Consider the following 72,089-nt stretch of genomic DNA (forward strand, 5'->3'; position numbering starts at 1 on the left):
AATTTCTTAGCCCGACTCCGAATGTGCATTTCTCCAAGTTCAGCTTCATATTGTATTTCTTCAATATGTTGAAGGTTCTATGCAAATGTTTCAAATGGTCCTCTGCTCGCAGGAACTTAACTAACATATCATCAATGTAAACCTATATTAATTTTCCTATTTGTTCTTCGAACATCCGATTTACTAGGGGTTAGTAAGTGGCATCGGTGTTTTTTAGTCCGAAAGGCATTACGTTATAGCAGTAGGTGACGTACTTAGTGATGATGGATGTTTTTTCCTAGTCGCCCGGGTTCATTCAAATTTGGTTGTACCGGAGTAGGCATCGAGAAAGCTGAGGATATTGTGGCCGGTATCGCATCGATCATGCGATCGATGTTAGGCAGATGGAAAGAGTCCTTGGGTCATGCTTTATTCAAGTCCTTGTAGTCTATACACATTCTTAATTTATTTCTTTTTTTTAGGTACTACCACTATGTTTGCTAACCAATCCGGGTACTTAACCTCTCGGATAGACCCGATTTTAAGGAGTTTAGATACCTCATCTTTGATGAATGCATGCTTGACTTCGAACTGAGGCCTCTTTTTCTATTTGACCGGGAGGAACTTCGGATTCAGGCTCAACTTATGAGTAGTTATCTCCAGTGGAATCCCTATCATGTCGAAGTGGGACCAAGTGAAATAATTTATGTTAGCTATAAGGAATTTAATTATTTTTTTCCTGAGCTCGGGACTTAACCTTGTGCCTAGGTATACCTTACGATCGGGCAGTTGCTCGATCAATATGACTTGCTCCAGCTCTTCAATAGTTAATTTGGTGGCGTTGGAATCATCGATGACTATGAAAGACCCGGGAACTCCATAATCGTTGTCCACAACCGTCACCTATTTCTCCTGTTCGATTGGGACTGGTTTCGGTGATTGCCACTTGGTTTAATCTTTGTTGACCAAACTCGGATCCTTTGGTGTTGAAAGTGTGGATATCGGGACTACCTCATCAACCGTGAATATCTCCTTTGCGATCGGTTGTTCTCCGTAAATTGTTTTAATCCCTCCTGGCATTGGGAATTTCAACACCTGGTGTAGCATCGAGGGCACTGCCTTTATATTGTGAATCCACGGCCTTCCAAACAGAGCATTGTATCTTATATCCCCTTCGAACAGTTGAACTTTGTTTCTTGAATGGTTTTGGCGGTGTTCACCGGTATTGTTATCTCTCTTTTAGTGGTCTCACATTCCATGTTGAATCCTTTTAGAACTCAAATTATAGGCACAATTTGGTATTGTAGACCTAGCTGCTCCACGACTCTCGATATAATGATATTGGTCGAGCTACCTGGATAAATTAACACTCTTAACTCGAGATTTGTTTATGAGTATAGATATTACAAGTGCATCTTTATAGGGCTACATGATGCCTTCAGCGTCCTCGTCGTTGAAAGACAAGGTTCCTTCTGGTACGTAATCTCGAGTTTATTTCTCCCTTATGATGGAAACTTTGGTGTGCTTTAACATCGACCCCTTGGGGGACTCGACCCTACCGAATATCATGTTAATGACATGTTGAGGTTCCTCCTGCTCGATCTGCCAACTAGAGTCCCTATTCCTAAAATGGTTTTTGGCTTGATCGCTCAGAAACTCTCGGAGATATCTGTTGTTGAATAACCGGGCTATTTTCTCTCTTAATTGTCGGCAATCTTCCGTTCTGTGGCTGTGAGTGCCATGATATTACACATTAGGTTGGGTTCCCTCTTGGTTAGATCGGGCTATAAGGTCGAGTCCACTTGGTGTCTTTGATACGTCTAATGGCAAATACGATGGCAGCAGCATCGACATTGAAGTGGTACTCTAATAATTTTGCACTTCGTTAGGACCGATGGGCCTGTCGAAACCGCTTTTGCTCATGATTCCCCGGTTATTTTGACCTCAATCTCTTCTCCTTTCACTTCTCACAGGGTTTCACCCAGACCTATTACCTATTCAGTCTCAATTGTATGGTTGATGTCGATCCTTATTTAATCTTGATTCACGATCAATGTCTCTCTTGGCTCTATCGATAGATCTGACGGGATAAATGGACTTAGAAGGGGCCCCAAGTTGATCATCTCCGACCTTAATTTTTGACTGATATCGGTTATGTACGTCGGCCCAAGTTACAGCCGGATATTCTATCAGATTTTTGCTTCAACTGTTGTGAAGCCAATGAGCTTCGTATATTGAGTCCTTGGGTGAAGGCCTGAATGGCCGAATCGTCCGTAACTGGGGGTAGGTCCATCCGTTCTATTTGAAATCGGGATATGAATTCCCTAAGCATCTCATTATCTCTCTGTCTCACCTTGAAAAGGTCTGACTTCCTGGTCTCGACCTTGATAGCCTGGCGTGTTCTTTCACGAAGGAGTCTGTAAGCATAGCAAACAAATTAATAGAATTAGGGGGTAAGTTGTGATACCATATCATAGCTCCCTTTGACAGAGTTTCCCCGAACTTTTTCAATAGGACGGACTCGATCTAATCGTCCTCCAAGTCGTTCCCATTGATGGCGCACGTGTAGGAGGTCACATGCTCATTTGGGTCAGTTGTTCCATTATACTTAGGAATCTCAGAAATGCAGAACTTCCTTGGGATTGGCTTCGGAGCTACGCTCGATGGAAAAGATTTTTGAACAAACTTCTTAGAATCTAGGCCCTTCAATATCTATGGTGCTCCTGGGATTTGGTCGACCCTGGAATTGTAGGTTCCCATTTTTTTTGTCATTGGCTTCGATTTTCTTCCCTCGATTCTACCCGTTTTGTCAGTTCCTCGAGCATTTTTACGATCTTGGGGTTAATCCTGAGTTCAGCATCACTCGACCTCTCTGTGACTGGTTCGTTTCTGCGAGTGATTTTCTAGGACGGCTCGGGCTCAACCCTGCTGAGGGCGCGGCTTTGGTTTTGCAGCTGGGCTATCGCCACCTATTGAGCATGTAGCATTTCAAAGATCACTCGCAAGTTGATCCCATCTCTTCACCGTCATATGTATTTTGGGCTACCGATCAGACTCCCCCACGGATGTTGTTCTCGGGGTCGGTAGGCAAATTCGCATTGGTGGTCATATATGAGTTAGCGTCGATTGAGTCCACCGCCGGAATTCTGTTGGGATCAACAGGGGAACCTCATTACTGGGTACCATATTGTTGCTCTCTCCATGGTGACCAGACTCAACATCCATGTTTAGAGGGGGCAAATCGGGAGTTCGTCATTTTAAACTTTGACCTGAAACTAAAGACACTTTCAAAGAACAAGTGTAAAATAGGGTGTGTTATGGAAATTTGTAGCAAATTGCCACTATTATCCTCAGCCTTACAGTGGGCGCCAAACTGTTTACCCTCAAAATCGGATAACAATTAAATTTGTAAGTGGTTTTAAGGATACGTAAATTTATTCAATACAAACAATAAAGGTTGCTAGAATAAACAGATAAGAGATATAATAAATTATCAAACCTCTTGGAAATAAGGGGGGATGATTCTGAACTCAAGGGCAGCCTTAATGATGTATTCATCTACGATCCCAGGCTTATAACAATGAAAACTGATCGACAACTTAAGAAATATGAATGACAGAAAAATAATAGTATATTGTTTTGGTATGTATGTGACAATGTCCTCAATGAATAACCAGACTCCCCTTTATATAGTAGGGGAGTTTTACCCGAAGTACAATTCTATAAAAGGTAAAAAAAATCTTCTATTCAACTAATCACCGGTTCTCCATCGATACGTGCCGACATCTACACCATGATATCTGGCCGGTTGCGGATATTATGGCCTTCTGTTGGTCGTGCTTGGTTGCCCAACAACGTTCTCTAAAGTTTTTTGGGACTTGGACCGATCCCGGATGATGGCCCCGATATTCTCGAGGGCGGGCGTCATGCCCCCGGGCTCTGACTCGATGAGATCCTTGCCTTGATTCTGGTCCGTTATCATCATGTCTCTAGCTTGGTTTATCATATCGGAAGCCCGAGTGTACCATGAGCTCGGTTTTACCCGTATACAGTAAGTTATTGGTCAAAAGAAAAATAGGTAGACACAAAAACCAAAGAAGAAAGAAGATAGAACTAATTGAATTCTTTCTATTTAGTCAGTTACTTATCCACTTATCTATCTGTACTATATTAAAAGCACGAACCTCTTAGCGAAATGTCGTTCGCATGTTTACCCTTTAAAAATAAATTTCACATTAGATAAAACTGTAATTAAGTTACTTTCTTAATATTTAGTAATTTGGAATCAATTAAAATTTCAATTTTATATATCATTCCTAATTAAACTAGGTAGAAAGTCCTAATATTTAGAATTCTAAAGCAACTAAAAAGTTTCACCTTATATGATAAAATCCAGTTAACTATAGTTCGTTTTTTCCATAGTATACCGTTTGTAGCGAAAATTCAAGGATGGCATGATTTTTACTATAGGTTAAAATAGAAATTTCTTTTTTTTAAAAAAATTCATACAATTAATTAACTAGAAGAGCCAATATTAAAAAAACGACGTACTAATCAATTTGTAATCAATTTGTATTAATAAAAAATATTTTAAAATAATTGTTATAATGAAATTAAAACAAGGGACAAAAGTGATATTGCAAACCACAAGAGAAGTTAGCGTTACAAAATCAAAGTTGGAGGGAGATCTCTGAAATTATCCTATAATATTTTGACTATTAGAAAATGAAGTTCTTATCGGCTATAGTTATAATAACGATTAAATATTTTAAACTTGGGATGTGTAAATATTAAAAATTTAAATTAACAAAAACTAAAATTTACCCTTTAATGTTGAGAATAGATAATTAAGTTTTTGAATTAACCAATTAGCAAAAGAATCTAATACAATTTTTGATTCAAATTCATCATATATATTACTAAAATTATTTGTCAAGTTGACAAATCTTTTAAGTTACATAAATTTATTTTTGTAAGAAGATAAGTCATGATAAAAGAAATCAGTTAATGGATCAAATTGACTAGAATATATTAAGAGTCAAATTGATAAGAATAATTGTACACGGCTAAAATCGGACGCTCCGATTTTATGATCGATATGACATTCCGTAGCCCAATAGGCTCGAGGCACCGATCAAGGTTCGACCCCGAGGGTTCCCTATGCTCGATCTCGGGGTAGCACAAATCGATGGCTAGCATGGACAAGCGGGAAATTCCCAAGGCGTGTGCTTAAAGCTGACAACTCCTGCAAGAATAGTACAAGTCCATACCGGACGATTAAGTAGCTGTACCATCTACTTTTCTCTGTAATAAATGTGTGTGTACTCTGTTGGGATTCCCCCCTCCTATGTAAAGGGGACCCTTATTTTTTTGCACACATGATATTCAATACAAGAACAAGAACATTCTCTGCTCTCTAACTTAAACATTCTCTATTGTCTTTCATTTGATTTACTACTTACATTTATTGTGTTTCATTGATTATTCTTCATTTATTACTCATCATTGATCATAAAGATCCATCATCAAGGCCCTTAGGACTATTAGTCCCCCATTGATCAGCCCCAGTCAAGCATTTAGTTTGACCCCAAGGCCCGGCGTAGGCTTGCTCGAGACCCCAATTCTCGGCTACTCGGTTTGCAAAGCGATCTATCTTCAAGCTCTTACCTTATTTTCTAGTCTCGCGCTTAGCATCTATTGCCTAACAACTAGCATTAAAATAAATCACGTATTTTTAGAACCGCAAAATCAAATCTAACTGTAATTACCATTTTCAAGGTAAACAGTTGGCGCCCACCGTGGGGCTAAAAATAATAATGATTGTTTTAGTGCTGGTTTACTGAAAAACGCAAGTTATTATTCATACTTTTTCTTGTCCAAGAATCTTTGATTTCAGGTCAAAATGACTAACTCAGTGAATGCACATAAAAACTACAGTCCTAAGGACCATAGAGAGAATGGTGTGGCTGTTTTAGGCGCCGGTGCACCACTGCAAAACCCTGAGGACGCACCAGAACTAATCCCCGTGGGTGTGGGCTCACACAAAGCCCAACACATCGATATAATCTCCCACACTAACGGAAGTATATGCCAAGAAAACCAACAGGAAGCTCAGAAAACTCCAGCCCGGAAGGAATGAAAGGCAGACAGGAGGAATGGAACGGGAAAACCTCAGCACATCATTCATATGATCATTGGGGGTACCGACGTTCCTCAAGGACCCGTGATCAAACGGACAAAAGTTTCCGCTGCAATAGAAGGGCAAATTCGGGGCCGCATGCCCGAGGAAATTGATGAATATAAATTATTCATTTAATTTCATATGTAAAAATAAGTTTTAAAAATAAAATATGAACAATAATATCCTATCCTCGCATATTTTCTAACATTTTTTTGTAGGAAAAAGAAATTATGAAAAAGAAGGAAAGAAGCTAAAAACAAGAGAATGAAGCAAAACCACAGTTGCACACGTCATGTTCATATTCGCAAATGTGGAATATACATATGGGCTTATGGAAAGAGACAATTAGAGATGAAAAAGAGTTATATATGCATGTGTGGAATCTATACTTGTAAAGGTCACATTCGCATACATGGAACCTACATTTGCAAGTCTAAGTCATGAAGTCAAGAATGAAAGCAAAAAAGTCATATATACATGTGTGGAATCTATATTTGCGAAGGTCACATTCGCATACGTGGAACCTACATTTGCAAGACTAACTCATGAAGTTAAGAGTGAAGCACAAGTGCCATATTTGCATATATTGAATCTACCTACACAAAGGTCACTTCGCATACATGGAAGCTACATTTACAAGACTAACTCATGAAGTCAAGAGTGAAGCACAAGTGTCATATTTGCATATATAGAACCTACGTACACAAAGGTCACTTCGCAGACATGGATTTCACATTTGCAAAAGTGGAACATGACAAAAGCTACTCATCTTTTCCTATAAATAGCAAGCTCTCTTTGTATAAGGATATCAAATCTTTGTAAGACAAGAATAGTCTTGATCTTCTTTCTTTGTAGTAAAAATATTTCCTTTGTCTTTTAAATATTTCTAGTCTTCTAAATATCTTTTTTAGCTTTTCTTACTCCACAATGGAGTAATTTCTTTTGTTAGGATAGTTGATGAAACTTGATATATTTTATAATATTATCTTAGTTTTTATATATTTTTGGCTTGAAACTTTTTATTTACATTTCATACTGTGCTGAAATAATGGTTTTTAATTACTCTATCATCACATCTACATATTTTATCTCTAAGTTATTCATATATTAATTTTGTAATTCTCGCGGAGCAAAATTAATATATAATAACTGATGAATAAAATAGTAGTATGAAAGTAATTTTTCAGTAAACTATTATTTCAAGTCAGTAATCTTGCTTGCATCAGTTTTAATTCTCACGGAGGAATTGTTGTAGGCAAGATTATTGATCCTTGGTAAAAATATCCTCAGGAAGTTTTTACTTTCTTTTAGCACAATTCAAGCAAGAAAAATATTTCGGTTTAAAAGTCACTAGTCTTAAATTGATTAATTAACATAATTATCACGGAGTGTTATTAATTGGTTATTTCTTAGTGAGCAAAATATAATTATATTAGGAATAAGCAATTATTCTTTAGAGAAATAAATGTAGAAATTGAGATTTTATTATAGTGATATTATCAAGTGAATTCAATGATTCCCAACTCCTTTTTAAATTATAAATCTTCCAAAAATATTCTGTTTAGTTTAAGTAATTAACAAGTTTTATACCTCACTCACTTTTTATCAATTTGATTCTCTTAAATAGTAGTTAAAATATTACAAGTCCGTAGCATAAATTATCCAGTCTCTGTGGGACGATATCTTAAACTATATTAGAATTTGACAGAGTACGAGCAAGAAATTGTAATACATATTGGCCTTGTCAGACATCCTAGCATTCAGTAAAGAAGACTTCGAGACCTTGTCTCATCCGCATAACGATGCGCTAGTAATTTCATTTCTCTTGAATAACATCCAAGTAAAACGTGTACTCGTGGATCCAGGTAGCTCGGCCAACGTAATCAGGTCGAAGGTGGTAGAACAGCTCGGACTGCTCAATCAAATCATACCTACCTCTCGAGTCCTCAACGGCTTCAACATAGCCGGTGAAGCAACGAAGGGGGAGATCACTCTCCCAGTCAACATGTCCGATATAGTTTGGAATACCAAATTTCATATTATCGAAGGTGACATAAGGTACAATGCACTGCTTGGAAGGCCATGGATACACAATATGAGGGCAATACCGTCAACTCTTCATCAGATGATGAAGTTTCCAACAAAAGACGGCGTAAAAATGGTATATGGAGAGCAGCATGCGGCAAAGGAGATGTTCGCGGTTCACGGGGAGGCGCCACCTCCTATACCCTCCATCTCGGAGGAGCTAGATGGCAAACAGACCCCCGAGGACGATGGAGAAGCTTTCCTCTCTCCCCTAACTTTCATTGCCCCCGAAGAATCGGACGCAACAAAATCAACAATTAAAGAACTAGAACAAGCAGTTTTGATCGAGCATCTCCTAAATCGGAAGGTATACCTGGGGACGGGATTGACCCCTGAACTCAGGAAAAAAAACTCATTCAATTTCTTATCAATAACATCGATTGCTTTGCTTGGTCCCATTTAGATATGACAGGGATCACGCCGGAAATAACCACCTATCGACTTAGTGTCGACCCCAGGTTTAAATCGGTGAAGCAAAAAAAGGAGACCTCAGTCCAAAGTAAAACACACGTTCATCAAGGACGAGGTAACAAAACTTCTCAAAATATGGTCAATTAAGGAGGTACAATATACCGAATGGTTGGCCAATGTGGTGGTAGTTCCCAAAATGGGGAATAAGTTAAGAATGTGCGTAGATTATAAAGACTTAAATAGGGCATGCCCCAAAGATTCATTCCCATTACCCAACATCGACCATTGATCGATGCTACAACCGGCCATGAGATCCTCACCTTTCTCGACGCCTACTCAGGGTATAATCAAATTCAGATGAACCCCAAGGATAGGGAAAAGACTTCATTCATCACAAAGTACGGTATGAACTGCTACAATATGATGCCCTACGGGCTAAAAATGCGGGAGCCACGTACCAAAGCCTAGTTAATAAGATGTTCGAACATCAAGTAGGTAAATCCATGGAAGTTTACATTGATGATATGCTAGATAAGTCCCTGCACACAGAGGACCATTTGACTCATTTGCAAGAGACATTTGACATCCTCAGAAGCTACAACATGAAACTCAATCCCGAGAAATGCGCCTTCGGAGTAGGTTCGAGCAAATTCTTAGGCTTCATGGTGTCAAACAGGGGGATTGAGATCAACCCCGACAAAATCAAAGGCATCGAAGAAATCACGGTGGCAAACAAAATGAAGGTCGTGCAACGGCTGACCGGGTGGATAGCAGCCCTGGCCGATTCATATCAAGGTCATCAGACAGAAGTCATCATTTCTTTTCCTTGCTCAAAAAGAAAAACAACTTCTAATGGACTCCAGAATGCCAACATGCCCTAAAGGAGTTGAAGCGATATCTGACAAGCCCACATTTACTCCACACCCCAAAGGAGGGTGAAATGCTATATTTGTACCTGGCCATATCCGAGGTAGCGGTAAGTGGTGTGCTAGTTCGAGAAGAACAAGGTATGCAATTCCTTGTTTATTATGTAAGTCAGACTCTAGGAGATGTCGAAACCAGGTATCCGCACCTGGAAAAATTAGCTATTGCATTGATAAGCGCATCTCGAAAATTAAAACCTCATTTTCAATGCCATCGTATTTGTGTTTTAACGACATATCCTCTTTGAAGCATATTGCATAAGCCCTAATTAGCGGGCCGACTAGCCAAATAGGACATCAAACTTAGAGGGTATAATATCGAGTATCAGCCCCGAATGGCTATCAAGTCCCAAATTTTGGCAGATTTTATGGTTGACTTTATGCCCGCCCTCGTGCCCGAGGTAGAGAAAGAACTTCTCCTAAAAATGGACATATCTTCGGGGGGTATGGGCCTTATTCACTGATGGTTCCTCGAACGTAAAAGGGTCTGGGCTCGGCATAGTTCTAAAGCCGCCTACGGGCGGCATGATTAGGCAATCTATAAAAACCGTAAGGTTGACTAACAACGAAGTTGAGTCTGAGGCTATGATTGCAGGTCTGGAATTGGCCAAAGGCCTAGGAGCGGAAGTAATCAAAGCAAAATGTGATTCCCTTCTAGTGGTAAATCAGGTAAATGGGAACTTCGAGGTTCGAGAAGACATGATGCAAAGATACATAGACAAAATTCAAGTTACATTGCACCGTTTCAAAGAATGGACTCTGGTCCACATACCTCGGGAGCAGAATAGCGAGGCCGATGCCCTTGCAAACCTGGGATCATCTATTGAGGAAGATGACATACTCCCTGAGGCTGTTGTTCAGCTGTCCAAATCAGTGATCGAAGAAGGCCATGCCGAGATCAACTCCACTAGCCTAACATGGGATTGGAGAAATAAATATATCGATTATTTGGAAAGTGGGAAGCTACCCGCAGATCCAAAAGATTCGAGGACCTGCGAACAAAAGCAGCTCGGTTCTCACTCGACAAAAATAGAACTCTGTACAGAAGAACCTTTGATGGGCCCCTAGCAGTATGTTTGGGATCGGGAGACACAGATTACGTGCTCTGAGAAATCCACGAGGGCACCTGAAGAAATCATTCCGGTGCCGATTCCTTAGTCCGAAATGTGATCAGAGCAGGCTACTATTGGGATAGCATGGAGAAGGACACCAAAGAATTCATCCGAAAATGTGACAAATGCCAGATATTTGCATCAATGATTCGCCAACCCGGTGAACAGCTGCACTCAGTCTTGTCACCATCGCCGTTCATGAAGTGAGGGATAGATATCGTCGGACCCCTGCCAATGGCACCAGGTAAAGCTAGATTTATTTTATTTATGACTGACTACTTCTCGAAATGGGTGGAAGCGCAGGCCTTCGAGAAGATAAAGGAAAAAGAAGTCATTAACTTCATCTGGGACCATATCATGTGTCGATTCAGGATTCCCTCCGAGATAATATGTGATAACAGGAAGCAGTTCATCGGGAGCAAAGTAACAAAGTTCCTCCAGGATCATAAAATCAAAAAGATTCTGCCAACACCCTACCACCCATGTGCAAACGGCCAGGCCGAGTCTATAAACAAGACCATCATTCAAAACTTGAAAAAGAAGTTAGAAAATACGAAAGGGAAATAGAGAGAAATGTTGCCTGAGGTGCTATAGGCATATCAAACAACTCCAAAATCAAGCACAGAAGAGACGCCTTTCTTTCTGGTATACGGCTCCGAGGCTTTAATACCGGTCGAGGTCGGAGAGCCAAGCGCCAGATTTTAACATGCCACCGAGAGCTCAAACAACGAGGCTATGACTGTAGCCCTCAAACTATTAGATGAAAAGCGAGAAGCTTCACTGGTCTAAATGGCCGTCCAAAAACAAATAATAGAAAGGTACTATAACAGGAGAACCAATCTCCGGCATTTCGGAGTCGGGAAATAGTCCTGAGGAAAGTCACCCTAAACACTCGAAACCTTAACAAAGGGAAGCTAGGCCCAAGCTGGGAAGGACCGTACCGCGTCCTCGAAGTTATCGGCAAATGGCGTACAAGCTCAGTACCATGGAAGGTGAACAGCTTCCAAGCAATTGGAACATATCAATGCTCAAACGCTATTACTGCTGAGGTGTCCGATGAAAGACACCGAAACATCTTACGACTCAAAGACCTTGGGTTTTAAAGCATGTGTTGCACTCTTTTCTTTTGATCGGATTTTTGTCCGGAGAAGGATTTTACCGACAAGGTTTTTAACGAGGCAACATCTATATGCTACCTAAGGAGAACTTAACAAGTATTCGAGGTTCCTCTTCAATCAACCTCGAATACTAGGAGGCATCCCCCCGGGAGATCACCTCCCCAAAGAAATCAAGATGAGCCAAAGAAGGTCTCGATAGAAAAATGATGTATCGGGCCAAACGGTCAAATGAACAGTGTCCACATAGAATGATGGAACCCTCGACGGCGAAAACTATGGATACTTGTACCAAGTAATCAAAGGAATATTTTCACCATCGAAACGCTTTGCGCTCCAAAAGAAGATTGTTATTTTTACAAGCAACGGCCCCAGGGCCAGAAATTTCCCGAACTCTAGGGGACTGACATCAAAAGCTTGAAGCTGTAACACCTCGGGGCCGGAAACTTCGAGCTCGTACGTCCTGAAATGAGGCAACGTCAAGCTTACAAAGAACGGCTCTAGAGCCAAAAACTTTCGATGTCTCGGGGACTATCGCCAACTGTTACCCCATCGAGCTATAAAAAATTTGAGGCCATAAGACCCCGAGCGGGCAACCTCGAGCCCGAAAGCCCTCTATGTGGTGATGCCCAAAAATGTAAGACCCCCATGAGGCATTATCAACAACGTAAGCCCTCCATGAGGCATCTTCAATGTTATAAGACCTCCGGGCATGCCCAAATTTGTAAGACCTCAAGCCAGGCATGATCTATACTTGTACAAAGTAGCCTACCTGCAAGACCTCAAGCAAGACATGAATTATACTTGCACCAAGTAACTTATCTATAAGACCTCAAGCAAGGCATGCTCAAATTTATAAGACCTTACAAAAGGCATAATCCTGATCTTAAAGTCAAGGTTATATATTCGAACTTGTAAGACCCATAAAAAGGCATATCCTAGATATAGACGTCGAGGCTACCTCACTCAGGGGCTAAAAGGCTATGGCCAAACACAATGACTCCAGTCACAAGGCTCCAGCCAAACTAATGCGACTCAGGGACGCCCTACCGTCGCCACAAAATCACAGGCCTTCAATTACTTCGAAATACTTCGAAAAGAACTGGTTAACCAGGCTACCCTCGGCATAAGCAAATGAGCTTCGATCATATCAGCTCTGAACAATAAAAAGGCTTTGAAATAATTCAGCCATTGAGCGAAACCTCCTGAGGTGCTCATCTATCGTCACATAATGGCTCACAATCGAGGTTCTTATCGAACCGTCGAAGAGTTGGACAAACACAAAAACTTCAACAAGGGAAAAATAAAGCCTATACTAGAGGTCGTACCCACCCTACGCGTAAGAGCCACTGTCGTCAACTTAAATTAAAGGTCGTACCGACATAATGCGTAAGATCCACTGTCGCCAGCTTAAATTAAGGGTCGTACCGACCCAATGCGTAAGAGCCATTGTCGCCAGTTTAAATTAAGGGTCGTATCGACCCAATGCGTCAGAGCCATTGTCACCAGTTTAAATTAAGGGTAGTACCAACCCAATGCATAAGAGCCATTGTCGCCAGCTTAAAAGAGCCTCAGGGCCAATTAGAGGTCATGCGGACCCAACGCGTAAGAGCCTAAGGGCCGACCTAAATAATCTCAGGGCCTATTTCTAGACCTAAAGGTCGATAAACTTAAGTCAAGAACCCAACTCGGGAACTAATCCCCAAATGGTCAACTTTCGACCACACAAATCGCCTAGTAGTGGCAAGAATCCAAGGGTTTAATCTGAGGTCCAGATTTCTGGACCAATCGTCAAAGCAAAGGAAAAGTGAGAGATGATGAAAAACTAAAGGCTTTTTATATATATTTTTCATGAGGGTACATTTACAAGGGAGAGAACAAATAAAACCTTAACTTACCACCGGGTCTATGCCTTCGACAGCTCCCTCAGAGGTTGTGCCCCCAACGGCTTCGACCACGGCCCCAGGGTCTTTAACGGCTCTTTCCCTTTGGGGATTTCACCTTTATCCTCATCATCTTCCGAGCCACTGCTCGACTCACTTTCAAAAGCAAGTAGGGCCGCAGCCTTCTCTTCTAGGGTCTTCACCCTCTCGGGCTCGGCAGACAGATCAATGCCCCCTGCATGTATATCCTCGAGAGCCCTCCTCCGAGATTCTAACCGAGTATGTTCCATGGCTCGAGTCAATTGTAGCTCGGCCCCTTCGAACACTCTCCTGGCCTGAGAATTTGCAGCGACAACATCCTCTTTGTGCAAAGATACGAGCGTCTCGGCTTCAGCCTTGATCCTGGATAGCATAACAACTAACTCAGTATGAAGATCTTTATACTTATTACTCTCTGCCCTCGCATCATAAAGTCGGTACCCAGCTAAGACCACCTTCCCCTAGAGGGTATCTCTCAGAAACTATCTCACTCACGTGCCGTTTGAATTCAAGAATTTCAGAGTCTCTGGCTCGGAGCTCCTCCCTTATTAGGACATCCTTCTTCTCAAGCTGCGTAGATTAGTCCAAAGGTGTTAAAACACTGAAATGAGGTAAACATGAAGAAAAAAACAGACGGAAAATACGTAACCTGCTTAGTGAGATGAGTCTTCTCACGGGACGCTGCCTCCAAACAATCCCGAAGGCCCCAGAGTTCCTCCTCCTTGGTAAAAAGAGCTCTAAGATCATCGGCTTTCTAGGTGAGCTTTCTGCGCTCACCCTCGTAGCGAGCCAACTCATCTTGAAACCTGGCAAAGGTCTGATTATAAAGCACTTTGGCCTAGGACCGTGAAAGAAGCAAAGTTAGAAAGATAAAGATCAAGACGCCGAGCAGAATTCACAAAAAATTACCTGCTCACAGAGCCTATCGATCTCGCTGAAAATAAATGATGCGCCGAGCTCAAGGTTTTACTTGGGCGCAACAAAAAGCTTCTCAAACACATCTTTATCTCCAACGAGCCCCCACATCGGAAAATTTCTTATTTTGGGCATCCCGCATCTCCCTTGGAGGGAAAGTTAGTATCGTAGGGGAATCTCTCTCTTCAATAGCCCCGACTGGATCAATCGGGGCCATCTCTTAATTCTAGAGAGCTTCAGAACTAGGCTCCCCCGGACCACCTACCAAATGCACCTTAGCTCGAGGAATATTTTGGTCGTCAACCGGCTCGAGGACATTACCCGATACACCCTCGAAGGCCTCTTCAGCCCATGGTAGGACAACAACAGCATCAAGTTCCGACTTGGAAGCCACTGTCACAATAGTATGGGGGGTGATCAAGTTTTTCCCTCCCTTAGATGCTACCGAGGAATCATCTTTCTCCTCACCTTCAGCTCGGGGACTCACCGCTACTCTTGGAGTTAAGGCTGCTGAATCAGCCTTAGGTTTTTCCACTATGGTCTTCTTGGATTTCAAAGGCTCGGTCGACGATTCCCTTCGTCTTTTCTCCTCTTTGTCAGGTTTCGGGGAATCCGCTTCCCCAGGCGGTGCTTCTCTCATCAAGGAGGCCTCTTCTAGACCTGCAACAACAACAACAACAAACCCAGTTTGATCCCAATATGTGAGATCTGGGGAGGGTAGTCTGTACGCAGACCTTACCCCTACCTAATGTAGATAGAGAGGCTGTTTCCAATAGACCCTCGGCTCAGGAAGGGCAAGAAGAAGAAGAGAGAAGCAAGGAAGGAAGAAATATGGAAGGAAAAAATGGACAGATAAAGGATAAATAGTATCAAATAATAGCAATAGAGAATACAATACCTGCAGCGAACAAAACCACATAACGTAAGAAAAATCTAATAATATGAAGGGATATACATGATACTAAGCCTATCGATGAACACTATAAACTACCTACTAACCTTCTACCTTAATCCTCGACCTCCACACCCTCCTATTAAGTGTCATGTCCTCAGTGAGCTGAAGCAGCGCCATGTCCTGTCTAATCACTTCTCCCAAGTACTTCTTAGGCCTACCTCAACCCCTTCTCAAACTCTCCATGGCCAACCTCTCACACCTCCTGACAAGGGCATCAATGATTTTTCTCCTAACATGTCTGAACCATCTCAGTCGTGACTCCCGTATCTTGTCCTCCACGGAGGCTACTCCCACTCTGTCCCGAATAGCTTCATTCTTAATCCTATCTCGCTTGGTACACCTACACATCCATCTTAACATCCTCATCTCTTCTACTCTCATCTTCTACACGTGGGAGTTCTTGACTGGCTAACACTCAGCCCCATACAGCATAGCGGGTCGAACCACCACTCAATAAAACTTACCTTTAAGTCTTAACGGCACATTCATGTCACATAGGACACCGGAAGCGAGCCTCCACTTCATCCACCTCTCTTAGACCTGCACAGATACAAAATATAAATATAGGGAATGAGGGCGCAATCGGTGATAGTTCTTCTGAGAAATTCAACCACAGCAGAAGTGAGGGCTCACCGTGGTCCTTGGCCTCCCATCGAGCCTTAGACAGGTTGTGCCATACGCGCTTAACATATGGGCAAGTCGAATCCAGCCAGCTAACCTAGCCCGAGAGATCCCTAACCGCGCCAGGGTACACCGCATCAGTTGCATCAGCAGAGGAAGTCAGTTCATAGGGAGATTGATCCTAAAGGAAAAGAAAATACTTAATCAGTGTATCCACTTACGTTTCACGTTTCACGTTCCACCTTTCGGGGAACGACATCTTCTCCACCGGTATCAGGTCTGAGGTCCTGACTCGGACGAAACGGCTCATCCACGCTCCGTCCCTAACTTTGTCAGTATAAGCAAAAAAGTTTTTCGAGGCCTGATATCGGAGCTTAATCAGGCCCCCTCGGAGGAGTCGGGGACTGTATATTCTGACCAGGTGGTCGAGGGTGAAAGACATCCTCTTAATCATGTTTGCAAAATATTTGATCATGTAAACAATGCGCCAAAATTATGGATGAATTTGGCCGACAATCACTCGATATCATTCGTAGAAGTCGAGGATCACGGGTCTATTGAAGGCGAGGACGGCTCCACCAGGCCAAGAGTAAATGGATAGGTATACACACTAAGGAAGCCGGTCTTGTATGGTGTTATGTCCTCTCCCATAGAAGGAATCTCCACCAACACTGCGTCCCCCCAGCGGCAGTCAGTCTTCACATTCTCGGTATCTGCTACTAAACTAATATATCAGGATACAGGTTCGCATCATCCCGGTTTCGAAGAAGGCTTCTCAACCTTGAAATTGGAGGTCATTTTGCAGGATCCTGGGATGAATTCCTCAATATTAGGGGGTAATATTGCCTTACCCTTAGACGAGCGTGAAGAAGAGGGAGGCACATCCTCCTGAGGGACAGAGATGGAAGCCTTCGCCATTCTTGTTAGAATGAATACAATATCGGTTTACAAAAATAACCTTATAATGTTAAGCATAATAACTCATAATAAAAGGATATAACTGGAATTCTAGATATTAATACTACACGTTAGGAATCCTATATGATTACACTTATGAATCCTATTAGTATTTATTACTTTCGGGCTGTCTAATTCATATAAAATTGAACAAGTAAATATCTTTAGATATGTAATCCTATTACTTTTAGGATATACTTCTTAAAAATTTCTATTACTACTTTAATTTTAAAACATATTATAATGTCCTATTACTAATTTAATTTGAGACAAATCCATTTAGAAAAATGAGAGCCTATATTATTATAAAAATATAAATACAATATTAATATACCAAAATTTCCTTAAAATAATAAATGGAAGAACTCATAGGGAAAGGACATAACTGCAATAACCTATTTTTTGGACTATAATACCTTCTATGCTAATTGTTAATATTTAAGATTTTAAAATTAATAAAATTTTGTCTATTAATTTTTTATTAAAAATATGCAGGAAGGTTTATAAAATCAATTTCATAAGAATCCTCCGTATTGGTAATATTACATCTACATAATGTCCAATACGAAGAAAAAATAAAAGTAATATTAAATGGATTGCATAAAGAGTTGAAATTGAGAAAAAAAATACCCTCACGGTAATATATTTGAACTATTTTTCTACTCAAATAATATTTTTTAATCAATTTTTAGTGTAATATTGAAAAATACCCAATTATTAAACAATAATTAAGAAAATATTTAAGAATATAAATGTGTGTGAAAGAGAAAAAAATGGTACCACTACTGATTCTACAAACATAAAGATCTAAAAGTGAAATGTCTTATCAATCTTTTACTCTTTGAAAATAAAGTTTATGGTGGATAAAATTATAATTAAGATTGAATATTCAAAACAAGAGATGAACTAATATTAAGATTTGAATCAACACAGACTAAATTATTTTTTATGTTAAAATCAAATAATTAAATCTTTTAATTAATTATTTAGCAAGAGAATTCAATTCAGTCTTTTTTTTTAAATTCATCTGAGTAAAATTCTTATTGAAGTTAAGAAAAAATCTTAATATTAATTTATTCCATGAAAAGAAAGTTACAAGACAAAGTAAAAATGTTAGCATATTATTAAGAATCAAATGTTATACAAGTGTCCGAGGAAGCACAATCAAAACTAAATCCTAAACAAGAACAAGCTTTCAAGACTTTATTATAAAGAGTCGACTGACATAACGAGATTATTCTTTGTAGATCCCTCCTGCGAAATCGAAATAATATTTCTATGTCATGCATTACTTGCAATATCATATCAAGAGCCATGACACTGTTAGCAATAATAGCAAGTGTGTACCAACAACGATTTTATTGTGAGGCCACCCACTTTAGATTTGATATACCTCTTCAAACAACTTAAATAACCATCACAAATTGTTATGACCCGGATTTCCCACCGTCGGGATCGTGATGGCACCTAACCAAAGTATTGCTAGGCAAGCCAACATATAAAAATCTAAATATGCTACTTCTTTAGGAAATTCACTAAATGACAATAATTTAAAAAAACCATAATGATTTAATAAAATGCGAAAGCTATAATTACTCAAATATCTCAATACCACTACCCAAAATCTGGTGTCACAATCCACAAATTTCTAAGGGGTCGTTTGGTTGGAATACGGTTATATCGGTATAAGTTATATTGGGATAAGTTATGCTGGGATTAGTTATGTTGGGATTGTTGTTTATTCATTGTTTGGTATGTTGTATTAAGAATGACAATTGCATAATTTCTAAAAAGAAGGTATAAGTTATACCTGTGCTAATTACCCCACCTTCTATAAGGTATAAGTTATCTCGGTGTTAAAATTAACACTGGGATAACTTATACCTGATTTGCTAACCAAACAGAGTATTAAGGTGGTATTAAATTTTTATACCACCCTTATACCTTCTTATACCTCATACCAAATGACCCCTAAGAGTTACTACAAATACTTGTTTAAAGAAAATACATTTGTTCTCGAAATGAAGAAAACAGGGAAACTAAGACAAATGGAAGGGGACTCCAGGGTCTGTGAACGCCGACAAATCTACCTTGGGTCTTCTGATGGACTGAAGGTAGCAACTCAACTCTGATCAATGCGGTCCAGTACCGAAATCTACACAAAAAGTGCAGAGTGCAGTATAAGTACAACTGACCCCATGTACTGGTACGTACCGAGCCTAACCTCGACAAAGTAGTGATGAGGCTAGGACACGACAATAACATGAACCTGTGCAGTTAAATCATATACGAGAAGATAACAACAAATAGACATTTAGCAGATATTAACGGGAAGGGGAAAACATGCTGAGAGGAAATAGCAAATCCTGAAAATAGTACAGTAAGAAACACAGTAAATATCATGCTTTGCACCCACGGAAGTAATAACATAGCAAAACATGTGCACGACATCACCCTTCGTGCTTTTACTCTCGTCCTTACCGTAAAAAACAATAGAAACGGTATGACATCACCCTTCATGCATTAACTCTCTCATAACATGGCACGGCATCACCCTTCGTGCATTAACACTCACAGAATATGGAACGGCATCACCCTTCGTGCATTACCACTCACTCACAAAATATTGCACGACATCACCCTTCGTGCTTTACACTCTTCCTTACCCAAACAACAGAACAATAACGACTCGACAAGGGAAACCATCAATAACCAACCTCATTTCAATGTTAAATTTCACAATATAAATCTCAACTTGAGTCAATGCTCAACCAATATCTAATTCCAGGAAAAACATGATAAGATTTGTTTAACATGAAGAATAACTAGTTTAAGCATGAACAGTACGAATAAAGAATACGATGGTCACAAGTATAGGACTCACTCGCATGCTATGACCCGACGACAACGTATAGGTACTCGTCACCTCACCTATACTTCATACTCAACAACCAAACACATAGCAAATAAGGCAACAACACCTAATCCCTCAAAGCTAAGGTTAGCCACAACACTTACCTCGATTCCACGACCAAAATCAAGCCTCAATCATTGTTTTTCCTCTAGATTCCACCTTCGAACCACTCGTATCTAGTCATAGTTAATTTAATAACATCAATTATTGCTAAAAATCAATTCTAATACACAATTATAGGTTTCCTAACATTTTTCCCAAAAAGTCAAAAACCGACTCTGGGCTCGCTTGGTCAAAACTCGAAGTTCGGACCAAAACCCTATTATCCATTCACCCCTAAGCCTGGATATACAATTGGTTTTGGAATCTGACATCAATTTGAGGTCTAAATCCCCAAAATTTGAAATTCCTAAGTTCTACCCAAAAACACCCAATTCCATCATGAAAAACTCTAGATTATAGCATGAAATCTTATAAAAAGATGTAATAGATTGAAAGAAATGAGTTAAGAATCATTTACCTTATTTGGGGAAGAACTAACCCTTGAAAAATCGCCACTTGAAGTTTAGGTTTTGAAAAACGGGAGAATGAATGAAAAATCCCGTCTAAGTCCAAAACTTATCAGCTGCAGATGTCGCATTTGCAACCAGTGCAAAATATTGGAATACATTTATCGCAATATATTTTCTTGTATGAACAACTGTATGTTGCACTTTCAAGAGGGATATCAAGATCGACAATAAAAGTTTTGGCTAAGGCAGAGCAACCAAAGCATTAGGCGGAACATACACACACAAAGAAGTATTCGCTAAGATACTATCATATTAAATACATTTATACTATAATATATTATGATCTAACTAACATGACAAAATTGATCATTTATGGTCTTGATGATGTTCTTTTATTTTAAATTCATTTTTATGCTATGCAATAATATTTTTCAGCATTTAGATGATTATTGTATTATTATACATAAAATTTCTCTCATTAATTAAATTTGATTGTTGTTTAAATCATCACGTTAATAGATACTAGTATATTTATTAATATGGGTACAACCCTAAGACTAGGGGTGACAAATGGGCGGGTTGGGCTGAAATTGGGCGGGTCAAAATAGGCTGAACTAATAAATAGGTTATTGCCCAACCCTGTCAATTTATTACTTGGGCTGAACGAGTTGGGTCAAGATGGGCTAAAGAATGGGTTATATCCCAACCCGCCTAACTTGACCTATTATTTTTACTATGTGAATATCGTTTTGGTTTTTCTTGTAAGACAACCAATGTCATGAGAAATCTTTACTTTTTTTCGTATCTGTTTTCTTTTATTTTGAATTTTCTTTTTGTAAGACACTATCAAATGCTCTTTCTGTATCTAAAATCATAACTCTGACTGATTTCTTAGATATAGTAGTATCGAGCTTGTTAATTATTGTCATTGATAAAATAAATAAATAAAATATCTAGAGAATCATTTAATTTGCATGGTAAATTATTATAAACATTACTAATCCAATCTCGAACTTCCAATTGTAATCGATAAATTAATTTGATTTTATTTTTAAATATTCAAAAGAGTATGATTTATTTGATTTATAGATATATAAAAGAACAAACAAAATAATTCTATTTCATCATGAGATCATAAATTAAAGTCCACCTTTTTGGATAAGGAATTACTCCTTTTATTTAATTGAGCTTCGGTGGAGGTTCACATATGTCCAAGCTTTAAGAGAGAATTTTAGACACTTACATGGGTTATAGTTGGGCACTATGGGGGGCGTTTACATCTATACCCGTTTTTTGTGTTACGTTTTAACTTGTGTCCGCTTTGCAAAAAAAATTGTAAGCGTACCCGCTTTTTCGCATAACTTCAGCATACAGGGCTGAAGTAGCAAAGACAATCACGCAAAACTTCAACATTCTAGTAGTCGGGCTTGATGAAAGCTGAAGTTTTTGTTTTGTAACTGGCGAACTTCAGCTCTAGAGCTGAAATTTTTGTTTTTGTAACTGGCAAGAGCTGAAGTTTTTGTTTTGTAACTGTCGAACTTTAGCTCTAGAGCTGATGTTTTTATTTGTAACTGGCGAACTTCAGCTCTAGAGCTGAAGTTTTAGCCTATTTACTTGACTCAATATTATGAGTTGCAAGAACAACTGCTCCAGAGCCATTAGAAATCTTATCAGTGATATTCTATTATTCTCTATGTTTTATGTGTGGTGGTTTACTTTTATTTCTGGCTAAGATGTCCTTTCAGCGTATTTACTAGTGTTCGCTAATAAGTATTATAGCTGTAGAAGTTTGATTGACATAGTCGTCCAATCTATTCATTATTGTACATGACTATGGATGTTGGCCTGAAAGCAGTTGTGTTTAAAAAAATTAAATATAACGAGACACTCTAAATTGAGAGAACATTTGTTTGCTAGATCCCCTAACTCTCACAAGAAGAAGAAGAAGAAACGAAGGAGGAGGAGAAAGGGGTTGAAATTGTTTAAAAACTAAGTACAAGTTAAAACTTTTAAAAAAAATGGGTATAGGTTAAATAGGGGCGACCAAATAGAACGCCCGTGCAATTTTTACCACTATGGATCAATTTGGGCCAGTGGTTTTTCATGGGTTACCTTGGGCATAGTCCAACTCAGCCCATCAACAAAATCACTCTAGCCCAAACCCATTAACATTTGGGTGGGTTGGGCATGTTACATGGGCTTGGGTCAGTTTTATCACCCCTAGGGCCCTAAGACTAGTTCCCTTAAAAGCATTTTACTCGTAAAAGGTATTGCTATAAAAATTGTAGGGGTCAAACGTCAAAAGTAATATGGAAAATTGTAGGGGTCAAAAGTAAAAAGGCTGGTAGATCTCCCTACTCCCAACAAACGCACACTACTCCCTTATAAGGGTCAGACTACTCCCTTATAAGGGTCAGAATTTATAGAGTAGTAGACTGAAGTGGGTCAGATTAGAAAAGCAAAAAAGGAAAAAAGAAATGGAGAAAATGAACCAGGCTTTGGAGAAGATGAAAATGCTGGTGGGAATGGATGTAGAAGATGAAGAAGCAGCTCCTCAGCAGGAATCTTTCTTGGATGATTTTAATCGCAACTGCACTTTATCTACCAAACAGGTGTGAAATTTGGGTGATTTAATTTTGTTTTTTTTATTATTTATCTTGTCTTAGGAAATTTGGGTGATTTAATTTTGTTTTTTTATTATTTATCTTGTCTTAGTCTTAAAAATACAATCAATACCTCTTTAATTTTTGGTTGAGATGGACTTACTTATTCATATAATCTAATGTTGATTGGTAGAGTTAGTATTTATGTTTTTATTTGGTTGTATTTTTGAGCTAAAATACATATAATTTGATTCATTGCTGTGTTACGTGAATGGGGAATAGATACTAAGTATGGATCCTTTGTAATAGCTAAAAACTCTAGGAATATCTGAATGTGCACGTCCACGTATCTGATGAACTAGAAGTCGGGGTCCATTAACACAGATTTAAATTATGAAAATGTCTACTTTTGTAATTAAAAATGTAAGAAAGGGAAAACAAAAAGCTAGAACTGATGACATCTAGAGGTCGATGCTATAGCCTGTTTGGCCGATCTTTTGGGAAGATAGAAACACTTTTTTTTTCCTTTTGAGATTTGAGGTGTTTGGCCACAAACGAAAAGTGTTTTTGAATAGCTGCATTGTAAAGGCATTTGTACAAGTAACTCAATGCTTTTAAGTTTTGAAATAATTATTGTAATTACTTGTGTTTGATGACTTGAAGGTAGAGCTAGAATTAGCAAAACTTAGAAGAATGGAAGAAATTCTAGAAACTCTAGCAATGGTAAAAGCCTGTTGTTTTTAACTCACTTGATCTATCCTGCTTGGCGAGTTATACTACCTGCTAAAAAATATCCTGCTGGAATAGTACTCCAATAACATAATTTGAAAGCACCAAGAGAAACATTCGCAGCCTTAAGCTTAGAGCTTTTTCTTTGCTAGCTTTTGGTGCAACCTAGCTTTTGTACAGGATGTAGATGCCATGTTAGATATAATCGAGGAATTGCACAATCTGTAGCTCTGTTTTGTAGCACTAGCTTAGTTCCTCTAGCAGTCATGCCTGCTTAGCATATTGGAAAATAGTATACTGGTAACCTTTTCTAATGGACATGCAGCTAAGCAGCCTGAAAAATGAAGTGCGGTTGTTAGTGGAAGAATATTACTGGAAATATCTCTATCTAGAGATATCAGGAGGAGATGTTTCTCTGTCTCTGTTTAAGACTACTGGAAAGTTAAAGCACTTGCAACAGGGCTAAGATATATATTCTTAAAATTGGTGAGAACACATTATTTTACCTTACTCAAATTTTCATTTTTTTTGGTGAAAACACATGAGGTTGGAACCTACACGTGGACTCATTTCTTCCCCATTTATGGTTAAAGTATTGTACAAATCCTTAGATTATTTTGACCGATGCAGATACTTGTACAGAAGAAGTTTTTCAATCTTAGCCCATCACTTGAAACATAATATGCTTCTCTCTCAACTTCCTTACAAGATTCAGCAAAGAAAATATCATCGTAGGTGCGAGAATGATTTTCTCAATTAGGATGGATGGTAATTTGAAGAGAAATTGATAATTGATCTTGGGAAGATTGTACTATGACATAGTCAATTTGTTTGAATTACACTATTTGATGTTGAGATCAACAGGTGTAAGGTATCAAGAAGTGATATGGTACTGAATCCTGGTTTAGTACTCATTAATAAGACACCTTACCATATAAAAAAGGAAAAAAACCTGAATCCTAGTTTAATACTTTAATTATTATGGACACTGATATTACTAAAATATACAATATATAATCTTTAGTGGGTATGGAAGTAACATGCAGTTGATACAGTAAGCATATGACAAAAAACATGCGGTTGATATGGTTAGTGGATGAAGAAAACAGCCGGGGGGAGGGAGGAGGGAGCGAGTGAGATTTGAGTGTTATTCCATCTTAACTAAGCCAAAGGCAATAATCTTTACGGAGATTAGGATGAGCCTTCATGAGTGTACATCAACATATGTGATAGTGCCACATGTGCATGAAATCACAACATTTTCTTTTGTATTATTTTTATTATGGTGTTTTCTGGTTCTTAAAGTACTTTGAAGGATCCTGACCATTTAATACCCATTAGACATAGGTATATGTAGGAAAACTGAAGAATCCCGGTAAGGTCGGCACCAGAGACAAGAAAGAATTCATAAATAGGCTAGATAGAGGGCCTATTTAAGAATTCCCCAGACCCCATTGTTGTTGCTAGATAGAGGGCCTGGAAGGTCGAATCACTAGTTAAAGAGTGAGCAGACTTGTTAACTTTATGCAGACATGTGATTGTAATGTGTATTGACATGTGAATATGCAATTTTCTTTATTGGGGTTTCCAGATTTCCTCTCTCCCTTTTAACAGGATCCCATACTATCACTAATGGGCTAAAAAGAAACTACTTCGTTATGAGCACAACATGGAAGATGTTCAAGAAGATAAAATGTGTGGTTTTTGTGAGATGTAACCAAGGAGAACTAGATATGGTGACAGTGGAACTTGCACTATCCTATGGGTCGATTATATCTTGCCGAGTTCAATTTGTTTCTATTCAGAATGTGATGCTTCAGTACACTTATACTGAATTTTCTTTCATAAAGTGAATGGGAACACTAACTGCACTATCATATGTGTAATCAGTGACCAACTATGCTCATTTTTTTTCTCAACAGAGGCTTTATGGTTTTGCTATATGCTTGTCAACTGGTATCGCTTGTACTCTCTTGGTGAGTTGCACTTCTCTAAATCCTTTTGTTCTTTCATTTCTATCACTAGTTCATTTTGGTTCTTGGGATCATTATGTGGAGTTGCAGATGCATAACCTGTTGGTGTAACTTCTTCTAGACAAAAAAGAATTTCATGGTTTATACGAGAGTCGAGACTGTTGAAATGGGCTTTTTTCATATTGCAACTTATCTTTTATACGTGCTTTGCTTTTCAAACTTTACATGGTTGTTGCTTTCAACTCATTAGAGCTAAAAGACTATGTTAGATAGTTATGTACATAACATGAATTAGTCCTAGTCCCACATAGAATAGGAGTATGATATGTGTTGTATAAATAGGGCTCATTGTATTATAATTAAATAGAATATCAATAATATATTTTTCTCCCGTGCTTTCTCACATGGTATCATAGCAATTGTGAGAGATTTATCGCTGTGCATAAATTCCAGCGACTCCGCAAAGAGAAATCAGTCAACCGGAAGTCTCTTTTTTCCAGCAAACACAGGTCTGCCGCAAGTAAAAAGCCACTATTCGTCAGTGTTGTGCAAAAACCAACACCACAACGAAGTAGATCGGCTTCCGGCGACCAACCCATAAAAAAATCTCCGTCAGAAGACCCTCCACGCGCCGCAAGAAAAAAAAATCCGGCGAAGTTCCGACATCACGTGCCGGCGCGTGGGCCACCTTCCGACCATTTTTTTGTGACGACTCTTCAGGCTAGCTTGTTCCCTTTGCAATTCCAAGCCTAACCATCCAATTTAAATCAAATTCCAACCAATTTTATATTTTTCCGGCGTGAATAGTAATTTCTAGAAAAATTCTGCTTTTTTTTCGGCGTAAACATTGTAATGACATTCGTATTAGAAGCCTTTGACTCACAATCCGTTGGATACAATGCATTGAATCTAATCCAGATGGTTTCTTTACCGGATTATATTAAGTTCCTTTAGTACAAAGCGTGTAAACAAACATCTTCAAGGATAGCTTCCGTTGTTCAAACAGATAGTAGAGTGACTTATGTATCCAATCTCCAACCTTTGAGTCTTGGGTCATTGATTCAAGTGCATTTGATCATATTTCTGGTAACAAATCTCTTTTAGCTACTATTTCATGTTCCCATTCTCTCCCAACAGTCACAATGGCTAACGGGTCTTAAACCATGGCAACTGGAATAGGTCAAGCAAGTCCACTTCCTTCCTTACTTTTAGATTCAGTTCTTTATGTTCCCGGTAGTCCTTTTAATCTCATAGCCGTTAGTCGCTTAGCCAAATCACTTAGATGCTCTGTTTTATTTCTTGATGACATTGTTTTTATATAGTAACGCAGGACAGGGCGGATCATTGGTACCAGGCGTGAATCAAATGGACTTTATTACCTTATGCTTGCAAAATCACATGGACTCACATCTTGTCTTCCTTCAACAACTTGTCCTGTTACTGCTTCACCAAATTTATTACATAAACGGTTGGGACACCCCAGTTTATCAAAACTTCAGAAAATGGTACCTGGTTTATCTCACTTGTCCACTCTAGAGTGTGAGTCATGTCAGCTCGGTAAGCATATCCGCTCCCATTTCCCTCGACGTCTTGATAATCGAGCAGAGTCACCTTTTACTTTAGTCCATTCAGATGTTTGAGAACCTAGTCAGGTCAGTTCTACCTTGAGATTCCGCTACTTTGTCAGTTTCATTGATGATTATTCCAAGTGCACTTGGATATTTTTGATGAAAAATCGATCTGAGTTGTTTTCTATTTTCCAGACCTTCCACACTGAAATTCAAAATCAATTTGGGGTTTCTATCCGCACATTTCGTAGTGATAATGCCCTAGAGTATTTGTATTCCCCATTATGTTTGTTTAAGTTACCATCGTCTGTCAAACCCCATTGTGCATTTGTATCATCTTTGTCCTTTGTTTCCATCCCTAAGTCTACAGGTGAAAAACTATCTCATCCAGGGTGGTGACAGACTATGATTGACGAGATGTCTGCTTTACATACGAGTGGTACTTGGGAGCTTGTTCCTCTTCCTTCGGGTAAATAGATTGTTGGTGGTTGTTCGGCGTATGCAGTTAAAGTTGGTCCAGATGGCTAGGTTGATCAACTTAAGGCTCGTTTTGTTGCCAAAGGGTATACTTAGATATTTGGGCTCAATTATAGTGATACTTTCTCTCCCGTGGCTAAAATAGCATCCGTTTGCCTCTCTCTCAGTTGGATATTAAGAATGTTTTTCTTCACAGTGACCTTGAGGATGAGGTTTATATGGAGCAACCACCCGATTTTGTTGCTCAGGGAGTGTCTAGTGGCCTCAGTGTTTTCAAGAGCGAGAAGCGTAAAAAAGCGACGAAGGCTCGCCTCGCTTCAAAAGCGAAGCGCACGCTTTATTAAAGTGAAGCGCAATTCTTAAAAAACATAATGTAAACCTTGCAAAGACACAATATAAAATTATAAATAATCAAAAACTTCAATTTAAAAACTTAAAAGTAGGTACTAGGTACCACCAAATCCTCCACAAACCATAGGACAAGCAAAATCAAAGCTACTAAATTACTAGAATCGACATCTTATTCTTCTACTCTTCTTGTTCTTCTTCAAGATTGTCAAAATCTTGATATCTTCGTATTGCTCGTCATCTTCTTCTTCCCCCTCCTCTTCCTCTTCACTTTCATCGTCATCAATTAGGGATAGGGATCGACTTGTAGTAGCCACACTTTTTCCCTTCCTAATCGAGCTTGAACTTGAAGTAATCCCCCTTAAACCATAAGGATTCTCCCCAACTCCACCACCAACCGCAACATCACCCCAAGTGAAATCAGAGTCGCCTTCAAATACTTCTTTATCTTCACAATCTTCGGGGACTCCGATTAGCAACTCATTAGCCTCATCAATATTGTCCAAAAGAATTGGATCAATTATATTGCGGTAGTTGTAGCGACGCCTCAATGCTCTATTGTATTTGATGAACACTAGATTATGGAGGCGCTTCAAGGTTAGTCGATTCCTCTTCTTTGTATGAATCTGCAAACAAAATGTCAAGTAATTAGTAGGAGTTGGGACAATTGAGATATAATTTACTTTATCTCAAAACACGAAATAATTCTTTTTATTTCTCACATGTTCAAAAACGCTCCAGTTCCTTTCACTTCCGGATGAGCTACAAGTTAAACTTAGAACTTTGATGGCGAAAGTCTGTAAATCCGGAGTCTCTACACCATATTGGTCACACCACTCAACTATAGAAGTCAAAAAAAATGTTCAAGAGTTAATAAGTATAAAGAATACATTAAAGTTAGAGCTATAAAATATAGAAACGCTTGGTCACCTGGTGACTTCGTCTTTCTTTGTTTAATAGCAAGTCGGAGCTTAAAAAGTCCTTCAGCTGCCTTGTAAATAGCAAGCTGATCTACTATCTTTTCTTGCAAGCTTCTTGCAAGTCTTCATCTGGGGTCAACTTGATAACAACCTGATGGAATCCCGTCCACACTTCTTTAGCCAATGAATTATTCTCATGCTGATCATAAAAGAGTGACGGGTTCAGAATAAGTCCAGCTGCATGCAAAGGTCTATGAAGTTGCTCATTCCGTCTTGCATCAATGATCTGAAAGACCTTTGCATATTTTTGCTCATTAGTGAATGATGCTTGAATAGCCTCCTTGGCCCTATCCATAGCTTCAGAGAGGTAGCCCATTGGTGATTTTTGCTCTCCATCCACCAAACGGAGTACTTTAACCAAAGGGCCACCAATTTTAAGAGCATGAAGGACATTATTCCAAAAAGAATAAGAAAGAATAATGCGTGCAACATCTTTCCCCGCACTTCCCTTTGCAAATTTACTCTTGCTCCATTCCTATGAAGTGAACAACTTTCTCAAATTGGCTTTTTGCAAGTGAATACTATGCAAAGTCAAGAAAGCAGTGGCGAACCTTGTCTTGCCCGGTTCACCAAATTTTTTTGCATGGTGAATATTCTCATCATATTCAATAACAAGGTCCGCTGAGAAATATAAGAATGTACCTTAACGCCCTGGCCAAAAACTGCAGAGAAGGGTTTTTCCTTGAAAATGTCCCTGAACATTAAGTCGATACAATGAGCCGCACATGGAGGCCAATAGACATTCTTGTACGCTCCTTCAATCATGCCACCCGCTTTCAAATTTTCACTCGTATTATCAGTGACCACTTGAACAACTTTGTTTGGGCCAATCTTTTCAATGGTGTTTTAAAACAAGGTGAACATTTTGATGTGGTCAGTGGATGAGTCGCTAGCATCAATGGACTCAAGAAACAAACTTCCCCCGGGAGAATTCACCAACACATTAATAATCATTTTCCCAGTTCTTGCCGTCCACTTATCCATCATAATGGAGCAGCCATACTTGTTCCACACAACTTTATGCTTCTCAACAATTTTATTAATCTCCTCCACTTCCTTATTTAGATAAGGACCTCCGATTTCATGATAAGTGGGTGGCTTCATTCCAGGTCCGTATTGACCAACGACCTCAATAAAGTCTCCAAAAGTGTCATAGTTGACACAATTGAAGGGGAGCCTAGCATCATAGACCCATCGTGCAAAAGCTCTAACTGCACGATCCCTCAAAATGTCTTTAGCAATTTCTTGTACATCTTTTCCACGGCTCTTTGCTTCCGGCTTCTTTGGGAAATAGCAATCTATAGGACCTTTAGTCGATGATCCATGACTTGAAGAGATTGCATCTCTTCCACGTTTTGTTGGAAGTAACAATTCTTCAATATCATCATCATCGTCATCAAGATTGGTCACCATTGGTTGATGACTCATTTGATTTTTTTGCTTCTTCTTCTTCTCAACAAAATTCTTTATTTCTTCCCTTACCTCCGATGGGCATTTCGAACAACTTGTGACGTTTCTATCGCTACCAATAAGATGGTATTTAAATCGATAAATTCCACCCGTTGTAATCTTGTTACAAAACTTGCATACAACATTTGTATTCTTCTCATTAACTCTATTGCCATATCGCCAAGCCGGGTCTTTCTCTTTCGAACTTTGAGACATTTTGAATCCCTATTAAGATATAAGAAAATACATAATCAAATAAACTGAAAATATATATATAATAATTAATTTTATAAACTGAAATACACCTTAAAAAAATCAAATAAATTAAAATATAACATATATATATAATAATTAATAATAATGAATTTTCTAAAATGAAATACATATAAAATTAATCAAATAAACTGAAAATATAACATATATATAATAATTAATTTTATAAACTGAAATATACACTAAAATAAGAAGGAAAAAGAAAGAAAAAAAGGATAATCTATTCTGAACCGGAGAAAGAAAGAAGAAGAAGAAGAAAGAAAAAAAGAAAAAAATGAGAAGAACTGAAGAAGAAATTACCTGGGTCCTGGACTGCTCGACCCGCGAGCGAGAAGGGAGAAGGGGTCGAGCTCGAGCGAGAGAGAAAGGGTTAGCAATGGGGATGTCTCTGTTTTGTCGATGGTCAGCAGGTAGAACCCTAGGTTTTGAGAGCTCTGTTTTGTCGAAGGGGAAGGGGTCTTTTTCTTCAGCCTGTTTTTGCGTGGTTCACTTGGGATATTTCACGGATGACCTCTCTTTCTTCAATTTTTGACTCCAAAAGTACTCCCTAGCCTTCCCTAGTCATATATAACCTGCAAGTCATGAAAAGCACTAATAAGAGCATTTTGTTATCACTTTTATTATCAAAACTATGCAAGAAGGCGGTTATTTAGGGCCTGAATATAGTTAAATTCACCTATTATCATTTATGTTGTTGATATTGTTATTCCGGGCAATGATCAGGATGGTGTCACTAAATTGAAGCAACATCTTTTTCAGCACTTTTAGACTAAGGATCTGGCAAATTAAAGTATTTTCTAGGTATTGAGGTCGCTCAGTCTAGCTCAAGTATTGTAATCTCACAACGGAAGTATGCCTTAGACATTCTTGAGGAGACAGGAATGACAGGCTGTAGACCTGTTGAATCCGAATTCTAAACTTCTATCAGGACAGACACTACATATCGAGATGATGATCAAGTGTTCACATTTCCTTTGTATCTCAAGCAAAACCTTCTTGTTACGTATAAACCCTGTAAGTGTAGTCCTTAGGCCCATAACACTTATTACATAGCTACCTTGTTAACTCTTATCACTTCCCTCGGAAATAGCCTCTCCATTATTCTTTAAGGCTATGGAGGCACCCGCTCAATTTTCGAGCAACCAATTGTGAAAACATAGCTATCTAACCGCTCACTGTGCCATCACTCCCACTTTTAGGGACACTAACGGACAAAAGAGTCCAAAATCATTTGCTTACTTAATTGAGTCCCCTGAGCCAAAGTTGTGTTCCATACCTGGCCACAAGTCCTTTAGACTAGCTTGCCCTCATATCATGGGAAAGCATCTCATACCACATCTACGACATTATCACAAGTGTCGATGCCCAACTGATATCGAGTTCTCATCATCGCATATGTACGAATAGAAAGAAACTGAAGATTTAGACTTCAAGCTAAAAAAAGTCGCACGATAAGGAAAGAAAGAAAGAGAAGTTTCCTAGATGTCCTGTAGCCTCTCGAAGACAAGTATGGACGTCATTGTATCAATCTGCAAGACTCTACTAGACATTTGCTTTTGACTCGTAGAACCTATAAACCTAGAGCTCTGATATCAACTTGTCACGACCCAAATCCCAAAGAAATCGTGATGGCGCCTAACCCAACCAATTAAGCAAGCCGACCAACATAAATACAACTCGAACTGAAGATCATCAAATGAATAATAAGATAAGTGTGCAAAGATTAATATAACTAAACCAAGAATTGAAAAATTACAAGTCAAGAGCGACTAATAGCCTGTTTGGCCAAGCTTTTTTTTGGGCCAAAAGTGCTTTTTTGGGCCAAAAGCACTTTTGGCCAAAAAATTGAGGTGTTTAGCCAAGCTTTTGGAAGGAAAAAAATGCTTTTGAGGAGAAGTAGAAGCAGTTTTGGAGAAACAAAAAACAGTAGCCTCTCTCCAAAAGCACTTTTCTGAGAAGCACTTTTGAGAAAAATACACTTAGAAGCAGTTTTCAAAAGCTTGGCCAAACACTAATTACTGCTCAAAAGTGTTTTTCAAATTAATTAGCCAAACACAAACTACTTCTCACCAAAAGCACTTTTTTAAAAAGTACTTTTGAGAAAAGCACCTCTCAAAATAAGCTAATTTTAGAAGCTTGGCCAAACGGGCTATAAGAATAAGATTACACCGTTAGTGTGAAGAAAATACATCATCTGTGTGGAGTATACATAAATAGAAATACGAGTTCTAGATTACCATTAACAAAATGATAATTTGCAACTGGAATGTTGGTACATCTTCAATGCTAGCCTTCGACTTTCACAACAGCTCAGCTCCCAAAATCTGCACGCAAGGTGCAGAAGTGTAGTATGAGTACAACCTACCCCATGTACTCCGTAAGTATCAAGACTAACCTCAATGAAATAGTGGCGACATTCAGTCAAAAGATACTCACTTTATATAGCTTGTGCAGCTCATACGCATATTGAATAATAGAGAAATAGCCAAGAATCAGCCAAGGAACAACTGATATCTATAATAAGGTGCATAATAAAGGAGGAGGTAGTCAACATGCTTTTCTAAATAACCAGATCAAAGCATATACAAATGCACCAAATCCATATATAAAGGAGATTTACTCCGAGTAGCTTTATCTCGAATACTTCTACATGGATGTAGAGTGTCTATGCATGATAAGAACCCAATTTCACATCAATTCCCAAATAGCATTTGTACGAATGCTCCTACATAATTCTACTCTATGCATGATGATGATTTAACATATACATCAACCTGACACCCTCCAAGTGTCTCATAGCAAATCCCATGCATATGTAAAATGTATGAATGTGCATATGTCGAATGCATGTAACAGAAGCATCAAGTAGCATATTTAGAAGACATGTACAGAAAGCCTATGGAATGCAGGATATGACGTAAAGGATTCACTTAAGTAATCAAAGCTTCCACCTTTACGCCCAACTCATCAACCAATACCATCATAGTCTGACACTCATCAGTCTCACAAACTCTGCATGTTGGCCACCAACAGAGAAACATGGGAGGGAGACCCTAGAGTAATGGATCTGTATCCACACGCTGCACGGCAGAAACCTCGTGCAAGAACAATACCCGCACGACATAAACCTTGTGCTATAACTATATCAATCCGCTCATAATGTTCAAATATGCCATAATCATATCAATTCGTATCAAGTTCTCATCTCCAAAGATGTTTGCATATGCTTAAGAAATAACCAGTAAGGTGCATAGGGACATAATAAATAAAGATACAGATGTGTGCTCATGATATAAAGTATGACTACAGCTAAATCTAGTATATCAACCATCTCAAGGATAGCCCATCATTCCCAAATAAGATATCATAAGCCTAAACATAATTTCTAGCATGAATAAATAGGCTCACATAGTCATACGAAAAATAATGCATACGTCAAGAAGAACACAACCAAACAAGGCATAAAGATGCCTAAAGTCTACCGCGAGCATAATATAGCCTTGGTGCTCGCTTATTCGCTCTTCACTTCGCATATGTGTCACCTTCAAACACATAGCATGTAGCATGTAAGTCCATTTTAGAATACATTCTCTCAAGTCGAGGTTAAACAAGATACTTACCTCATCCCTAACTAGCTCTGTTTTCCAAAATCTGTCTTTTCTAGCTCCAAATTCATCAATCGAGTCCAATCTAGCACATACAATACTCAACGGGGTCAAACAAAGCTATAAAAACCAATTCCAAATGATAAAGCTTCATTCTTTAGTCAAATATTAAAAGCCAACAAAAAAGTCAACTCGGGTCCACGCTGTCAAAACCTGGGTCCAAAGTCGGATCCCGTTGACAGATGACTCCATGAGTTCAAATATGTAATTAGTTTTCAAATCCGAGTCTCAATCGGTGTTCAAAACCACAAAATCTATTTTCCGAAGTTTTAGACAAAAACTCCAATTTCTCTTGTTCAATCACACGTTTTGATGTCAAAGTCTAGTGATAGATTCATTTATAAATTATAGATATAGGTTAGAATCACTTACCCCAAGCTTGTTGATGAAGATCTAGGTCAAAACCTCACAAAACCGAGCTCCAAGCGTGCGGAAATGAAAGAAAAATCATAAAACTCAGCATTTAATAGTTTCTGGAAAATGCTGTAAAAATTGCCCCGGGCTCTACTAAACTCACATGTGGGCTGCAAAATTCACATGCGGGCCGCATGTTTACCGCATGTCAACCACAAATAGAAATCTGCACTGTTGTGTTCCGGTAAAAATAGTCATAACTCCTTGTAGAAATGTTGGAATGACAAATGGTTTGAATCACCGGAAATTAGACTCAAAGGGCTACAATCTCATCAAAACACACATCTTAAATTTTTTTATATATTGGGAGATATGCTCTTGTACAGTCAGGCTAGTTGCAGAAAAATGTTGTTTTAACAACTCTAATGTTATGTAGAGAATCATGTTCTGATGTAAATTCTCTTCTTTTTTGGTATACTTCTTGTATACAGGAGTTCTCTCCCTTTTGATTAATACAATTTACCTTATAAAAAAAACAACTCTAATCTTCCAAAAGTTGTTCCAAACGCGTCGGAACTCACTCGAGACCCTCGGGACCCCATCCAAACATTCCTACAAGTCCAAATACCCTACATGGACTTGTCCAAAGGCTCAAAACACCAAACGGAATATAATAAAGCAGAAGGCAAACTTGAGTTAGACTTCTTCAAACTGCCAACTTTCCACAAATGGTGTCAAATCCTTCTCGGGACACCCAATACCCAATCCGAACATACCTATAAGTTCAAAATCATCATACGTACCTACTTGAACCTTCAAATTCCGATTCCAAGTCCGTTTACCCAAAAGTCAATCCTTGGTCAACTCTTCTAACCCAACACTTCAATAGGAACTAAGTGTTTTAATTCACTCCCGAACCTCTTGGGATTCAAACCCAGCATACATGCAATTCATAGAATATCATATGAACCTACTCGAGGTCTCAAATCGCATAACGAGATGCTAGAACTCTAAACAACCGGATTGGGTCATTACAAAAGAGATGGCTATGAGCTTTACTCTGCGTCTATTCTGATTTTATTTTGATTGAAGACGAGAATAAAAAGAACAACCCTGTGCACAAAGCATCCCACATTCACGTAGGGGAAGGGCCGCACCTCTAGGGGTGTGATATAGATAGCCTACCCTAATGCAAGCATTAGGGGACCCGTCGTGGTTACCCTATTGAAGACAAGAATCTATTGGCATATACCATTTCTTATGTTTTTTTGTGGAAGCAGAATGGGTTTTGTTTCTTGGTAGTATTAAGCTTAGGAGGGTTTCTGGATTTGGTGCTTTTCAAATGTATTATAGGAGTGAAGGGAGCTAGCTTTTTCTTTTGCAACCTCTTCATATTAATGCTGAGGACTTGTGTCCTTGAACAATGTATCTCTTGCTTGTGTTAACAAATTATATTTCTTTTGAAAGGTAACATTTTGCAATTGAGTCTTTTGGTGATAAATTATAGGATGTATTATTATAGCATGTATTGCATGCACCAGCAATGAGTTCTTTTAGACAAATTTGTTCAGAACTAATGCTTAAAGTTGAGACATCTAATCGTTAAGGATTTTGTGTTGATTAACATACAATGAATGTTCTTTATATATATAGCTCATTTGTTCTTCTGTGAAGTGTTCACTTGCTAACTTATTTTCTTGGACAGTCTAAAATCTTTCATTTTCAGTTTTACAATTTGATCTCTTTCGTGGATGGGCATAAGATCTCATGTAGATGTCATTCTTCTCTTTATGACAGTCAATGCTGGTTTTCTTCAACCCGATCAAGTTTGGAATAACATTTTCCTTTGGTAATTTGCTTGCACTTGGAAGGTCTGTTATAAGATTCTCTTTTCTCTTTCTTTTAAATGGAATATTTTTTCATAATTTTATTTTTATGAATAACATTTTTCCTTTGGGAATTAGCTTCACCAATGTTTCCCGTTTATACTAGATATCGTTTAAATTTGGAACTCATTGGTCATTAGATAATCGATCCAACTAGGATTTGACACAATGGTATTGTTGTTTGATGTAGAATGAAATATCTTGTTTTCTTTGTTAACTCTAATGATTACAATTGTTCAAAATGATAGATTATTGCAGTTTTTAATTATGAAACCAGGCCATTTGAATCAATTCCCATGTTACCTCTCAGTGGGATCCTTTTGGTGAGATATCTGGTTTTTGGGCACTGATCTTAATAAGTGTTGTTTTTGGTTTCCCTTGGTGCTATGGTAGTAATGAGCTTTTCCCGTGGGTACTGAACTTCTGGCTTTGATAAGGGCATGGGGAGATTGTATAACTAGGGTGTGTTTTTAGATTTCTATGGCCGATTTTTTCTTATTTCCGTGACAAGCAGATACTTGCTCTCTTTTAGTTTGAAGACACAAAAAATTGGAAATATTATTTCCTTGCTTTATTGGTGTTAATTCTATTGGTTTTGGATCGCTGCAGCTTTACAGCAATTTCATTTTACCTCAAGCTGTTTGTCTTTCTGGTATTGAGGACCTATATATTTCCCAAATGATAAGTGTGAAAACCATTGACTTCTATTCTTTTTATAAAATAATTTGGAATCAATGCAGATTTAGCTAAAAATAGGGTACAATAGAAGAAAAAAATCCATATAGGTGTTACTTTTTTATTTTATTTTTTTAGCAAATATACCACTAGGCAGGTGCCTAGTAGTTACTCTATATATAAATCAAATCCAAAATCGGATCCAATGTTTACAACTTGTTCAAAACCAAAACTAAGAGGAGTAGCACTACAACTAACTACAATGAGTATGCTAACTATTACATGAAGTAAGTGAACAAGCTTCCAAAGCATTGTGTTGTGCGTAGCCACAAGCCAAGGGCAAAACCTTACAGTAGGTCAAAACTATCCCTAGTTCTTATTGCCAAAAAATCTAGGCAGCATCTATGCCCTGAGCTTCGGTCTATTTTACACCTTAAACATCAGAATTAGATCCTTTGGTCTTCACAAAAGTATGTCTTAGTTTTCTACAGAATTTTGAATCATGTCAATCCGAGTTCAAGAAAGAAAGTTATTGTCAACTTGCTAAATGTTTTACAGTAAAAAACGAGTGAATTCTTAGTTCTCAATGTCTCTAGTTTATTAACTAAAATCTTAACTATTTATCAATATATTTTGAGTAAGAAGTTTACCACAAGAGAAGAGATCTATCTTTGCTATGGTTTTTAGTCTAAACCATCAAGAAGTATTTTTCTTCATTGATCTTTTAGAGTGCCTTAGAGAACTCATTTAGGTGCATGCAAGATGAATGGAAGAGAGGAAGTTCCTCTCTAGCCAAATCTAGGGCTTCAAAATAATCCTTAATCCATCTTGATTCTTCAAAACAAAATTCAAAAACTTTAAAGAGGTAGAGAGAAAAGGTTATATGCAATAAATTTTGGGTTTAGATGAGAGTAAGAGAATGGTATTGATATAGTGTTGAGCTCTTCAACGGAGGATATAAAATGAAATTTGAAGAAGAAGATGAGTTTAGGAAATTGGAGAGGCTGTTCGACATAGGTAGCGGCTCAAAAGGGGTAGAAAAGTTGTACCCATGTATCCAATGGCTGCAAATTAATCTTAAAGATCTAATAACTCAAATACAAGGAGTTTAAAAAATTTGCACCACATCACCTCCTTGTTTTAGAATATGTATAGAATAGATCTTGGTCTCTCAAAATTACATTATAGTCTCCCCATGATACTTTCTTATTTGGCCCTTGATAGTTCCTTGCTCCATTTCGCTTAAGGTGGAGCGAATTCTTCCACCAACCAATGGAGCATCCTAGTATTATTAAAGTGTCTATTGAATTTTGTAACCAATATGCACTGATTATACAATTTAACAAAAAAAATTTCAAATAACATGAAAGTTTACGACAAAAAGAGGTCAATTTACATGCATATAACGTTGTATGCAAATTGGGTGTTGTAATACTTCAACATGCCTTCCTTGTTGGTAGATGAAACCCCACAAGCCAGTAGCAAATTCATAGTGCAAAAGTAGGTGATCTGTGTCTTCTCCCCTTATTACATAGGCAACCGTAGCTTACTACTACAGGTCCCTTCTTCAGTTACTTGTTACTGGAATAGCATCCCAGCATGCGCACCGTGTAAAAGACGATCCATTTTTTATGCTTTTGTTTTCCAAATGAATCTCCACATATTGTTTGTGCTGTCCCTATTCACCAAACAATTTTTTGGTATATACTTGCCACTTTTTAAATAAAACTTGATTTTTTTGTTGAAAAAATAAGATTTCTTTGAGAGTAATTTCGGCCTAGTCCCATCCATGCCATCCTATCCTCACTGTTTTCAATTTCAGTACTATATATTCTGGTGAGGAGCTTGTCCATCTCAACCCATTCCTAGTCCTGGGTGGTTTTTTTGAAGACTTTACAACAACAACTATACCTCAATCTCAAATAAGTCCAGTCGAGCTGAATCATTACTGGCCATGTCGTTCCAATAACGCTCTTCTCAAACCAATATAATACAAAAAATAAAAACTACTAGAAATTATCTATATTTTCTATTGGCATATAAATCTTTGATAGAATTAGAAGATTTTTGGAAAAAATAGGACCTAAAGTAAACGTACTACCATGAATAAACATTTTATCAGCTAATTGGTATCACATATATAGTTTTTTTTCTTGAGCTCTATTTTTCCTTTTATCATCTTCACCCACCATAGTTACATATCTATGGACTAATGCATCTAAAGGTCGACGCAGGACATGACCAAACCATCTCAAGTAACCTATCGTCATTTTTTTTTTTTTAATGACCGAGAAATCCGTCTGGGGCCGATCCTTTGGACCAACCGCAACCTTCGAAACTCGGTGGATAATGGGCCCGCCCCTCTACCCTTTTCCAAAGTAACCTATCTTCATTTTATTTTCGATATGTACTACTTCCACCTTCTGCCGGATATGGTCATTTTTTATCTTGTACGTCTGCATCCATTTTAACGTTCGCATATTTGCGACGCTGATCTTGTGGATATGTTGGAATTTAGCGGCCCAATCTTCACTACTATATAATTCAATTGAAGACTATATCCCATGATATTTCGCTGCAGCCTTCTAACCTTATTTGGCACTGTCACTTCTTTGTTTCTTGCTATGGAGTACAGCCAGGAAGCATCTCTCTCTATGTTAATTCCTATCACCAAATGTCGAGCCAAAAACAAATTTGGTTCCCATTCCCAACTAGAAATCCAAAATATTCAGAAGTCTTTGTACCCCTTCATTATTACTTTCCACACACAAAGCCCATAAGTATTTCTTACCTTCTTATAGCCTGTTTGGCCAAGTTGCAAAAGTCAGCTTATTTTGAGAAGTGCTTTTTTTCAAAAGTATTTTTCTCAAAAGTACTTTTGGTGAGAAGCAGTTTGTGTTTGGCTAATTAGTTTGAAAAGCACTTCTGAGCAGCAATTAGTGTTTGGCCAAGCTTTAAAAAACTGCTTCTAAGTGTATTTTTCTCAAAAGTGCTTCTCAAAAAAGTGCTTTTGGAGAGAAGCTACTTTTTTCTGCTTCTCCAAAACTGCTTCTGCGTCTCCTCAAAAGCACTTTTTTCCTTCCAAAAGCTTGGCCAAACACCTCAATTTTTGGCCAAAAGGACTTTTGGCCAAAAAAAGCACTTTTGGCCAAAAAGAAGCTTGGCCAAACAGGCTATTAGTGAGCTAACCCTATTCCATTCTTCAGTACCTTAATGCAATCACCTCTCCAGAAAGCCCCTCCTTCATTCTTTTATTTTATTTCATATTTTATAACCGAGAAAGCCCCTTCCTTTATTGTTAAACATCCACTATTACTTCTCAAGGTGAGATTTGTTCAACATAGAAATGTTGCGCATACTCAGACCTCCTTCCTCTAAAGGGATCACCACCTTCTTCCATTCGGCAAGATGATATTTCCTTTCCCGCTATCCCATCCTATAGGAATCTCTATTCTAACTTCTCTAATCTCCTGACTACCGGATAGAACTGGGAACAAGGATATGTAGCATGTACAGGTGCTAGACAGAATAGACTCGATAAGGATAATTTTGCCCCCTTTTAAGATATACTGCATAATATGTAGCATACAATCTGACGTTTCTGCCTTTCTTACTATTAGATAGTTATGTGTAAATAATCCTAGTCTCATATGTAGTAGGAATAGAATATGTCCTAATCCCATATGTAGTAAGAGTAGAATATGTATTATATATAGGACTCACTGTATCATTGTTATTCAATAATAGATTTTTCTCCTACGCTTTCTCACATGGTATCAGAGCTTCAATGAGAAAATTATCGATGTGCGTCATTCCAACGACATCCAGGAAGATCTCGTCGCCATGCAATTTTCCGACAACTTCGTCTTGTTCCCATGGTTCATCACTTCTATAATGGTACTTTGCATATAACAGTACCACCATCAGATACGAAACCCTTGTGCGACCAAACCCCAGAAATCCCAGTCCCATCGGAACAGAATAGTCAGCCACCGTGCGTCTTTCCAGTTGACGGCTCAAGATTGATTTGTGTTATCTCCTCATCGGTAAGCGTTGTGCGAAAGCCAACACCATCATCTTGTTCGGAAAAGTCATGCGACAACACCCCAGTCAATCGCTCTAGCAAAACGTCACTCGCGCGCCGCAAGAATTAGGGTTCCGGCGAGCACGTCTAACACACGTGCCGGCGCGTGGAGCACTTTCCAGCCAGAATTTTCAAAAATTTCTTTAGGACAGTTGTTTCATGGGGTGGTTCCGAGTCCACCAGTACAATTTCCTATAGATACCGAGAACTTTGGATTTTGCCGACGAGCTACAATAACTTTTTCAGTGTGTTAGCCATTTTGGCCACTTTTTGATAAAACTTCTTCAGGACAACTTACTCGTCCAGTGATTCCGAGCCTACACATAAATTACATCAAATTCTGACAAATTCTTTTTTACGGCGTGAACAGTGCACTTTGCGACATGAACAATGATTCCGGTGTGAAGAGTAATTTTCAGAAAAGTTTTTGTTTTCTGTTGGTATTTTAGAACTTATTTTGAAGTGTGGAATTCGGCTTAGTCTCACTATTTTCAAATTTCTCCGGCGACTTTTTGGCCAACTTCTCAACAACTACCTGGTTTTGTTGCTCAATAGGAGTCTAGTGGCCTTGTATGTTGCTCGCGCCGGTCACTTTATGTAACAAACTCGGTACATTTGATTTGTATGCACCGGCTTGAGGGGGAGTGTTACATAGTTATGTGTAAATAATCCTTATATGTAGTAGGAATAGAATATGTCCTAGTCTCATATGTAGTAGGAGTAGAATATGTATTATATATAGGACTCATTGTATCATTATTATTCAATAACAGATTTTTCTCCTGTGTATTCTCGCACTTGCTACCATTTTTGTATTTCATCTTTTCACTTAGATTGTTTTTCTGTGGCAGCACAGCGTTTCTTATAGGGCCTAAACGACAAGTGACAATGATGCTTGACCCAGTTCGCTTATATGCAACTGCCATTTATCTAGCAAGCATTATCATTGCTCTGTTTTCTGCTCTATATGTGAGTTACTGTATAAGTCATGTTTTTAGTTTCTTTTCATCTTGGCTTTCTGCAAACTTTGCCATTCTATTGTCTCATCTACATTTGCTTGCTTCAGGTGCGGAACAAACTACTTACACTCTTGGCAATTGTATTGGAGTTTGGTGCACTTATTTGGTATGTCAGACTGTAGTCACACGCTGGTTCAGTCTTATAAACACGGATTGGGGGATGGTGACATAAGAAGATAAGTTACTCTGTGGTTGGGATAGGTGAAATTAAGTACAACCAGGCTCAGCAGCAAACTCTCCTTTTAAATTCTGGTATCAAATATAAATTCTGAAATAGCGGAGAACTTATCCAGTAGAGCACTTGAGACAAATATTTCCCGACAAGTTTTTTTCCCGTTAAACACGTCCGAAATTGGATAAACTCTTTTCGCTTTAATAGTTTAGAGAACTTGGAGGATAAACTAGAATGTCAAAAGATATATCTTGAATCGAGATCTTTAGGCTCAACTTTATCCTAGTTTGCCGAGGGAGCAACCCCATTTTTCACCTTGAATTGGTCAAAAAAACATAGGTTTTTTCTTTTTATTTCGGTCATCCAAATTATCTATAAAGAAACTAGATAGAATAACTTCGACTTTGTCAACTGCTAATTAGATGCCCTTCCCCGGACCCCGCGCATAGTGGGAGCTTAGTGCACCGGGCTGCTCTTTTTTTTGTTGATGAACAAGTAATGCCTTTGTGTGTAGCACACACTGGTAATAATCTCTTTATCAGCTCTTGCATTTGGCTCAAACGTAGGGCAATAGGACCACTAGCTTATAAATAGGAAGCTTCTCCTTTTTTGCTACCTTGTTCTTGATCCGCGTCTACTTGACATTGTTATCCTTTTAAGCTAGTTGCCAAATTCTAAATATTTCTGTTTAGGCTAGGAAGCTGATGCTCTTTTGTTGCATTACAGGTATAGCTTGAGCTATGTTCCTTTTGCAAGGTCCATGGTCTCAAAAGTGATGATGGCTTGCTTTGACACAGAATTCTAGGGTTATAGCTTGAGGAAAGGATTATAATTGCAAATATGTACAGTATGCATTTAGCAAGTTCGCACCTCTAGGTGTTCTAATCCATAGAATGGGTTAGGTGAGTGCACCTCGGTCAAATGGAGATACTTGGAGTGAATGAACTGTTCGTTGATGAACTAACTTCTGATCCTTTCTAACACCTAAATTTTTCTTCCTTAAGCCGAGGGTTTATCGGAAACAGCCTCTCTATCTCTATGAGGTAGGGGTAAGGTCTGCGTACACACTACCCTCCCCAAACCTCATTTATGGAATCAAATTGGGTTTGTTGTTGTTGCAAGTAAATGGAGATTATTGAGTTCATGCCAATCTATTCTCAAAAAAAAAAAAAAAAAGGTTAAACGACAACAAAATTGTGTGCCATTCTGGCTTGCTGATTTTTTTTTGTTAAGCTAATATACCTAGCTTAGTGGTCTTTTTAATTAATAATGACGAAAATAAAGTAATGTCTTACAATGTGAAAGAAGTAAGAACTTGCCAGAATGATAAAAATTAGTATCAACTTAAAGGCAAGAAGTCTTAAGTTGATATTGGAAAATGAATGATATACAAAGTGAGACATTGATCCTTGCTTCAACTTCTGGCCATCTTGATGCAACTCTATCAGGTGTTGGAACCTCCAAAGCCTTCTCACCTCTAAACCAAGAGCCTGTGTAATGCATATCCTTATGTAGATCTTTGCATTTCTTTCCCCTTTACACTTGGACGTAGCTAGAAGTAGCACACAACTGTAGAGTTTTGTGGTCACAATTGCAAAATCTGGGCAGTTCCTTAGCATCAACACATCAATGAAGTTATAGTACATTGCAGGGTACATATGAATAACACAAATTATCTCCTAGTCACCCTAAGTTGCCATAGTTTCCCAAAGCAAAATCTGTCGTGTATAGTAACACACACTTGCATTGTCTTGCTTTTTAGAGACCAGTTCCTTAGCTTCAAGACTGAGTATAATACTTCCAACGTGCAATGGATAGCACTGAATCGTATAGAGCTTACCATATACAGCCTCCTTATTGAGCATTTCCAGTAGGGCTCCATGTGGAGTGATTTAGCATATATCCAGTGTGCCTGCCATGCTTGTACCTTCTCCTTCGTGCAAAGAGCAATGTGAGAGGGCTGGTCTATGCCTTGGTTAGTCCTAACAGGAACGAGCATCATAGATACTAATACCACCCTTTTAGGTTTGGCCAAAGCATATGATCCAGGCCCTAGATAGGTACCTGCAAAAAGGCAAACATTGTTGGTAAAAAATAACTTCCTACTCTCCTCCCTAAGGATTTGAGTAGGAAGATCAATATGATCACCACCATCTCCAGTTACACCCTTTCCTGCCAACATCACCTCCATAGTAGCCCCATCTGGACCTCTACTTTCATCATCATATATAGTTTGGCTTTCTGATTAGATTTGTGTTTTGAACCTTTTTTTGGGTGGAAGCTGCACTCCATTTATATATAGTTAATGGTTAGAGGACTTAAAATTATGTCTGAGACCTTCCTTCCCTATCACACACCGTGTCTATTTGTCTAAGGTTGAAAGAGCGTTTGATTTTAACTCTGAATAAGAAAAGATGTTCAGGAAAGAAATTGAAACGGAAGCTTATGATAAGTTATTTTCCTTATTATCTTCTCAATGGTGAAGTGGGGAAGAAAAAAACTACGTATTCAACATTTTTCTTCTCATTTGAGGAAGAAAAGTACTAGGTATTATACACTTTTCCTTCTCGTAAGAGAACTAAAGAAAATCAAATATTTCCAGTGTAGGCTTTGTTTTTTTTTTGTTTTTTTGTTGTGTCTATTTTATTCTTGTGTTTTTAGGAAATCCGGCATACACGTTGCCTCGGAATATTGTACCGTCACTTTGGACAAGTAAGTTTCAAATTATTTGTGTTAGAACAGAGCGAATGTCAGAGTTTTGAAGAAGTTGATAATTATAGGTTTATTTATCACTTTCTTTCCAATTGTGTTATTGTATAACCCTTCTGTCCCATCTGTTTCATGTGCCTCTACTTTTTCTGTTAAATCCAACGATATTGAGTGGTGGTTGAGCTTAGCTAAGAATGAAGAAGATGAAGATTGTGAATAGAAGCTTCTGGACAGTTGTATCTTTTGTGTATTGAGAGAAAATGAAATCAATTACAAAGTGAATGAATCTTCACTGATACATACACGTGTATATATACACACTCTAACTAGCTCACTTAATTAGCACTAACAATAAAGCTAATTCTGTTATAACTAACTACCAACAGCTAACTAACACTAAACTAAAGTGACTGCTTGTCACTCAATACATTGCCTTAGCTTCCAGCTGTCATTCCAGCACTTCAACACTCCCTTCAAGCTAGGTGGTGTGAAGATATTTAACAACCCTAGCTTGGACAACAAATGATAGTGCTGCACACTTCCAAGTCTCTTTGTCAGAATGTCTGCTTCTTGTTCTTCTGTTGGCACATACTCAAGATGTACCATGCCTTGCTGCACATTTTCTCTTATGAAATGGCAATCAACTTCTATATGTTTTGTTCTTTCATGAAACATAGGATTGTTAGCTATCTACATTGCTGCCTTACTGTCTGTAAACAGTTGAAATGGAGCATCAATATTGATTTTCAACTCTCTAAGTAAACATAGTAGCCACATAAGTTCAGCTATTGTTAGGACCATGCTCCTGTATTCTGATTCTGCTGAGCTTCTTGCTACTGTGTTTTGTTTCTTCGACTTCCAAGCTAACAAGGAGTTCCCCAGCTTCACCAAGTACCCTGTCACTGATTTCCTTGAATTTGGATAGCTTGCCCGGTCTGCATCACAAAATGCTCTTAAGGCTGTACTCTTTTCTGCACTCATCAACACTCCTAATCCTGGCTCATTTTTCACATACTTCACAATTCTGTAGGCTGCTTCAAGGTGTAACTTCTTAGGAGATTGCATAAATTGGCTCAAGGTCTGCACATTATATGTTATGTCTGGCCTGGTTAATGTCAAGTAAAGCAGCTTCCCAACCAGTCTTTGGTACTCTCTTACATCTTCTAATGCAGCATCATCACTGAAGTCACAGTGTTCATCATATTCAGCAGTGGTAAGTTCTGCTCCATTGGAGTTAAGGCAGGTTTAGAACCTGACAATCCTAACTCTGCAATCAGCTCCAAAGCATATTTTCTTTGGCAACGCAAAATTCCCTGTTGTGATCTGCATACCTCTATTCTTAGGAAGTACTTCAGAGTCCCTAGGTCCTTCATTTTAAAGTTGTTTTGTAAAGTGTTCTTGGCTTCTTGAATGAGACCAGCATCATCACCTGTAATGAGAATGTCATCCACATACACAAGTATTATAACTTGTCTGTTGTGTTTCTTTGAGATGAATAGAGAATGATCATGTTTCCTTTGTTTGAAACCAGCCTATAGGAGTGCATTGGTGAGCTTAAGGTTCCACTACCTAGATGTTTGTTTAAGGCCATATAAAGATTTGAGTAGTCTACATCCTGTATTCCCCCCTTGGCTACCAAAGATAGTTACATGTATACCTCTTCCTCAAGGTCACCTTAAAGAAATGCATTGTGAACATCCATCTGAAACAATGGCCATTGATTCATAGCTGCTAAGGCAATGACAGTCCTAATGGTTACCATTTTAACCACACGAGAGAATGTTTCTTGATAGTCCAATCCCTTTTGTTGACGGTATCCTTTAGCAACCAATCTAGCTTTGTACCTCTCTATTGTTCCATATGATCTATGTTTGATTTTGTATACCTATTTGCAACCAGTGGGAACCTTGCCTTTAGGAATATGAACCACCTATCATGTTTTGTTGCTCACTAGTGCATCTATTTTAGCTTGCATAACATCTATCCACTTCTGATCCTTCATTGCCTGATGATAGGATGTGGGTTCAACATCTGTTGTCATTGCAGTAAGATAACTCTGATATGCATTGCTTAATGTGTCATACCCCAGATAGTTGAACATAGGATATAGGGAAGTAGAAAAAGAAGGCTTCATAGTTGGGCAGATGTAATCCTTGGCCCATACTGGTGGTTTAGACCCTCTGCTGGTTCTTCTAAGATGCATGTGTGATGTTTCCTCATGTGCTATCTCGGTTGCTTGGTCTGACTGTTGAACTAGAACCTCCTCAGCATCATTGTTGGATAAGTCATCCAGTTGGGGTATCGTATCTTCATATTCAGCATGTAGTTGACCTAATTCTTGATCAGGAGTCTGCATTTCCTGAGTAGGAGTATGTTGTTGTGGAGATGCATGTTGTTCTGTTGCATATTGTCTAGCTGTTTAAAAAAATAATTGAGGGCTTTTTCCTTCTTTCATCATTAAGAATGGGAACACATCCTCTCTAAATGTAACATCTCTACTGACAAAAAATTTATTGTCCTTGAGATCGTATAATTTGTACCCCTTTTGAAATGTGAAATATCCCATATGGACTGCTGCTACTGCCCTAGGTAGAAGTTTATCATTCTGGCTGGTAACTGTAGGAAAACAAAGAAAACCAATAACTCGTAAGTGTAGTAGTGAAGGTGGTGATTTATAGAAGACCTCATATGGTGATTTGCCACTCAATAAGCTCTGATACCATGTTAAATCTACCATTATTGAGTAGTGGTTGAGCTTAGCTAAGAACGAAGAAGATAAAGATTGTGAATAGAAGCTTCTGGACAGTTGTATCTTCTATGTATTGAGAGAAAATGAAATCAATTACAAAGTGAATGAATCTTCATTGATACATACACGTGTATATAGACACACTCTAACTAGCTCACTTAATTAGCACTAATAATAAACCTAATTCTGTTATAACTAACTACTAACACCTAACTAACGCTAAGCTAAAATGACTGCTTGTCACTCAATACATTGCCTTGGCTTCCAGCTGTCATTCCAGCGCTTCAACATTTTCAGACCTTGTTATTAAATTTTGAGTTGAAATTAAAGTTATTGATACAATTCTTGAAGTGACATATAAGAAACTGATTACTAGTCTTATAGCTTATTTGCCAAGCTTTTTTTTGGTCAAAAATATTTTTTTTCAAAGTTAAGGTGTTTGATCAAGCGATTAGAAGGAAAAGAACTGTTTTTGAGTAAAAGCATATATAGTTTTTGAGAAACAGAAAAAGTAGCTTCTTATCAAAAACATCTTTTTGAAAAACACTTTGAGAAAAATATACTTAAAAGCACTTTTAAAAGCTTGGTCAAACGCTAATTGTTGTTCAAAAGTATTTTTCAAATTAATTAGTCAAACACAAACTGTTTTTTTTATTACCAAAAGTAATTTAAGAAAGGCACTTTTCAAAATAAGTTTTAGAAGCTTGGCTAAACATACTATTATATTGACAATCTATCTACGACCGTGATTATACTACAAAATACTAATATTATCATTCTAAACAATTGAAAACTACATTTATTCTATCCAAAACATTTGAAAATTTCAATATACTAATATTATCAATTATTAATGATGATAAAACTGATAAATATTTCTACTTAAAGTCAAATTGCATCACATAATATCTCAGGACACAGGGAGCATATTGTTACCATTTTTATAAGATTACTGGTTAATGTTTATCAAGAGATTTAATTGTAATTATCTAATCTTAGTAAATAAAGTTTGTGGTTTTTATTTTATTTTATTTTGTTAAGAGGATATTTATATATTACTAGCATACAAAATACATTACACAGATGTGTCACTAGTGGGGTATTGTAAGACCCCTAGCATAGCAATATTTTGGAGTATTGTATCCATATTAGAACCCACAAAAATCCTAACAATATCAGTTCCTAGAATGTCTGCCCGTAAGACATCATTGGCAAACATCGAAGGAACTGGCAGTAGGCTAGATCTGTTCAAAAAAACTGGCTTTGTTGCTTCCTTAGCTAATGCATCTGCCACCCTATTTTTCTCCATGTAAGTGTACTTCACCTCGACCCTATCCATCCTGTGTATTAAGGACCTGCATTCACAAATTATAGGATCATAAGTTAGGTTACCCGTGATTAGCATTTGTATGATTTCGGCCGAGTCGGTGTTGATGTCTAAATGAACCCAATTGTTTTGCTCAGCAAGTTGTAGCCCTTTTAGGAGAGCCTTTAGCTTAGCCAAAGTGTTGGTTATGTGTGGAATATTTTCCATAAACCCCATTATCCAGTCCCCATTATGATTTCTGAAGACTCCACCCATTCCTCATATGCTTGGGTTGCCCTTAGCTACTCCATCCGTATTCAGCTTATAAGAGCCTCTTCTGGGTGGCTCCCATTTGGTGGTGATTTGGTGGGTTGTTTTGGTGAAGGCATTTTTTGTCAACACAAAATATTAAGTAGCTTTAGAGATGGTGTTGGCAGTGTTGATCTTATCTTTTTTACTATTGAAGAGATTGTGGTTCCTACATATAGATATGCCAGAAACAGAAAGGGAGGATGTTTTCCCAAAGAATGTGGCCATTGAAGGATTTTTTTCCTAATTATATTCCTAGTTGATGGCCATTGTTGGGCTGAAAAGATAGGGTTCTGTTGTCTGTTCTCAATGGATGCTTTTGACAGTAGTTCATGCTAGAACTGGACTGTATTTGTGCGCTCAAAGAAAATGTGGTCAATTGTTTCTTCACAATTATGGCAGTAAGATCATTGTGGGTTATAGTTGACCCCAATTCTGTGGAGGTAGCCCCCAGTAAGAAGCCTTTTGTGGGTAAGAAGCCAGAGGAAGTTCTTTATTTTGGTGGGTGTCTGGAGTTTCCAGATCCAATTGAAAGTTCCTTCCTCTTCTATTCCAACACTATTTTTAGTTTTGCTAAGAAAAAAGTAAGCAGAACTGTTAGTGAAGGAACCACTAGCAGTTAATCCCTAGATAAGATTGTCATCTTTGGTGGGATTTAGGGGAATGAAGACAGAGTTGATCATGTTGGAAATGCTAGGGGGCAGATCCATGGATATGGTGGAGAGATCCCAAGCCCCTGAATTGTAGACACTGTCTACTTTGGCATTTAGATCATTCTGAGAAAAGGAGCCTTCGATCATATCCCTAATTGTTGGTTGATTAGGGATCCAGGCATCACTCAGAAAGTGAACCCTATTTCCTTTGTGGACTACCCATCTGCTTGCCTTTCTATAAGTGTCTCATCCCTTGAGGATGCATTGCCAGGTATGGGATTTGGGGTATCTAGGGTATCTAATGGCTCAGTGGCTTCTAGGGGTGTGGCTCCAGTTGCAATGCTTAAAAATGAGGACTCTTGCCCATAAGCTAGTAGTGTTGTGATAAGTCCTCTAGGCAAGATTAGTAAGGGCTGCCTGTTTTTTAGATCAACTTTTTGGAGCCCTAGACCTCCATCAGCCTTTTTTTGGTAACCTTATCCCAGTTTATCAGGTGCAATTTTTTTTTTGTCTGAAGTGGTGCCCCGGATGAAGTTTCTTTGGATTTTATCAATTTGTTTGATGACTTTGGTGGGCAAATTGATATACTGCATGACATGGCTGGGGATACTATTTAAGGAAGACTTGGCTAGGACAGTTCTGTCAGTCATGTTTAGGCAACTGGTTTTCTAGCCAGCCAGTTTGGATTGCATGTTATCAATTATGAATTAAAAGTATGCACTAGTGACATTCTTATGGAAGATCAAAAAACCAAGATATTTACCAAAGGATGTGGTAGCTTGAATAGATAGAGTGTTGGTGAGGTTCTCCAATGTATCCTGGGGTGTGTTAGAGGAGAAGAGCACCCTTGACTTAGCAAGGTTGATTTTTGGCTTGAGTTCTCATTGAAGGTATGCAGAATAGAGTGTATGGAAGTGCAGTTTCTGTTGCTTGCTTTGACAAACAGAGTGAGGTCATCAGCAAAGAAGAGATGAGAGATTTTAGGGCCAGACCTGCTGATACTTATGGGCTGCCATTGGTTGTCTAAGACAGCCGTATCTATTGACCTGGATAGCCTCTCCATACACATTATGAAAAGATAAGGAGATATTGGATCTCCTTGTCTGATGCCTCTGGAGGGCTTAAAGGCTTCAGCCTTCCCTCCATTAACAAGGATTGAGATGCTGGAAGAGCTAATGCAAGACATAATGAGCTTGGTCAAACCAACGGAAAAATTGAAGGCATGAAGTGTGTCCTTGATGAAGGACCACTCAGCTTGTCAAAAGCTTTTTCAAGATCAATTTTGAGGATCATGTTGCCCTGTCTCCCTTTAATTTTCCTAAAGTGAGTGATATACTGTTGCACAATGATGACATTATCACAGGCTCTTCTATTGGAGAGGAAACTGGCCTGGCTAGGCCCAATGATTTTAGGAAACATTGATTTGATTCTGTTTACAATGATCTTGGTGATGGACTTGTAGATTGTGTTACAAAGCCCAATTGGTCTGAAGTTTTTCAGCATTGAGGCTTGGGGGCATTTTGGGATGAGCCAAGTAGAGTTTGGTTCATGGTTTCATCTATGGAGTTAGTAGAGAAGCATTTCTTGTAGAAATCTGTGACAGAGTTGCCCACAATGCTCCAATATTTTTGGTAGAAGAAAGGGTGGAGGCCGTCAGGACGAGGGGCTTTAAAGGGCTTTAGGTAGAAGATAGCCCTTTTTATTTCCCCCAACTCAAGGGGCCTGTCCAGTCTGTCCCTTTGGGAATTAAAGAGGGTATGAGACATAGTTAGATGACTGGTGGTATAAATGGGGGCTTGGGAGTGGGATGAAGTATAGAGGTTGGTGAAGAAGCTAAATATGGATGTTTGGATGTCTAGCTGGTCATAGAGCCAATTTTCACTCTCATCTTTAAGAGAAAGGATTATATTCATTCTTCTTCTATTGAGAGTGAAAGTGTGGAAGAATTTGGTGTTAGCATCACCCTCATGGAGCCAGTTAATCCTAGATTTGAGCTTCCCTAAGTCCTCTTCATTTCTAATGATTGAGTCTTGCTCACTAACAAGATTGTTTTCTAGGTTTAACAAGTAGCTACTGATTGATAATTGGGGGATTTTTGGATTCCTGCAATTCTTGCTAAGATTCTTCTTTTCTTGTGGAAGATGTTGCCAAAGGTATCTCTATTCCACTTGGTCACAATTCTCTTGAAAGACTCAATGGACTGGAGAAGGGTTGAATTAGCAGTGAAAGCCTCATTGATGATATTTGGGAAGATTGGGTGGCTAGCCCACATGGATTCAAATCTAAAGGGTCTAGTCAGTTTATTAGAGGGTATTCCTTTCAAGACAAATTGGATGGGGCAGTGATCAGAGTGGGTTCTAGGAAGGTGTAACACAGTAGCCTCAGGGTACTGCGTGATCCAATTCTCATTGGCAAAACACCTATCAAATTCTTTCAAGGATCAGAGAGGCCATATTGTTATATCTTTTATTAGACCAAGTGGATTTACTACCTTTGTAATCTAGGTCTAGCAGTTTGCATTAATTGATACAGTTCTAGAATAGGTTACTGCGGCTAGGGCTTATCGGGTTACCCCCAGATTTGTCCCTTGCTTTCAAGACTTCATTGAAGTCTCCTCCCACAAACTAGTTATTTATAAGAGTTTTGGAGATTGTAATTAAGTTCTCCCAGAGGATTTTCCTATCTGCTAAATTATTACTAGCATAAATGGCTGAGAATAGCCAAGGAGTATGGTTAGAGAGTACCTTCACCATTGCATGGATACCTTGAGGGGTGGTGGCCACCTCATCGACACTCTTACTGTCCTCCTTCCATATAATCATGATCCCCCCAGATAGCCTGATGGTCGGCGATTGGATAATCAGATCGAACTGAAGCTCTTCAGCCAGTTTCTTATAGTCGGCCATTTTAGTCTCTAGCAAAACGAGCATGGCTGGCTTATGCATTTTGACCATCTCTATACAGTGCCTTTTGAACTCAGCACTGTTTCTACCCCTAACATTCCATATGATGTAGTTCATTATGGGTGGTTGGTTGCTTGGGTGGTGACCTTCCTGAGGGTTCCCCATTCCTTGCGAGGCCTTGCTCGGAGATGGCAGGGATTTCCTCTTTAGGCTGAGAACCGGAGTTAGATTGAGTAGCGGCTTGATGGATCCTTGGGATTGGTGAGACACTAGACTCAGTCCATACTTGATCATTGATCTGGGGCATAGTATCACTAGTACCTCGCTAGTCTCTACACTGAACTCGATCGCCCTGACTGAGTCCAGTAAGAGCGAGTCTGCTCGGAGGGGGCCGTAGGTTGGTCCTTCCACCTTTGATGAGTTTTTCTTTTTGAGGAGGTTTGGGGCCTTGCTGATTTCCTTTTGGATGTTGCTGAGAAGTGGAGATGTGCTCTTCTCTGGCAGATCAGAAGATGATGGCATTTGATGGATTTGGGGGTCGATGGTCACAAAGATCGGCTCCGCTGCTGGGTCCTCCGTTGCTAGGTCGGGGAAGAATGGTAATTACTGGAAGGTTTGGAACATCTGACTGTTGAGCATCGGAGGGCCGATATAGGTAGCATGTTGTCCTTGTTTACCATCATTTGCCATAGGCATGGGCCAAAGTTAGCTAGGGCTTTGTTCAAGGCTTCTACAGTTACCCTTGCTAAGTGAGACGGATTCTGTACAATCAAGGTCACTTGCTGGTTTCCCAGGGTGAAATTGTAGGTTAAACCCTGGCTCTGCAGCGCCTCCTCCAGCCAAGATGCCAGTAGGTGGTCCGGTGGTAGTGGCAGTGAGGTCGCAAAGGAGAGCGGTGCTTGATTATTTTCCATTTTTATGTTTTTTTTTATTTTACTACTTTGAGTAATGAGGGGGGGGGGGGTTAACTTAAGGGGATGATCTATTATTATGAACTTTGGTGTCAAATCTCAATCAGTGGAGGAGGCAATGTTAATTTTGCCTGGGGAGGGGGATTCTGTATTAATTAGAGATCTTGTGGAGTGGACGGTGGATGCCTTTTCACCTGAATTTGAGTGAGGTTCTAGAGGGTGCACTTGAGTGTTCATGGTGACTGTTGAGATTTCCCCCATTAGAGGTTATCTCAGAGGTATTGGTAAGAGGGCGTAGGTGAGAGAGTAGGGGTGGGCTTTTGGGCTGACAACCTCCAATTGGGTGGGGGTCCCTATTGGATGGGCGTGGCTGGCCCCATAATCCATTGCCTCAGATTTGGGGTCTATTGCTTCGTTAGATGGGCCAAAAGTAGAGGCATTTTCTAGGGAGACAAGTTGGGGGTCGAGGGTGTGGATTGTATCAGCGTCTTCGGGCCTCGATCCAGCTTTTCGTTTTGTACTCGTTTTGGGCTGGGACCGCATCTGAGTGGTGGCCTGGTATTGGGGGTAGGACTTAGTTTGCTAATTGGGCCATTGGGCCTGCTGTATGGTTTTGGGTTGGGTTTGCTTGCTTTGGTATTGTACCGAACAATTTGGTTTTGTAGAAACTTACCTGAGTTTGCATTGAACATGTTTACCTGAATCCGTTGAGCATGTGTTGAGTGGTGTTGGTTGTTTGTCGCTCCTCCATTCCTATCATTTGATTTTTGTTGGCCTTGTTTTTTCTTTTTTGGGAAGGTGACTGTTTTCCATTCATTCTCTTCTCTTTGTTCTGTAATTTTTTCGGAAGTCTCTGGTGCTTCTGATGGGACAGAAGGTTGAAGCTTCCTGTAGTTGCATCCCTTTGAGGTGTGCCCAATTCTGCCACAGGACGTGCATAGTGTGCCTTCCCCTTCATAGATCACTGCTTGTTTGTGGTCTCCGATTATGATAGAGGTTTTTACCTGGGTTTCTAGGGATACTTGAATGCAGATGCGTGCATATCTTCCCCTGAGGGTGGAGGAGGTGCATGAGTCTATTTTCAACGACTTGCCCATCTTTCTGCCCACTTTTTCTAGAATTTCTTTGTCACAGAATTCTGTTGGGAGTTATGGGAGGCTAATCCAAATGGCTGTGGTAGAGAGTGTGGCTTCTTGTAGAATGAATTTTCGTTCCCATTTACGTACTGATAGAAAGTTCCCTGAGATAAACCATGGTCCTAGGTGTAGTGCATTTACCATATTTTCCTCTAAACTGAATTTGACAATGAAGAAATCCCATCCTAGGTCAATCAAGATTAACTGTTTAGATGGTTTCCATAAGTCTATTAGTTTGGAGGGAAGATAATGGTGTGACATTCTACGTCCAAAGACCTTTATGATTACAGAGTAACGTCATGGGAGGTAGAGGCGCTTCTTGTCATCGTGGGATAGTGGGATTAATCCTTCGATGTTTTTTCCTTTATTCTCGATGATTGTTGGTACATCATCCTCATAGTATTCATTTTGATGGCATGTCGGTTTATCCAATAGCATTCCTTGTAGGAGTGTGTGTTTGTTATCTCTTTAATGTCCATTTGGTTGTGCTTGTCTGGTGGTTCTGGTGGAATTTGTGTTGTGATTATGGTTGAATCCATGGTTTGAGAATGTGGTGGAGAAGTTGAAATTCTAGAGAGATAATTTTTTTAGACCCCATGCGTATTTAATTAAAAGACGGCAACATGCACAAGTTTGTGGTTTCAGTGTAGTTTTAGGAGATATAATCCCCATATAAAAATTAGCAATAGTTTATACAATATTTAGTTGAGATTTGGAGAGATTTAAATTTTAATATTCACATATAGGTCATCATTAATTAATACAATATTTGGTTGCTCTGTTTTAAGTTTCTAAAAAGTATGCATAAGTTATTCGAAAATATATGTATTTTTTGTGGGGCAAAATACAGAATAAGAATGCGGGTGTTGGTAATACATGGATTAAAAATTGCTAAACGATTAAATTAGCCTCATAATAGTAAGAATATTTTGTATAAAATGTAAAATACAGTTTAAACTGTACATTTTATATTAATATGTAAATACTAAACTAAATAATGAACAAAAGATAGTCCAATCTTGCATTTAAATCCCTACATAACTTGTCAATAAACCTATTCAAAAAAAAAATTGTCAATAAATCGAACGTCCCCTGGGGGTATTTGAATATTTTTGCAAAATTCAAACGATCAAATTATGTAAGCCATATAACAAAACCCTTTAATCAGTGAAATTCGGCCAGTATTTGGTATGTACTTAATGCAATTTAAGTACAAATATGTAGAATTAAGGAACTAATTGGAGGAATAGCTCCTGAACGCTCTACAAATCAATGGAAAATAAAAGATAATGTGAGCTGAGATAGAAGAAGAAGAGAGAGTATTATTTCAACAAAATTTTCAGATATCTGATACAATCTAAGTCCCCTCCCTTATATCCTTGCTAACAGCTTTAACCAACTAACTGCCTAACTAACTATCCCCTTGAAAGTACTATTATGCCCTCCTATTTACAGTAATTGTCTAAAGTACCCCTACTATTAATTGGTAGTATATAACAACTGTTGATACCCAATTTTCCCTCAAATAGTATATATACTTTCAAAATATCATTTTGCATCATTATTTAATTTACAAGATTTATGCAAGCATTTTCTATAATTTTTCATAATTTTAAAGCTTTAAAATTGATTTTCTTGCATTTTGATTGTTCAAATATTTATTAATAACCCTTTAAATTATTTTGTAATGACTCAATCATCCAAATTTATTATTTTGTATCCATATATATGCATCATAATATTTTACTTTATTTTATACAATCATATTTTGTATTTTTAGGCTATTTACATAATTTTGCAATAATAGCCTATACGCTATGCATAATTACATTATTTGTGTCAAAATAACATTTTATATTTTTATAACGCTAATTCTTATTATTAATTATTTTAGTATATAAATAATATTTTTATTTATTTATTAAGCGTTTTTACAAATTATTTCTTTTTGATAAATTGTGTGTATTTAAGTAGTAGCCCGGTTTTAAACTAATTTTCGGACAAAAAAATTGGCCCAGCAACCTGACCCAATAACCCCAAGCCCAAACCATACCCTTTCTACCCAACCTGGTCGGACCCTTTTATATAACTCGCCCCACTCCCCCTTTAATCCTGGCCGTTGATCTCAAATGATCAACGACCCATAATAAACCAACCCATCCACTTATATCCCCTAAACTCAAACCGTAGCCCATTCCTCCTAAATTGCCGCCCCTAAACTCTCTTAGCACCCCCTTCATCTCCCAAACCTAAACCCTAGCCAACCATGGAGATTTTTACCTATTCCTTCCCTATACGCGCCCATACGCGGATTTACTTACCTTTTCTTGTTACCATTACTCGTTTTATGGTAACTTTCATTACCACTTCACTTTTGGCATGCCAGATCTGGTTTTGATTCTTGATTCTGGGAACGATTGTGATTTTATACACTTAAAAAGAGAAATTTCTCTTGTATATGGTATATCTCCAGTGATTTTGTCGTGATTGAGGCTTGTGAACGATTTGCCCTAAATCCGACTCTAATTAGGGTTTGCTTGATTTTTCCTAAATTGATCTGAATGAATTTCGCATGCTATTCTTTCCTTTTTATGATTGATTGACTATTTTTCCTTGTTTGTGTTTAATTTTGCTACTATATAAACCCGTTTCTATTTCCCTTCAAAACGGACTTTTTTACTAGATTCGCTAAAAAATTGAAGCTATTACTCTATTGTTCTCTCATTCTCTTGCTCTGTACTTTGGTTCTTAGCCGGCTGAAAGCCAAGGCCATCGGAATTTGATTCTTCAACCTTTCTTGGTGCGAGCACTGCCCGGGATTTATTTGAAGCCCTTGGGAATTACTCGGACGCACTAAGATTCTGGGTTCTTGCTCTTTATTGATATTCAAAGTATTGTGGAATTTGCTCTTTCTTATTGTTTGTTTAACTGGTAAGTCTCTTAGCTTTACAATTTTATTCTTTTGTGTTTATGTCCTGCATTTTCACGCCTCTGAATTTCATGACCTAATATGTTCTTAGACCACCTCTATGTATAACTTTGTTAGCATTTGAACCTATCTTATAATCTGAACTTCTCTAGCATTTGAATTCATCTAAGATTTTCAGTTTTGAGACATCATTAGTTGTATATGCTTAACTTGAACAATTTAGACTCTCTTAAGCTCGCTGATACTAGTAGGTTGGTACTTGAATATTTACCTTTACTGCCTAACGTGAGTTTGCTTCCCTGCTTTGGCCTGAGTCATTGTACTGACTAGCTCTTATTAAGAATGTGTTAAGACCTTCACTATTAACTATAACTTGCTCCCCTGCTATTGTGTCACTCAACATGTCTTTGGTTTACTTGATTCCATATCCTTTAATGATTATTTGAGACCTTAGAGTAGCTATCTCAACTTGTTTCCTTACCATGTTTGATATTGTTTTGTTTTCATGATGTAAGTTAGCATGCATGTCCTTTGATATTATGATGGATACTTAACATAATTGGAACTCTTAGGCTTTAAACTCTTTAAGTTGGTACTCTAACTAGATTTATTTGGTATTATACATCTTTGTATATTGATCTCGTAATCTCAGGGAGCTTGTTTCTCTCCTGACTCTTTCAATGTATTTCTACCAATATGTTACTTCTTGCTAAGTGTTGAACCTATAATAGAAACCTGCCTCTAAGTCTTGTTGACTTTCTTAACTAGCATGTTATGTGTTTTAGACAACTTTGCTATGTCTGCATTTTAAAATACAAGTGTATCTCTTCAAATTCTATCCCTTAAACATTGTTCTCTCACTTGTTACCTATATTATTCTAAATTTATCACTCTTGGCCGGCTGAAAGCCAAGGCCACAAAGACTCCCACCATTGACCTCTCTAGTGTGAGCACTGCTCGGGGTCCATTTGAGACCCTTGTGAACTCTGACATACTAGGATTTGGGGTTCTTTGGCCACTCTCGTTACTACTAAGACTTGAGCTTTCTCTAACACTTATTTCTTTCCTCATTCTATCTACTAAATTTGCAAACTAGGTTGTTTAAGTAATTTCTATGTAATTTAATGTTTGGGTCATATGGTCGATCTGTGGTTGTTTGGCTTGGCTTGAGTTCCTCTATGGTTTCTGGGTTGTGCTGATGAATATAGTCCTCTGTTGGGATCTGGGTATGCTATTTGTAAAGAAAAAGTCTGTTGAACGCCCAAGCAATATTGGGTATCTCCTTTGGGCCTGCTATAGGCCTACTGTTAGTGCTAGTATAATATTTGTAATCACATTCATCATTGGGTCTGTAATAATTTTGCAATAAATAATTGGGATGTTAGTGAAATTGGGGAAACAGACATACTCTAATGTTTGCATGAAAGGGTAGAAAATATGCCTATAGGTTTTGTATGATCTACTTGTTATTTTATCCAACCTGCCATATATGTTATTCAATTTCCATGTACACTGATAGAAGTCATGTCATTAGGAGAATCATATATTTACATTATTCGTCTACTATCAAAGCATGAGTGTAAATGCTTTATTTATTCCTATGTCTACTGCTATTACTAGATAGCATGCAGGAAACAAATGCCAATAAACTTTCTTTCAATTTGTATAACTACAACATATTCATTAGATACCATGCCTATAGAATTAGCTTATATTCTACTGATTTTCACCTAGAAATCATGTCTATAAGACCTTAATTAACAAATTAGCTAATGTTATTGTTATCATATTGCTCCGCCTAGATAACATGCTAATAAGGATAACGTGTTATAAATCAAGCTCGATTGTCAACTGCTAGAGATCCTGCCTATAGGATACTGTCACTTGCTTAATTTTGCTTATGAGATCAACTTGTCAAGGCTGGGCTCTCAGAACTGTTTTCATTGTTTAGCTACGCCACCATTAGAAATCATGCCTATAGGACAATGTCACTTTTCTAAAACTGGTATCTATAAAACCAGTTTTAACAGCTCTAAAGCTCATAAATGATTTACTGCCTCCTTGTCTAAGCCACTAAGACCAATAATATTATATATGCGATGCTGGAATTCAGAGTCACTTAGAAACCATGTATGTAGGGCTTAATGACTTTAATTTGCCTGAATTTTGAAATTGTCTAACGCCTAATGCAAAAAATCTGTCTGCATGTATTTGTTGTCTAAGTATGGAGGCTAGTTTGAGCCCTTAACTGCCTTTACGTGAATGTCCTATTTGTTTTTGTATGTTGCCTAGTTTTACCATTTTGAGCAATCTAAATAAAGTATAGAACCACCCTGAATAGAGGTCCAATGCCTCTTGGACCATAGGTATGGGACAAGTAGTGCATGCATAGAGTACGACTTAGAATTGAATTAGAGCTCTTTTAGGTAAACAACTTTAACATAACAATCAGGTAGCAGGAGATGATAGTTTGTGCCCGCTGAATAATATGAGCAATTCCTTACTTTAAGAGAGTTGCGAAGTATTATCTTAACAATCAACAACTTCAACCTCAACCTCAACACGATAATAGCTTTCACAACTTCAACATCAATAATCTAACAAGAAGATATTCCCACGAAATAACAACTCCAAGTAAGAGTAATTCAATAATAAGAGAGGTAACAACTTCAACTAATGCATGTAAGAGCAAACATAACAATAAACGATAGAACAAGTGCTAGTAACGTCAAATAGAGCATGTGAGAGTAAATTTAATAATAAAAGATATAACATGTCATGACAAATTCGATTAAATGCATGGAAGACGTCTAAAAGTCCAAACCGGTCAAAACGTCACATATAGCCCGTGTACACACTCGTCATCTTGTGTATGTCTTTCACATAATACAAATAACACAATCAACCCAAATCCTAAGGGGTATCCCTCTTTCCAAAGTTAGACACGATACTTACCTTAACTAGGCCAAATCAACCCTCGAAAATAGCTTTCCCCTAAAATCGCCCCACACGGCTCAAATCTAACCAAAAAAGACTTAATATCATCAAACAATGCAAGGGAGCAATTACGATAGATAAAGCTATGATCTTTACGCAATTCTCAAAAAGTCAACAAAAGTCAATTTCGGGTCCGCCGGGTCTGATTTCGACTACCCCATAACCCATGAGTCTATATATGTGTTTTTTTTTCAAATCCTGGTCCAAATCGACTCTCAAAACCCAAATTTTTATTTTTCAAAACTTTGATAGAAATCTCTAAAATTCCTCTTTGATTCTCATAAATTTGATGTTAAAATCTCATATATAATCATGAAACATAGTTGGAATCGATTAGAATCACTTATCCAATAATTGTAGATGAAAATCTCCTCTTCAAATTGCCTCATACCGAGTCTAGGATTTTAAAATAAGAGAAGTGAGATGAAATCCCGATTTTTCGACCGTTTGTTCAGCTGTAGATATCTCAATTGCGAAGAATGCCTCGCAATTGCGGCTACTAACAAGCCCCGAAGTCTTCCCTCCTCGCAAATGCAACCCAATTATCACAAATGTGAACTAACCTACCTAGGCCTAGACATCACAAATGCGAAGCAGGTATCACAATTCTGATACTTGAGTCCCCCCGTCATGTTTGCAATTGCGATGATGGTGCTCACAATTGCGACAACTGCAACACTAGCACACTAGCACACTAGCAACCTGTATTTGAATCCAAACCTTTTCGAAATACGTTCGAAACTCACCCGAGCCTTAGGATATCTAAATCAAATAGCCACACAAGTCTAAAAATATCATACAAACTCACTTGTGCGGTCAAAATATAAAAATAACATTTAAACTACGAATCAGATACCAAAACGCATGAATTTCAAAGAAAAGTTCAAGAACCTCTAGAATTGCAACCAAGTGTCTGAATCCTATCAAATCAACTCCAAAAGACACCAAATTTTGCAGACAAGTTTTAAATACCAAAACGGACTTATTCCTAGTCCCAAAATCAAATTCCGTATCCGATAGCCAAAAAATAACCTACGGTTTCTAAACCTCAAATTGATAACTTTCGGTAAAACAAGTCAAATCAACTTAGGGACCCCCTAATTCGATTTTGGCCATATGCCCAAGTCCTTTATTACGGTACGAACCCATCAGAACCATCAAAATACCGTTTTGGGTCATTTTTACAAAAGTCAAACTTAGTCAACATAATTAACTTAGGCTTCATAAGCCAAGAATCAAAGTGTCCAAATCAACCCAAAACCTTCTCGGAACGAAACTGATCAACCCCGCAAGTTATAAAACCACGGATATACATGTGTGAAGAATCAAAAGGAGAAACAGAGTGCAAATACACAAAACGAGCTTTCAGATCGTTATAAAATATTACTCCTAAAGATCCTTTCATATCTCATTTGTTCTTTGTTGACAACCTAACATTGATGACCAAAGTTAATAAAAAAGTGGTGACACTATTCTGCATTGCTTATATCTCTTTTGTGATTTGTATGATAAAAAATTAATTATGGTAAATCGAAAATTATATTTTCAAAAAACTGCAAAAGGAATCCATCAGGGATATTTCTAACCTTCTTGGGATTAAAAGCAATGAATTTTTGGGAGATATCTTGATTTCCCAATTCATACAATTGCCCCTGAACCTAGGGATTTTCACTTCATCTTGGACAATATGAGGTTTAGATTAGCTGCTTGGAAAACAAACTTTATGAATATTACTGGTAGAGTAACTCTAGAAACTTCTACCCTTTCTAGCATTCTCAATCATATAATGCAATATACTATGCTTCCCATAAAAATCCTAAAGGACATTGATAAAATTAGGAGAGACTTCATTTGGGAGACACTAAGAATAAAAAGAAGCTCCATTTTCTAAATTGGAACACTCTTTCGAGAGATAAGGCTATTGGAGGTTTAGGTCTAAGAAAAGCCAAGTCCAAAAATTATGCGCTTCTAAACTCTCTTGCATGGTGCTTATTTAACAAGCCAAATGCTCTTTGGTCTACTGTTCTTATTAATAAATATGTTGCTAGCAAATATTCTCATCACTCTTTTGTTTGGACCAGATTTTAAAGGGATAATGTAGTAAAGATTTGTTTTGGTTAGTACCAAATACTCCACTTTCAATACATGGGACATACGGTGAATCCAAAATGAACCAAGCCTTAAAAACTGCATTGTAGGTCCTCTAACACATTCAGAAAGTTCCCTCACTGTTTCTGATCTTCATGCTAGAAATCAATGTAACCTAACTAGGATATCCTTCTCCCTCCCCCCAGATATAGTTAATGAGATTAGGTCTATAATTTTTCCTATTCACAAATATGTTGATACACCTATTTAGGACCTCAAATATAATTGACTCTTTATCACAAATTCTAGTTATAGTTTATTTGAGGTTCTGAAAGACTCCAAAAAGGACTTTAAATGTACTTGAAAATTACATTGTCCTAATAAGATTAAATTTCTCTTATGGAAATGCTATCATGGCAGACTCCCTTGAAGGGCTTTCCTTAGCCACATAGGCATGGACATAGACGCCATGTGTACAATTTATAGGAGGGAGTAGGAAACTATCATGCATTTTTTTGTGAACTATTCTATTGCAAATTTTTTTTTGGAGTGGCTTTGGTATAAATAGTTCCTCCTCAGTGATACTAATTGCCAATTCACATTGGCTAATTGCACTTCAAGGTATCAACCCTTCATTGCATAACAACTCTATCACCTGGGGAGATATTTTTCCATTTGCTATCTTGAACTTCTGGAACAATAGAAACAAAAATAATGAGAATAATATTAACATTAGTTTCTCCATCTTTCATGTACTACGACATGTTGTAGAATACAATCTCCTTACGGCTCGAGGGAGTAATTTAAATAGAGCTATTCTAGTTTCAATAGTTTGGAACAGGCCCCCTCAGGGTTGGTATAAACTCAATATTGGTGGTGCTTTCAAAGAAAATATCTGTTGTAGCGACGCATGAGGTGTTATTAGAAATAGCAATGCTGATTGAATAGTAGGTTTCCCCAAGTGTATTCATACAAATAGCTCAACACATGCTGAACTCCTAGCCCTTCAACAAGGGATTCAACTAGCCCTTCAGTTAGATATCTAGCAACTGGAAGTGGAATCAGACTCAACTGAGGTAATTACTTACCTACATCAAGGATAACCAACTTTTGACTCTATTATATATAATTGCAGGTGGTTGATATCTCAAATGGAGAGGGTTGTAATCATGCACAACTTCGGTGAATATTTTAGTAATGGAAGCTACCAAGTTGTCCAATATAAATAAATTACTTGTTATGAAATAAAAGCAATTTAGTAAAACATGAACAAGAAATAAAAGCAATTTAGTAAAACATGAACAAGAAATAGAGATAGAGAGAAGGAAGAGATTTTCTTCTTCAATTGTGTGTATTTTTCTATCTATTACAAGGCCTTTATATAAGCATAAAAAGTGAAGAAAATATGTCATTGAACATACAAAATATGTCATTGAATATGTCATTAAGCATTTGAGATGAAGATCATGGAAGAAGAGTAGACATCCACCATAATGTGATATTTATCATAACACTCCCCCTTGGATGTCCAAAGATAATGTGCCTCGTTAAAACCTTACTAGAAAAAAATCCTATGGAAAAAAAATCCTAGTGAACGAAAAAGAGTACACATGTTTAGAAATATGCCTTTTGGTTACCTCGTTAAAAACCTTGCAAGGAAAACCCAGTGGGACAAAACCTTGTAAGCGAAAAAAAGTACAACGCGTATTAACTCCCCCTGATGAGAGCATCAATTCACATCCTTGATCATTCACATCCCAATCTTGTACACTAGTTTCTTGAAGGTTGACGTCGGTAGAGATTTGGTGAACAAATCAGCCATATTATCACTTGAAAGAATCTGTTGCACATTGATATCACCATTCTTTTGAAGATCATGTATGGAAAATAACTTTGGTGAAATGCGATTTGTCCTAACTCCTTTTATGAATCCTCCCTTCAATTGGGCTATTCATGATGTATTGTCTTCATACAAAATTGTGGGTAGTTTGTAACACTTCAAATTATTTTTGGCTCGAATAAGATGTATTATAGACCTCAACCATACACATTCTCGACTTTCTTCATGAATAGCAATTATCTCAGCATGATTAGATGAAGTAGCCACGATTGATTGCTTAGTCGATCGCCAAGATATGACAATACCTCCACATGTAAATACATAGCATGTTTGAGATCAAGCCTTATGTGTGTCAGATAAATACTCCGCATCGACATAACCAACATGATCGGAATTGCAATCATTGCCATAAAATAAGCCCACATCGGTAGTCCTTTTTAGATAGCATAATATGTGTTTGATTTCATTCCAATGTCTCCTTGTAGGAGCACAGCTATATCTTGCTAAGACATTAACTGAAAAAGTTATGTCATGCCTTGTAGTGTTAGCAAGATACATTAGTGCATCAATTGCACTAAGATATGGTACTTCAGGATCAAGAAGTTCTTCATTATTTTTATGAGGTCGGAATGAATCTTTATTTATATCGAGTGATCATATAACCATCGGGGTACTTAATGGATGTACTTTATCCATATAGAATCGCTTTAAAATATTTTCAGTGTATGTTGATTGATGGACAAAAATTTCATCTTTCATATACTCAATTTGTAGACCAAGATGAAATTTTGTCTTTCTAAGATCTTTCATTTCAAATTCTTTCTTTAAACAGTCTACTGCTTTATGAAGCTCCCCGGGAGTTCTAATGATATTTGAATCATCAACATACACGGCGATTACAACAAATTCAATCCGGATCTTTTTACAAGGACAAATTGAATTATTCTTGTACCCTTCTTTCAACAAGTATTTTCTCGGGCGATTATACCACATGCGCCCTGATTGTTTCAATCCGTATAAGGATTATTGAAGCTTTATTTAATAAATTTCTTGGGAACCATAATATGCTTCAAAACAATTTAAATCCTTCAATGATTTCCATTATACACATATCAAATTTTTTATGTATTGCCAGATTAAAACCTGAAATAACTTCATCCACCACAAGAGAACATGTCTCTATATAATCAATGCCAGGATATTTACAAATCTTCTTGTGACACAAGTCGTCTTTATGTCTATCGACTTGTCTTTCTTCGCACAAGAGCACATTTATACCTCCACTGGCTTTATACTTTCAGGTGTTCGGAACTATCCGTCCAACTTCACATTTTTCAAGTGAAATCAATCTTGATTGCGTATATTTTATTTTATTTTGGCCAATCATTTATCTGTCCAAATTTCATGATAGATTTGAGCTCAAGATCCTCATCAATATTAATAATATTGAGCGCTACATTATATTAACAATATCATCGACGATCACTTTACGTCGGTTCATTATTACCTAATAAAGACATAACTTATTGAGATCTCTTTATCTTATTATTTTCAGGTACCTGAGCCTCTCCCATGAGGTCTTATGAAGTGTTATGTCGTGGTGCTATTCTAGGGCACTTGCCTCCTTATTATGACCATTTTGAATATTTGCCCCTCTCCTTCTTCAAGGAGTTTTATCTTTGGAGCCGATTGGTCTGTTACGCTTCATGTGTGCCATAGACTTTGTTCCTCATGGACTTTATTCTATTTGGAGCATTAGCAGCTGAAATATGACATTTAGCTTTGGGTCAGCAAATGCGTCTGGCAATAATTTGTAAATGAATTATCACTTGAACTTCAAGTTCATATTTTCTTGTACGAGGATATATATGTATTCATAATAATTCATTTCACGTATCACTTTCTCAGCTGCCCATTTTCTCCCCCTAATGTTGGTATCACCAACATATTTCCCAACCTTCTTTGGGAACTCATCTTTGTGCTTTTTGGTGGCATAATTAAATCATATAGCACATCCATATTTCTATATAGAAATTATTTGGTTCCTGACCCTGAACCGATTGTGATAGGGAGAAATTTTTATAATATGGCTAGATGCGTACAAGTGTTGTTGTATATTAAATAATACATCTCATACCAAATTTTATTTTTGGGAGTTTTGTTCTCATAACCAATGATTTAGCTATAATTGGAGGCATACAAATTCTGCTATACCAACTTGGATTTAAAAACCAGTATTATTAAGATAAATCATCATAATTTATATTCTGGAACTGTGCTCTAATAACTTGAGCAAGCAATCTTCCAAAAGCCAAACTGCAAGTTGATAACAAATGCACATGTGACCATAGAATAGATGCATCTATTAAAATTGTCCACATGGCAGGTGACCGGACCCATATATTTATCACCTTTTATTTGTTCCAAAAATCAAGGGATTCAATCCCAACCTTAACTGGTATATCATGAGAATAAGCAGCACAACATAATTCTTGAAGAATCTTCTATTCTTCAATATATGCCAATATAATTCTCAATTATTTTTTCGCATCATAATTGAACCAGGATGATCAACCGGTTATGCCAACTAATATTTGTTTTAGTAAACTTCTAGTTTACTTGTGGCATATAATTTCATCATCATGTTTATATTTGTATAGTACAAATAGAAAGAAAATCGGGTAACCTTTCATATTTATCCAGTATGATTATAGAAATATGAAGATATTCAATCTTATTTATAGTCTCAATATGCCAATCACTTTGACTTATACATTTGAAACTCAAAAAGTTTATTTTGAGACTTTACAATATCAATGTTATGAATAATTTTATTCATCCGGATAGTAACAAATTAGTTTTTTTGGAGCTCTTAACAACTTTTGTACTACAAGATCTTTTATCATACCATTCATATGGTAAATGTCTCTTTCACGGAGAAACTTATGTCATAATAAATTGTCATGATCAGAATTATCATAAGCAAAATCATTTCTTGCTTTAATTTTGCCTTTAATAACTTTTATAAGGCATGACAAAATAATATTTGGCGTATCACATGTACGCGACCAATGACATATTCATGTAACCACACAATAATATTTATTCTCTTTATTTCACTCAAACCTCCCTTAGAGGTGAGTTGTGCGGTATTCATATAATCATGAATTGCATGTCTTTATTCATTGCTTTTATCACATATTGTCACATTCAACTTTAGGAATGGGTTTGCATTCTCAATGCTTATCACAAGTCACATTCTTTTCAAGGAATGGATCATAATCAGGAGCGTGTTTTATTATTTTCATACCAATTTAATGGTAAACATTGCCTTCACATTCTGAAGGACTATTTTGAGAACCCTTATTGTTCTCCTTTTATAATCATAGTGATGATTATTATTATTTTGATCTTTGGAATGCCCACGTTCGTTGTTCAACCACTTGTCTTTATTTAAACGTATTATGCACTGCTACCACATTCACTTCAAGAATGGAGCAAATCAAGTGGGACAATCTTTATGCCTTTAATGAAAAATATATTATTTTTCTTTAGTCATCATTATATCATCAATATGGTATAGTGAGACTCAAACCCAAGTCTTACCAATATAAAGACATGTTAGGCCATAATAAATTGGGACTCAAACCCAACTCTTATCATTATGGAGCATCCCGATATCTTACCCTCAATTAATGTCATAATAGGCTAAACAATATTGAGATTCATTCTCAAGCCGTAATTTCAATCACATGCCAAGAAAGTTATACACAACTAATTTTCAACTTAGCAAATTAAATTTGCTTTCTTAAATAAGTGTACAAATCTCAAATTAGCGTTTATTTGTAGCATCTATATGAAATACAACCGTTTGTAGTCAGAATATTTCTTCTAAATTCTATTAGAGTTTAAATGGATTATAAAATTAATATTTATTGAGCCTCTCTCAAAAATATTGTTGTTTTCGGGTTATACCCTATCTATTGGATTTGGTTTAACGCCATGACTTTCCTTCACTTAATTCAACCAAGCAATTAGTGAATAAATTTATCAAAAGTACACCATATAGGTAACAACACATATATAATACTAATACATAAATTCAACATTTATATTACCTGAAAAGTGACATTATAGGTAACAACTTACCAGTTGTAGCTTGTGCATCATTCATATAAAATACTTGAAAATGGTAAGTCAGTAGCAAGCATCAAGTAGGTCATGGATAAAAAAATACCTCTTCTAGTAGTCATACTAATCGTTGTTTGCTTTCAAATGATACGATCATAAATTATGAATACTTTCTCAATAGCTGGTTTGTTTTCCAAATTTCAAAGAAGTAATTAATTAATCTAGATAAAGATGTGAAGTATTTCTTGTTTTCTTTAAGATGATTTATGTTTCTAATCAGTAGGGGTGTTCATAAAAATTCGAAAACCCGAACCAAACCAAACCGACAAAAAAACCGATACTTTTTGGTTTGGTTTGGTTTTGGTTTTAAAATTTAAAAACCGATCAAATTTGGTTTGGTTTTGGTTTTAATTAAAAAAACCGAACCAAACCGAATATAGGAGTAGCTATTTTAAATTTATTATTACACCTATATATATGTATATTTTTATACAAAGTTTTAAAATTTTTATAGTAAATATTAATCGTTTGCAATTTTAGTACAGTTCTTTACCTTTACATTCTAGTTTAATTGGTAGTTTTCTTTTGTTAAATGTAAGAATCTATTTCATGTTAAAAATAATATATTTTTAATTGAGTCCTTAAATTATTCATCACTATTTGATTCAATTATCATCAATATATCTTGGTAAATAATATATTTCTCAAAGGACAATTGATTTGATAGTGTTAAGTTGAAAATGTGATCGCCGAAATGTGTGTTTGGTAGTGTATGTCTTATATTTAAGAAAAAACCGACAAATAACCAAAAAATCAAAAAACTGACATAAACCGAATCGAGAAAAAACCGACATAATTGGTTTGGTTTGGTTCTAATATTTGAAAAACCGACTTACTTGGTTTGGTTTCTTTTTAGGGAAAAATCGATCCAAACCGAACCATGAACACCCCTACTAATCAGTATGACCATTTTTTTATGCAAGTGCAAAGACCCAAAAGGAAAAAAATATTCATCCAAGTAAAAAAATATTAAAAGCGGCAAGACAGATTGAAGATAGTTAGCACACAAATAATCATAAGACAACTTATATAACATATCCTTGGTTACCATGACATGCATCATATCAACAATTAACTGCTACTATGATTTTCACATATAGAATTTCAAAAATTTCATTCCATTCATGTGATATAAAAGATGTAATATTGATATGTGCTTATGCAATACATGTGTAGTACGAAGTTGTGTGCATACGAGATATTAGAGGAATGACAAGTATAAGATAATCATACCTTCTTACGTTTCATTACTTACCATATGTAGTTTCTCTTTACATCTAACCAAGAGATGATATGTATGACTTCTAATTGCAATCTCTGTAGATATATATACAATTGGCTAGAGACTCGTGCTGATAACGTATTATGAAATAAAAGCAATTTAGTAAAACATGAACTAGAAATAAAAGCAATTTAGTAAAACATGAACAAGAAATAGAGATAGAGAGAAGGAAGAGATTTTCTTCTTCAATTGTGTGTATTTTTCTATCTATTACAAGACCTTTATATATGCATAAAAAGTGAAGAAAATATGTCATGGAATATGTCATTGAATATACAAAATATGTCATTGAATATGTCATTAAGCATTTGAGATGAAGATCATGGAAGAAGAGTAGACATCCACTATAATGTGATATTTATTATAACATTACTCGTTTTGTAATACCACCACATTTTATCATGGCAAGGATGCTGACACATAAAAAAAAGGTATTTTATTGATTAATTTATCTCTCAAGATGTATGTAAGTCCTTAGCCAAACTTGGCAATTTGAATGGCCTTCATGGCATAAAGTGTCTTCTGTAATGAATCAAGGGGATATCACATCCCTTGAAGCTGACTAGTTCATTTCAAATAAATGTCTTTATTTTAAAAAATAAATAAACTAAAACAATGTAAAGTATAGGAGTTAATTGTAGCTAGCGTTTTGCCATAGATTTCCAAATTTATTTTGAAAAATCTGATTTGAGTGAAGTTTGGTTTCAAGATGAAAATGTGTTTGGACATCAGTTTTCAAAACATATTTCACTTTTTTTTGAAAAAAATATGAAACATGACTTATACCCACAAGTTCTAAAAACTATCACAAATACCCAACAATACCTTCATCAATAACATTCATTATATTATCATAAACCATAGTCCTGAACACAAATAAATTTGGTATAAAATTATCATTTTTTATAATAAACTACATAATACACTATCATATGACCGAGAAGACGAAGTACCATTGTTACAAAATAATAAAAGATGGGCTCTTTTATAAAATATAAAAGTTTGAAATTTTTTTAAAAAATATAATAGTAATATTTTGGGCCAAAACCAGTTCTTGGAATCTAGGTTTTGGAAATTTGCCAAAAGATAAATAAAATTTATGAACATATATTTATAAAAAAAATAATATATTTTGACAAAATCTAATACCTTAACGGCCCATAATAAAAAGCACTCTCCAAGGACCACTAACAACTTCCAATAAAACATCTGAGGCTTTACCGGAAATT

General features: G+C 37.4%; 1 protein-coding gene across 1 annotated transcript; it reads left to right on the forward strand.

The window, feature by feature from the left end:
* Window positions 1–22,997: 22,997 nt before the first annotated feature.
* Window positions 22,998–43,978, forward strand: LOC107829812 (uncharacterized). Its single transcript, XM_075219766.1, has 6 exons — window positions 22,998–23,214; window positions 25,857–25,910; window positions 36,819–36,892; window positions 42,518–42,635; window positions 42,733–42,791; window positions 43,584–43,978. The coding sequence occupies exons 1-6, from the start codon at window positions 23,080–23,082 to the stop codon at window positions 43,660–43,662; spliced, it is 519 nt and encodes a 172-aa protein (XP_075075867.1). The 5' UTR covers window positions 22,998–23,079; the 3' UTR covers window positions 43,663–43,978.
* The last annotated feature ends 28,111 nt before the right edge of the window (window positions 43,979–72,089 follow it).

This window comes from Nicotiana tabacum, chromosome 8 (assembly GCF_000715075.1).
Source record: "Nicotiana tabacum cultivar K326 chromosome 8, ASM71507v2, whole genome shotgun sequence".
Lineage (NCBI taxonomy): Eukaryota > Viridiplantae > Streptophyta > Magnoliopsida > Solanales > Solanaceae > Nicotiana > Nicotiana tabacum.

Coding starts and splice junctions, on each gene's coding strand:
- LOC107829812 (XM_075219766.1), top strand. CDS start 23,080: ATGGAGAAAATGAACCAGGCTTTGGAGAAGATGAAAATGCTGGTGGGA. Junction 42,636..42,732: donor CTCTGTTTTCTGCTCTATAT/GTGAGTTACTGT, acceptor TGCTTGCTTCAG/GTGCGGAACAAACTACTTAC. Junction 42,792..43,583: donor GAGTTTGGTGCACTTATTTG/GTATGTCAGACT, acceptor GTTGCATTACAG/GTATAGCTTGAGCTATGTTC.